This window comes from Mus musculus, chromosome 2 (genome assembly GCF_000001635.26).
Source record: "Mus musculus strain C57BL/6J chromosome 2, GRCm38.p6 C57BL/6J".
NCBI classification, from domain to species: Eukaryota; Metazoa; Chordata; class Mammalia; order Rodentia; family Muridae; genus Mus; species Mus musculus.
The window spans coordinates 8938132-9010220 of NC_000068.7; the positions used below are offsets into that span (position 1 = coordinate 8938132).

At 37.3% G+C, this 72089-nt stretch overlaps 1 long non-coding RNA gene across 1 annotated transcript; it reads left to right on the forward strand.

Annotated features, from left to right (window-relative positions):
• The first annotated feature begins 8804 nt into the window (after window positions 1-8804).
• Gm30957 (predicted gene, 30957) lies at window positions 8805-37802 on the forward strand. Its single transcript, NR_168337.1, has 3 exons — window positions 8805-8968; window positions 35636-35677; window positions 37515-37802. It is a non-coding gene; the product is annotated as a predicted gene, 30957 (long non-coding RNA).
• The last annotated feature ends 34287 nt before the right edge of the window (window positions 37803-72089 follow it).

Genomic DNA, 72089 nt, shown 5'->3' on the forward strand with positions numbered 1-72089 from the left:
TCTTTTGATACATATGAAGCTAGAGTCAAGAGCTCAGGGGTACTGGTTAGTTCATAATGTTGTTGCACCTACACGGTTGCAGATCTCTTTAGCTCCTTGTATACTTTCTCTAGCTCCTCCATTGGGGGCCCTGTGATCCATCCAATAGCTGACTGTGAGCATCCACTTCTGTGTTTGCTAGGCCCCGGCATAGTCTCACAAGAGACAGCTACATCTGGGTGCTTTCGATAAAATCTTGCTAGTGTATGCAATGGTGTCAGCGTTTGGATGCTGATTATGGGGTGGATCCCTGGATATGGCAGTCTCTACATGGTCCATCCTTTCATCTCAGCTCCAAACTTTGTCTCTGTAACTCCTTCCATGGGTGTTTTGTTCCCAATTCTAAGGAGGGGCATAGTGTCCACACTTCAGTCTTCATTCTTCTTGAGTTTCATGTGTTTAGCAAATTGTATCTTATATCTTGGGTATCCTAGGTTTGGGGCTAATATCCACTTATCAGTGAGTACATATTGTGTGAGTTTCTTTGTGAATGTGTTACTTCACTCAGGATGATGCCCTCCAGGTCCATCCATTTGGCTAGGAATTTCATAAATTCATTCTTTTTAATAGCTGAGTAGTACTCCATTGTGTAGATGTACCACATTTTCTGTATCCATTCCTCTGTTGAGGGGCATCTGGGTTCTTTCCAGCTTCTGGCTATTATAAATAAGGCTGCTATGAACATAGTGGAGCATGTGTCCTTCTTACCAGTTGGGGCATCTTCTGGATATATGCTCAGGAGAGGTATTGCTGGATCCTCCGGTAGTACTATGTCCAATTTTCTGAGGAACCGCCAGACGGATTTCCAGAGTGGTTGTACAAGCCTGCAATCCCACCAACAATGGAGGAGTGTTCCTCTTTGTCCACATCCTCGCCAGCATCTGCTGTCACCTGAATTTTTGATCTTAGACATTCTGACTGGTGTGAGGTGGAATCTCAGGGTTGTTTTGATTTGCATTTCCCTGATGATTAAGGATGTTGAACATTTTTTCAGGTGCTTCTCTGCCATTCGGTATTCCTCAGGTGAGAATTCTTTGTTCAGTTCTGAGCCCCATTTTTTAATGGGGTTGTTTGATTTTCTGAAGTCCACCTTCTTGAGTTCTTTATATATGTTGGATATTAGTCCCCTATCTGATTTAGGATAGGTAAAGATCCTTTCCCAATCTGTTGGTGGTCTCTTTGTCTTATTGACGGTGTCTTTTGCCTTGCAGAAACTTTGGAGTTTCATTAGGTCCCATTTGTCGATTCTCGATCTTACAGCACAAGCCATTGCTGTTCTATTCAGGAATTTTTCCCCTATGCCCACATCTTCGAGACTTTTCCCCACTTTCTCCTCTATAAGTTTCAGTGTCTCTGGTTTTATGTGAGGTTCCTTAATCCACTTAGATTTGACCTTAGTACAAGGAGATAAGAATGGATCGATTCCCATTCTTCTACATGATAACAGCCAGTTGTGTCAGCACCATTTGTTGTAAATGCTGTCTTTCTTCCACTGGATGGTTTTAGCTCCCTTGTTGAAGATCAAGTGGCCATAGGTGTGTGGGTTCATTTCTGGGTCTTCAATTCTATTCATGGTCTACTTGTCTGTCACTATACCAGTACCATGCAGGTTGTATCACAATTGTTCTGTAGTAAAGCTTTAGGTCAGGGATGGTGATTCCACCAGAGGTTCTTTTATCCTTGAGAAGACTTTTTGCTATCCTAGGTTTTTTGTTATTCCAGAAGAATTTGCAAATTGCTCCCTCTAATTCGTTGAAGAATTGAGTTGGAATTTTGATGGGGATTGCATTGAATCTGTAGATTGCTTTTGGCAACATAGCCATTTTTACAATGTTGATCCTGCCAATCCATGAGCATGGGAGATCTTTCCATCTTCTGAGATCTTCTTTAATTTCTTTCTTCAGAGACTTGAAGTTCTTATCATACAGATCTTTCACTTCCTTAGTTAGAGTCACGCCAAGGTATTTTATATTATTTGTGACTATTGAGAAGGGTGTTGTTTCCCTAATTTCTTTCTCAGCCTGTTTATTCTTTTTGTAGAGAAAGGCCATTGACTTTTTTGAGTTAATTTTATATCCTGCTACTTCACAGAAACTGTTTATCAGTTTTAGGAGTTCTCTGGTGGAATTTTTCTGATATATACTATCATATCATCTGCAAAAAGTGATATTTTGACTTCTTCCTGTCCAATTTGTATCCCCTTGATCTCCTTTTGTTGTCGAATTGCTCTGGCTAGGACTTCAAGAACAATGTTGAATAGGTATGGAGAGAGTGGACAGCCTTGTCTAGTCCCTGATTTTAGTGGGATTCCTTCCAGCTTCTCACCATTTACTTTGATGTTGGCTACTGGTTTGCTGTAGATTGCTTTTATCATGGTTAGGTATGGGCCTTGAATTCCTGATATTTCCAAGACTTTTATCATGAATGGGTGTTGGATCTTGTCGAATGCTTTTTCTGCATCTAAGGAGATGATCATGTGGTTTTTGTCTTTGAGTTTGTTTATATAATGGATTTCCTTGATGGATTTCCTTGTCTTTGTTTTGTTTATTCAAACTTGGAAGTATCTCTGTCTCGTTCACGAGTCCTTTGTTCCCTTTTCCTCCTAGTGAGTTGCCTTTCCCAGCCTTGAAATGAGGTGTTTGTGCCTTGTCTTATGGTATCTTGTTATGCTGCGTTCAACTGGCATCTTTTGGGAGATCTGTTGTTTTCTGAAAAGAAGCAAAGAAAGAGTGGATCTGGGGAATAGAGGAGGTGGGGGTAACATAGAAGGAGTAGAGGGTTTGGAAAGTATGTTTGAAATGCATTGTATGAGAGAATTAAAATAACATATAATTATTTTGTTAGGTTAAATGAAGCTCAATGGTTTTATTTTTGGTTTTGGTTTTGTTTTTTTTCCACATTTTTACTCTCTAAAATTAACCTTACTATTCTAAATAAACCATTATTTTGATTATATTTATAATAAACTCTTACTCCCAGACCAGTTAAGCCCTCTAATGCATACACAGGATCCTCTGATTCTTTTCTGTGCTACTTATCACCCTAGTGATTAAATTTTTACTTGTAAACTTATTCTAATGACGATATAGTAAGATGACTGGGAAAAATTGCATATCCATTAGTTAGTTTGTTAATTTTGAGTTGGTTTGTTGCTATAATTATAGACTCCTCCGGAGCATTCTTTTGGAATAAATGTCGGAATAAGAGAAAGAGAGCAGCATAATTAAATGTGTAAATTTACATGATTCTCTTTTCTGATAGGTCACAGATGGAGATGGCATTCCTCTGTCATATTAACTGATGTGGGTATTATATTGCTTATCTGCTGTAGACTTAGTATTTTTCGAATGGACATACGAAGATTAGCTATCTCATACCATAATATCAGTATGAGAATTCACGTGATCATGAAGAGTGCCAAGAACTGAGCAGGTGAAATACAGAGAACATGTTATATAAGTCGTTATTAACCAAAAAGGAAACGGCTCAACCTAAGGCATAGTGGAAGAAATAGAAATTAAAACAAACTGATAATATTTTACTTATCAAATTGGTAAAGATTGAGATGGCTGATGCCTTCCACGGCTGACAGGATGTGGTTAAAGCATGCACATCCCTGTATCCTTGGTGGTGACCTGCGTTTCTGCAAACCTTACGAGACGTTAGTGATATCTCTTAATATTTAAAGTTTTCAGGTAGTGATTCTGCATCATCAGTGCTCAGCGTTTATCCTCTCAGAACATCACCATTTATGGGGGATGATGCTTACTTCTGTTTCATAACATTTCACAAAGAGGGGTGAAATGACCCACATTTTTCCAGTTTTCTAATTTATAAGAAAACTCACAGAGATTCATTGTTTAAAGAGCCAGTGTGTTCTTATACCTATTAAAGGGAGGGGTGTTGATGCTAAGAGGGTTTTGTGTTTTTTTTTTTTCTATACTCCCTGCATACTTTTTTCTTTATATGCAAGGAGGCTGAGAGGAGCTTCATTTTTAAGACATCTTATTGTTCCCCACCAGAAATGTAACATAAATAAAGGTTATTATCATTATAGAAATTGTGCCAAACAGAAAAAAATGTGAAAGTTCTTTGAACACATTCACAGTGGATGGTTTAAATGTTCATTGTGGTGCACAATTACATTCCCAGAACTTGTAGAGGATGATCACTGTAGGATGATCACAAGTTCAAAATCAGCCTGAACTGCACCAGGAGGATCTGTCAATCAAAACGAAACAAAGCAAACTAATTACCTAACAAAAATGAGCAAATACACAAATACATACATACATACATAAATCCATACTATAGAAGGTTTTGTTAGTTGTTGTAGTGGTGGTTTTGGTTTGCTTTGGTTTTGACAGCCACTGTCCTCTATTTTGAATGCAAACTCACATAATATTACTTTAGTACTTCTAGAAGGAGACACACAAACCAATAAAACTTCCTCTCTCACCCAGGTACAACTTCAAGGAAAACACAGATGAATCACACCATTCTGTATAATCTGTGCTTTTGCCAAAAGGCTGCCATGACTCATTTTTTACTTTCCATAGTTTGAATACTCTTATTTTTAACCAAAGAAAATTCACCTTGTGGTAGTATTATGATAACTCTTGAGTCAATAACATACTCTTCAGTTTATGGACTACTGGTCTTGAAGAAACACGGACCAGTACAGTTTTCTGCTCTGCCGTACCTCCACAGAACACAATCCTTTACAAGAGAAGAGAGCAATTGGTAAAAGCAGTACCTACCTTTAAACAAACACACTGGATTTTTTTTTAAATGCCTCCCCCTACCTCATAGTTCAGGAACCTAGGAGGAAGCAACACGACTAGAATTCGAATACAAATGATCATAATAATTAAATTAGCATTTATTCATAACTTAACTCAGTATGAATTGATACTTTAGCTGATATTACTGTTTTCAATATCAAGTCTTTGGAACAATGTTTGGTAAGCTAAATGTTTTGTGGTTCAATAAGCCATACAATACACACTGCCTCAGAGAAAAGATAACATCATAGGATAATTACAAACCTATTTAACTGATTATTTTATCCTTTCATATAATATCAATGGAAGCAATCAAAAAGTCTATTTTTCTAACTACCTGTAATAAGAATCAGCACTTGAACATGTGAACGGTAGCTATCACTAGCAATTCTTTTAAAAGTAATGTTCTCTTGAAGAGTTTCTTAAACAAGTTACTTTTACCATGGCTCCTGAAAAGAGGTTAAGTCATTTCAGTGGTTCCTAAGATGTTAGGAATATTTTTATTTTTATTCCTTAGATATCTTAATAAGCTTTGATTACCTCCTGATTTCTTCGAGAACTCCTTTAGATTAAGTGCTTTAGTTTAGTTCCCATCTCAACTCTCTCTCTAGAAACAGTTACAATAGGAGATAATACACTGAGGATACATTTGTTTAGAAGCAATCCAGATGGTTCCTCCTTGCTGTCTTCAGGCTGGAGCGACAGCAAAGGCCAGGCCTCACAACAAAAGCTAAAACTACAAGAGCTATGTTTCCAAAATCTTCACATCTATGTTCAGAAACAAGAAGCTGAGTACCAGGCCACATCCCTTCACCATATATCAGTTTGTAAAGTTACAATAGAGTTTCCTAAGAGTTGTTTAATCTGGGCACTCTGAGCAAAGAAAACACAATCTAACATAAATAATATAATGTAATATCATAGATGATAAAAACTCAAGTGTTGGTGAAAAGGGACACTGTTTGGTTTTGTTTAGCTTTACTAATTTTTTTCCTGCTTTGTTGACTCTCATGAGTGACTACACTTAGGGGAATTGGGTGTGGTTATTATGCAGTTCCTGTATTCAATAATATCAATTGCCTTCTTCAGACATTATATAGCTCTAAAATTCTTAAGTAGTTAAAGGTAAACAATTTTAGCTTAAAACTGAAGTCAGACCTTGTGAATTCAACCATCATATCAACTACTCAAAACTAGCTACCATTCACTATATATGAGATCTGTAGGGGTGTTGCCTTTTCAATTTTTGCAGCAAATAACAGAGGGCACTTTCCTTATAAAGATAGAAACAGGAATATAAACATTAAAACCTCTTCCAAAGCAAGACTAATATCATGAGATGTATTTGGATTTGAACCTAAGGTGCTCAGAATCTAAAACTACACGTTGCCTATTAGACTATTTTAAATAATCCTTTTCACCCAGAACTGAAACCAAAAATATATCTTCTTATTCTCCCAGATTTTTAATAGTACAACTCTTTGCTTGCATCTTAATATTTTAAATAAATATTGCTTTAAGTAAACTAAGCCAAGCATCTAGTATTCTCTAGAAAATCATGCTGATATTAAGAAGGCTTTGGGGAAAGTTGTCACAAATACCACTTCTGTAAAAGCCAATTTGGTACTCAAGGCTTTAGACTCATTGTGAGCTGCTAAGTCCATGTGGAGACCAAAGTGTGAGTTAATTAATGACATAGGAGACAGATGCTACATATGCGTGAGGAGAAACAGAACAAGAGGAAGCTCTGTTTATATCTTCCTCGGTTGTCTAGACCACTGGAAATAAAGACCTGTTTCTATTTTGGTTTCATCATTACAATGCCCATCGTTTGAAAGAATACAAAATTAACATAGATAGTGAACAACTAGAAGACCAGCTTGACTGGTGACAGACTGGCGGGTGGGTGGATGCATAGGTGGTGGATGGATGGATGCAGAGAGGAATAGATGGATGGATGCGCTTGTGAGAGGAAAAGTAAATGCAGATAGCCATATAAGAAGAAGAAGAAGCACATGAGCTCATTGTTTACAGAAAGAAAAAAATGATCAAATTCTAAACGATTCGCAAAATCTCAACTCCCCAAACCAGAACTGTAACAAAGAGCAGAGATAGACCTTGTTTTGTTCATCCCAGAGACACTTAGTAGATCCTCTTATAGGACATGTGCCCTGCTGAGTATTTTTTAACTATATTTATGCTTGCTGTAACTATATCTTACATGCCAGGAACCTCCACACATTTCAAACACAAAGGAATAATGAAGCGAAGGGAAAGCAGCCATTTAACAGCTCCATCAAAGCAATATATTTAACTCTCAAAGTTAAAAATGAAAATAAACCTTTAACTTCTAAGCTCAATTACACCTATCCTGGGTGGCTTGCTGGGGACATCATTTTGCCTTGTCAAGGCTTTCTTATCATCAAGGAAGAATAAACACTCTAATTAATTTTTTTCGCCTTTTTGTTTGTTTCCTAATTAGATTGTTCATTATTCCCTGTAATTCAAATCAACATCAGATTTATAGTGGGGGGGCTCCTGAAATATCGATTTGGTTATAGAAATGTCAAGCGTGGCAGGGAAGCTGTCTTACTGCCTCAGAGGCTTTGGTTTAGTGATTTTGTTTGCAAATGGCCGATATAGTGTAATGAACAAGCAGTATGCAGCTTTACTGGGAGCAGAGAGGACTTCAAGAACATTTATATTGTTTGCCTAGCATCCTGCAATTCTATATTCTGAGAATGAAGGGAGAAATATGAATTGTAGTATATAAATCCTAATTATTAGAAGATTTGGCATGCATAGACACGTGTCATGACTACACACCCAAGTTGTCACAAAAGTGAAACAACTGGAGAGGTATGCATGCAGAATGTTGTAATTAGGACAGAACATGGTATAATAGTGAGATGCAGTTTCTATATGTTTCTGTGATTTCTAGCTCTAACGGATTTAACATGGCATGCCATTTCTACATAGACATTAGTTTGGGGGTTAATTTACAAATAATAAAACATCTACATAGTGAATATTCCCAAATTGTTACCCCTAAGTGCTGAAAGAAAAAAGTTACTGCTTAGAAAATACTATTCTCTGAATATAAAATATTTTCTTACTCCCTTTGTCAATCATTCTGAAACTCTCATGTGTGTGTTTTATACAAAAAAAAAAATCAGGAAGTACAGGGGTGACATTTGAATGGCAAAATTAGAAAAATAATGCTGAGTGCTTATATGATACTTAGAACATTCTGAGATGTGTGAAAGTATTTTCTAAGCTGGGACATGAAGCTAATCATGCTATATGAAAACCTCCTTGCAATCTGAAGATAGATACAGAATATAATTAGAGTTAACTGAAGTCTGTCATTGTTGCTGAATGGGAAGGGGTTTATAGACACCAGATAAAGGGTTTCTCTTTCCCAGTTGCCCCAAAATAATTAGATCAAGTTCCAGAGACTTCTTGCCTTCATCTATTCACATATTAAGAGATGTAAAGGGGTTTTCCTTAAGGGATAACCACTGTTCCACACCAATTCCTTAAGCATGATGCATATCCATCATGCAGGCATGGGTAAAAGCTTAGTTATGTTGAGTAGACTTTGGTGAAACAAAGTCCTTTGCTTCTAAGAGGACTGGGAGGATAACCAGCTGCCAAGAAACAGTGCAAATGTAGCTCAGATTCAATGGTGAAAATAAAATCTACTCTGGTTGTAGCTGTTGCCCCTGGTTTTACACCAGTGTGTGACTCATTTGAACAAGGAGCTTTGCACAGGAATGTTTTCTGTTATGTCCTATACTAGTGTGATGTTTTCAAATGGTAGGAGCAGATTAGCTTAGCAAACTAGCTTGCTCTTTTCTTCACAGGCTTCAGTCTGGTGATTCAAAAGTAGAAACTTTAATCTCATTCCACAGATCAGCTAAGATGTGTAATGGTTTAGTGGTGAGTAAAAGAATATACTTCCTCAAAGAGAATATCTTTAGATTTTACTGACTGACTCTAGAGTTAGTACTGGAAAAATCAGCTGCTGGCCTTCGTTGCTGGCCATCATACTCAAATCCAGAATGATACTGTTGGGGTTGATGTAACAACGTGCACTGCTCTTCAGGAGGACTCTGGACACCCTGTCCCCCTGGCAGGGCAGTGTAAGTACCATAGGCAGCATTATCTTTCAGCCAATGTTTTCTCAAATGGCATTGAAATTTTAGTTTCCCTTTCAACTGGCTGCCCTAACTGAATTGAATTTTCTTTTCTCTCCTGTAATTTTAACAATGTGAAGAGGGTGTAGATTATGGGGAACCATAAATCAGCAAGTCAGCTATTGTTAAAACGGTGCATGGTTTCCTTTGTGGGTGTGCTACGTGAGGATGTTTGACACATATCCTTCTGGGACAAATGCAGAAATAGTAATCATACCAGCAAGTGAATTTGAATTTCATGAGCACATTATGTTCCTGTCCAAGAAACACACATGTGCCAATGTAGTGTTTCTTTGGATTCACTCAAAGTATTTACAAGTAGGAGCAGGTATAGAATTGTGTTTGTGGTGAGTTAAATTGTCGATTTGTATACTCAAAGAAATAGTAGGAAAGATGACTAAATTAGAATGTACTACTGGTAAAAAGAAAATTAAATTGATTTCAACTGTTATTTTTTTATTTGGTTTAGACCTAAAACCAGAAAAACAAAAGTAGATAAAGAAAAAGGATAAAAGTACGTGTTTATGTTTTCTGTGGTTTTCAATTTAAATAAGAATTCTCATTTTAAAAGAACAGCAGAAAAATCAACTAACAATCATGTTTCATTGTGCAACATTTATAATCAGTCATGTAACTTGGGACATTTTGGATGGAATATTCTCGAACTGAATTGATAAAATTCCAAATGCTACACAAAATTTTTTGTCTTTATAATGAACAAGTAATTGTGAGAGAATCCTTTGGAAACTGTAATGCAATTTCACTCAAAGGAGAAAAAAATAAACATAATTACTTATTTGTTGTCATGGGAAGTCATCTTGTCTTCCCGTGGGTTCTTTTTCCACAAAGCAACTGAAACTTAAGCTTTCAATTGTTCAGAAAAACAAAAAATGAAGCGTTAAACACTTACCTGACATTTTGTCTTTCATTAAAAACCTCTTTAGGGACAGTCTAAGATATATACTTTATTGACTTAGTTTTTGACAGATTAAATATATCTGATTGATGTGTACCAATATTTTTAGACGTTATGAAATTATTAAAAAACAAATCAAAATGCTACAATATTTTTCTTAATTATTTCTCTTAATTCAGATAATATCAATAGCCCATAGTTTTTCAAAGAAAATTTAATTTACTTAGTATCGTGCTCATTGCTTACTTGGAAAATTAAATACTCTTTTGAATGTTACCTCGGGCTCAAACTAAGGTCTACTGATGAATTTCCCATGGATATTCAATCAATGATAATATGTATTATAATATTTAAATTGGTGGAGAATTAGGAATGAGCAGATTTGTAGAATATAATGCTCTGCTAGGAGATGCAAGCCAGCCTGCATTGATGTGGCATTTACATTTCATAATTGTATCACACCCTTTAATGTATGTGGAACTCTTTTGTACCATCTCACCCGAACGTATGACTCTCATAGGAGCTGCAAAGCTGCACACCCTTTAGCATAATGACAGGGGGACCAGTTTTTGTTCGCTATGTGTAATCTGAGTGTGTCTGATTGATCCCAGTCTTCTCATGATAACTTCACACCACCATTACTTGCAAGCTGATGGTGCTTTTTATAATTTTTTTCCCTGACTGCATCCACAGAGGCAGATAAACCACTGTTTATCCAGTTTACACAGTCCTTGTTAACAAGCTAAATGCTGGTACCATCAATCAAAGAATAACTACCAGGACACCAGGACAGGATACTACGTGCATTTCACTTTAAATAATCAAATGCGGTTATTATTTAAAAGATATTCAAAATAATTGAACTGGAATTGGAAACTTCTCTATCCTCTCATTTATGAAAACTTGAGCATAGTTGATCCTTAAGGAGACTATATTTGAACATATGCGTATTACCAGGTCCTGAAAATATTATCAGGTCCTGAACAAAGGACCTTTAATGTTTCATTTTCTAAGACTGTACAATTTAGATTTTAGTGTAAAGGAGTCTCCAAAAATATTCCCAACTCCTTCATGTTTGCAATTATACTATAAATAAATACTATGACCTGTGCCAATCCAAAATTGATCAGCGAAAGTTCACTGCAGTATATTATTTGCCTGCCTATCCACTATTTAAATTCTCTGCATCCTGTGTTCATAAAACCTAAGATGACACACAAGAGAAAATATTTGATGGGCTCTAAATTAAATAGATATTGATGCAATAATCAACATAACAGCTAACTAGGTATTCATTATAACAAAATCAATATGTCCCCCATGACTATGTACAAGGCAAAGCTCTTATCTGTTTATTTTCATCTGAATTTATGTATCAGAAGTAAATAGTCACTGATCTCATGTGGAAATTTACAGATAAAATAAAAACAAGTTAATATAAATTTTCAAATCATATCTTTAAAAATTATAAAAACTACCTAGGGAAGCAATTTTTAATATCTTTATTGCTTTGCCCATGAACTTAAGTCATGAACATTTTTCTTAAAAATTGAGTCCTCTAATTTTATATTCTTCTTAACTTTTATTAGACAGTTATGTCCAGAAACAAGCATATAACAGTATCATGTATGTTATGTAATTAGTGATATTGTAAGCTAAAAAACCCCTCTATCGCCAGAGTTACTAAGTCCATTTAAATCAATCATCACATATTCATATCTACTTTATCAAATCACAAAATAGAAATAGCTATTTCTTGCCCCATGTCTTTGTTTTTCTCTGTTTCATTTTAACTTTGCCCTGCTTTCCGACCTTCATTTTGTTCTTGCTATTAACTGTAGGAGGATCTTAAGGCTTATTAAATTGTTCCATTAGTATCCATTACTATATTTAATGCACTTCTATATGAAGAAATTCCCCATCAAAGATCATTTTATCTAACATATGGTTGGTCCTTGAAGACAGACTGAAAAGCTCAAGATCCTGTTTTGGCAAATTTCTGTTTTCTCTACTAAGTTAGGTAAATCACTATAGTTACAAAACAATTAAAGGCTTTAAAACTGTTGATTATTCTAAGAAAATATCAGTTATGTTTGATTTCCATCACAGTACTCAGGAAAGGAAAACGGAGGCTTCAAGAGAAATGAAACTCTTTAAATGATTGGAGTCTTCAGAAAGTATGCGACAACTTGTGTGTTATTATCTACAATGAGTTAATACTTCTAATGAAGTTAATAAATAAGCATTTGAAGATTTTAATTAAAATGTTTGCAAAACAAAAACCATTTTCCATTATCCTAAAGGAGGATGTGTGTTTTTTTTCTTAATCAAATATGTGAATTGTACAGAAGAAAAAGAAAAACTTTTCCTCTGTGTTTGTAGTTCGCCCACATACTATAAATCTAATTTGATCTGTTTCAGAGCATTGAACTGCCCACATTTTATTTTTATTAAGCCCACACTGGAGACACTAATTGAGGGAAGACAAGTAGTAAACACAAGGGTCAGTTGAATGACATAGTGGAAAGTGTCAAGTGTGTACCCTCATATTTTTGAAGTTTAAGGTCAATCATTCCGTGGTTCATTTCTGCCCACAGGTCTCACAAAGAAAGACAATGAAGAGAACATGTCCCCATGGAGTAGATAGTCTGACAGTGCTATCTTTAACATTTCCCTCTTCCAAGTGCTTTGCTTCCTGACCAAATTTTATTTAATTCACGTTGTTGTGGTTGTTGTTTTCCTTGTTGCTGTTATGAGAAGCTATCTCTAAAACAGAGATCCCCTTTATTCAATGACAGAAAATAAAAATGTAAAAATAGTGATGGTCACCAGGAAACCAAACAAATGCTTTTAGTCTGTCAAAACTTCATTTGTAGGAAAGGCATTGAGTCCTAAGCTAAGCCTTGAGTAATAAGGACATTTATACTCACCAAACTAGCAAAAGTAAGCGGTTAGACAAAAATACATCTACTCAGGGGAAAAGAACAAATCGAACTTTTCAAAGAGATTTCGTGAATGTACATGAAATTGTCTCTAGCTAAACCAAAGACTACATTATTTAGCTCTGAGCATGCTGAATTCAAGGTGAAACACAACTGAGTGGAATAATTCACACAGCAGTCACTCCAGGTTATTTACGTGGGCAAATCCTTCTACTTCATGGTGTGTAGAAGACTGGCATGTTCTTTAAATAATGAGACCTAACAACCGCCTCAGGACAGCTCCTGGGTTTTTAAAGGGGGACTTTTATCCTTCAAACACAATTCCTTATAACTGCCCCATCTCTTCCCTATGAATGATTGGCTTAATGCTTTTAACCTTTTCTGTGATCCAATATGTCACAGAATAAATCACTTTAAAGTAGATACTTAAACCTTTTACAATTGGCAAGGGAAACCTAACAGTGACACACATTGAAAAGGCAAATGACTTTCATAGGGTTTTGTCACCAATGAGTACATGAAAAAGCTTGTGGTCCTATACAGTATATTTTAGGTTTCAAAATGGCTTCTAAGACTCCTCCACACTCTGTTATGTCCAGACCTCAGAAAGCAGAGCATATGTCTGAATTCTACTCAGAGATGAACCCTGTTCAAACTGTTGGAGGTAAATTCAAGTATTTTCAGCTATGCGAAGAAGTGGGAAAAGACATATTTGTATGCTATTTCCTCATTTATTTGATCTCTATAAATAAAAATGACTGACATTTGAAAGTAATAGCTACCTGAAAGTATACAAACCTGGTGAATCAAAGATGACGGGAAAATATTTCAACTTAACAATATTAGAAGAAATGAAGTATCCAAATACAAAGATCTAAAAACATGATGTAAGATCAGCGATTCCAGATAATATGAACGTTAACGTTATTCACCAAATGAGAATGTGCAATGGTATGACTAAAAATACACTAATAGTTTTATCTCTATTAAAGATACAGCAATAGATATGAAATATTATGGAATGAATAAATTATTTTAGATTAATGTAAATTATTTGACTTCAATATAATTTAACCTAAATATTAGTTTTTATATTAATAGAATTTAGCATAAACAGTTTCTGTTATATTTGGACCAACATTGTTCTTTTAATCTTTTGTGTATATATGTTTGTATATAATAGTATATATATATATATATATATATATATATATATATATATATATATATATATATATATGCACATCCAATTCATCAAGATGATGCAGTCTACCTTGCTTTTTTGGGACAGATTTTCTCACTGGACTTCACCATGTATGTTTGTTTGGCTAGCCAACAGACTCAGTGGATCTGCCTGTCTCATGCTTAGCACTGGGACTTTGTGTATGTGCTACTATTTCCAATGGTTGCCTTGGGTTCAGGGATCAGATTCAGGTTATCATGTTTGCAAAGCAAGCACTTCACTGATAAATTACCCAGCTCATGTCTTTAAAAAAATAAGAAGAAGGAGGAGGAAGAAGAAGAAGAAGAAGAAGAAGAAGAAGAAGAAGAAGAAGAAGAAATGGTGAGCAAAGGAGAGAACAGTTATTTTGAATGTTATAGGCACCATGGAGATTTTTGAAAATAAAATATATCACATTTCTAAACATATTTTGCGTGGCTTTCATAGTTAATGTATGTTATTTCCTTGTAGACTGAAGGATGATTTCTCTATTTACTTGTCCCTAAGAATGGTAACTACCTAACACCAGAGTTACAGAACAAAATCTCAAATGGAAATGAAATCCTCACTGGCCCAGCTTTAATAAGACAATCAGTGAAGACAATGGGAAAGATTTTAAAAAGTAGCTCTAGAATATCCACATGGGAAGTCCCTGAGTATTTATTCATCAACAGTGGAAACTGGGAAAATAAACATAGAAAGAATTGTAGCTATGCAAATCTCAGAACAAGCCACTTCTCACTAGCATGACTTCTACTAGCCTTATTTTCTAGTGCAAAGGAAAAATAAAGCAACAAAAAAACAAAACAAAACAAAACAAAACAAAACAAAAAAAGCCAACATCAAAACCCATAGAAATCATATTCTAGAAAAGGTATAATATTCTTAGATGATCTTCCTGTCACTGAGTTTGGAGTTTTCTTGTGTGTTAAGTAATGTGTTTGGTAATATCGATGCTTTGAAAAATGACATGATTAAGATGAAGGAAGGAAAACTGGAGAAAAACAAAATTAGTAAATCTCAGTGAGATTGCCACACTTATCATAACTACAGGGAGACTGCTGGCTTCTTTGCAGTAAAGAGTAATCCCTTATGTAGTTGATACATATAAATTGTGCTTTGATAACTCCTAAGCAATGGAATAGATGTGCTGAACTTTTAAACAATTATCTCACAGACAACAATTATTGTTATTTAAAAACCAGCCTTCATGGCCTACTGAGGACCAGGACTCACTTAGGGGATCTGTGTTAATGAAGGATTTTGAAAAAATATTAGATTTCATGGATGTTCAAGTCCTTAAGATGCATTTCTTAATTAAATACTTTTATATTTTTTCTATACATTATGAATTCTTCTAAATACCTGAGGGCAGTATACATGCCTATTCTGAACAATGTCTCTGCTTCTTTCTATTCACATAAGGCAGGACACACAATCCCAGACACTCTCCTGAGTTCCTCCTTTCCTATGCTGCATGTTCAATACTTAATGGAGTATTCACTACAACAGCAAGCTCTATTAGATGTCTATGCTCTAAGTAGGTAAGAACAGCCCAAAATCCATATATAAGTACAAATGTGTGAAGAATGACCTAAGCTTAAAAAATGTGACAAATACTTGGAAGAAAAGAATATATGCATATACTTATTTCCTTAAGCTACAAAGTTTCTTGTTCATTTGTTTTTCATCCCTTCTCCCCCATTCCTTTTGAGACAAGGTCTTATTATGTAGCCCAAACTGACCTGAAATTCATTGTCCTCCTAGCATCAGAGCTCTGGGATTCTAGGTATGTCACAACATTTGATCCACTTTCTGTTATGTTCTGAAAGTTCTGATAATATCTGTATGTTCTATCAAACTCTCTAATGATAAAACATGAAGTGGCATGACAGCAGCTCAAAGGATAAATAGAGGGGGCAAGATGATGATTTTACATACAAGCTTCTACAGTACTGTCTTCATGTGTCTTAAAACATGTATGTTTCTTGGTCAGTCATGGGGACAGAGTCGGTTGCTGAAATCTACCGCTCTCATGAAAATCATAATCAGCAATATCACGAAAGTATAACTGAGATGTAATGGAGCTCCTATTAATTCTTTTCTTTTCTTTTTTTGTTTTTTTGTTTTTTTCAAGACAGGGTTTCTCTGTGTAGCCCTGGCTGTCCTGGAACTCACTCTGTAGACCAGGCTGGCCTCTAACTCAAATCCACCTGCCTCTGCCTCCCAAGTGCTGAGATTAAAGGCGTGCGCCACCACCGCCTGGCCCTATTAATTCTTAAAAGACACATTTTTTTCCAAGTAATACCACAGCCAAGAAAAAGTAACTATGTGAAAACCAAGTGGACTTTCAGGACATGCAAACAAAAGAAACCGAATCAAATCATTTATAAAACAGAAAGAAAGTGCAATTCATCACACACACGAATCAGGATTCTTTCTGAAACTCCTTGTATGATCTGTCAAATACTGAAAAACCTTTCAGAAAAATCCATATATAGTGCTAGTTTCTGTTCTTTCTCTTCTATTGCTAAATGAGACCCAGAGAAAATGGTTGCTGATTTGAGCTTTTGGACAACATAAACTAAGGAAAGAAAATAATATAATAAACTATTAAAAATTAATTTGGAGATTTTTAGTATATAAATGATATGAACTTAATCATATTTAACTTATACATTGAATATAAAGGTATTTTCCAAGAACACTATCAAATCATTGTCCTCTGTAAGTTTTGAAACAGTCTAGCTGCACAGCCTTTGCTCTATGGGGCTCCCATTCTCCTGCCTCGGCCTCAACAGTACTAGAATTATAGGCATCCACCACAACACCTGGTTTCAGATTGTAGTCTTGAAATTCAGGACATAATATAAGTTAATGTGGCAATTTAATTTATGCCTCTGATTTCTTCACTTGATTGACACTTAGGGTGCTTTAATCCACCTCCATTGTCTGTACTTTTATGAGCACACTTGAAGGTCGACCTGGACACAGACAAGGCACACCCCGCTTTGTGAACTATATCAAGCAACTTGCAAGTGAAATTTGCCTGAAGTGATTCTCACAAAGCAATGTGTATATCAACTGACTAGATGTATGAGTCAATTTAGTCAAACAATACTAAGTAATAAAATATAGAAATTAAGATCTATAGAATATCCGAGTTCAATAAAACTTCCCATATTTGACTTTTATAATTTATATAATAGGATGCTGTCACCTCGTGCACATGACTTAGGAAATTGACTCAGAATTTTGGTTCAAACCCTCCTTCAGCTCAGTTCCTGGGAACACAGCTGTTGATATATTCTTAAGCAGAGGTAGAGCTTTCCACTCTGCTCATAGTCTAAGTCTGGCAGGCTTTTTCTAAATGTCAGTGCGATCCCTAGAGACAGGTCCTGCTGCTGTCCTTTGAAAAAGTAGAGACTCAGAAGTTTGAGTTGGTTTAGTGGTAAAGTAATAAGCAAAGTCCTTAGATGATTGGGTGCCTGGCAGTATCAAAGAGGCTCTGGTCTCAGAGTAGGTGTCAGGGAAAGCTAACTTTGATAGAGCATTTAAAGAAAAGGAGACAAAGGGGAGAATCAGGCAGATGTAGTGGGGTGAACATCGCACACCAGGAAGTGGAATTGCAGCTGACATTGTTTTACTGCAACGCTGCTGTGTCTTTCACATTTCACCTTAGGGGCTATATGAGAAAATGCCACAACTCCTTTAATTATTTTAAATTCCTTCATAGTACATAGAAGACACAAGAGGGATGGGGAGGGGGAGAAAGAAAGGAAGGAAGGAAGGAAGGAAGGAAGGAAGGAAGGAAGGAAGGAAGGAAGGAAGGAAGGAAGATGGATGAAGGGATGTAGGGAAAGACAGACAGACAGAGTGGGGAGAGAATGATTTGATGCTGTGGTTCAGATGTGGGCTAGACAGTGAGACATTGCTTGTTTCAAAAACACAAACATAAAGAAGAAAAGAAATGAATGTTTTTTTTTTAAATCTTGACAAAAACAACAACAAAAAGTTATTCAGCCCAGGGTGAAAGAAATCCCTTCTAATAATACAGGACAGATGTGATTTTCTTTTATTATTACAAATTCCCACATCTCTGAATTACCTTTCTCTCCTAGTCAGTATCCACAGTCGGTCAACATGATACTTGTCTTTCATATAAAGGATTTTTCATGTCTGGCTTGTGGTAATAATGTACACCCACTGACCACACAGTGTAAAGAGTGCACTAATGTGCAATTATACATTAGTGGAAATTGCATTTTTCTTCTTTAAAATTATTTAATTTTGGGAGACATTTCTTTCTACTTCTCTTCATTTTCTGTGGTTAATTTGTGATTAAAATATATACCTCCCACTTAGAATTCAATTATTTTATAAAATCTGAAGATTAGAAACTCTCTCCTAGCATTAGCTTTTGTTACAGCTGTCACACTTACCCAGGTAGCGGCTGTTTGTACCTGGTACTTGTTAGTTGCTGCTCCATGACAGGAAAAGCACAGCGGACCATGACATCTTTCCTGTTGGCAGAATTCAACCTTCTCCTGGGCTCTAAGGACAGTAGTTATTTTGTAAAATATAGTATGATTAGATAATAAGGTTCTCTCCATCCTAGAGTTAGAATTTTTTCCTTTGCAGATATGTTTTTCTCTGAATAAAGATATTGAAATAATATTATATGGTTTATTATTCTAATGCTGGATAAGAATATTAAGGTTTTTTTTTCATTTTTCATAAAAATGGGGGACCCCTCCTTCCTTCTGCCTATTTGTCTTTCCTTCTTTTCTTAATTCCTTCCATTCATTTTTTTTCTTTTATTGTGGAAGATTCTCCTGTGGCCAAGGGTGGTCTGAAACCTGTTATGTAGCTGAGATTCTCCTTAAGTTCCTGGTCCTCCTGCCTGCTCTTCCAGAGCACTGGGGTTTCAGGTGTGCTCTACCATACTTGGGCAGCCTTCCAGTTTTAATTAACTGACAACAGATTTAAGGATTATCCCTAAATTTCTGTGGATTGCCTAAGGCTTTCAGAATGCAAGTGTTTACATTCATAGTCAGGATGAAAAGGAAACTCAGTTAGCTGGCTTGCGTCTATAACTGAGTCTAACCACTCTTTCTCATTCTTGAAGTTCTATGTTAGTAAAACTAGGTGTTTTTAGGGTAAACACCTTTATGTAGCAGCAAATATGTCTTATAAACTCTATCTACATTGCCTAAACAATTTGATTTTTTTTTTTTACTTGAAAGGACTACACTGAATTAAATTGATTATTAAAAACTAAACACCAGGAAAATAATTATTTATTTAATTATTTACATTTTGAGATACAGTCTAATTATTCACCTAAGCTTGCTTCAAAATCACTGCAATCACCCTACCTCAGTCTCCTAGAATTATAAAAGTGAGTCACACTGCCTGGCCCAAGAAAAAAATAAAAGTCAAAATAGCAAAAAGAATCTGAGGTAAAAATTACAAGTTGAAATGACAAAATGAATATTTTCAGAGATATTTGATTAAATTATAAAAATAAATTGTATGCAAGAAAGTGTCACACCTATAATAAAGATCAGTTTGTTACAGCAGTAATAAAATGTGTGTTATCTAGTTATGTTAATCTCTTCTTCCTCAAAAAGTCTATGCTAATGCACAGAAAGCACACACATTTAAAACGTGAAACTGTTCAATGTAACATCAATGAGAATCCATTTCATTGCAATCAATGATGTTTGGATCGGTCCTCACATGACAGTGGGTAGGTAGAATACATTCTCAATGAGTATATATGTATCATATTGCATTAGAAGTTTATTGTACATTTTCTCAATGGGCTTTTCTTAAATCTAACTCTTAGTGGGAAAGCATCTGTCACAGCCATACAAATAAATATGTCTGTAGGCACATACATTCAAAATTAGCACCAGAATGCTTTTAATATATTACTGATATTTATATCCATCCCAAGAGTCTCTAGAGGTAAATAAGTTGAGAAACAATAAGAGTTAATGGCATTCATAACCATCTGTTGTGGCCATCAATTTTTGGGTGACTTACTGGCTTGCGGCTTGGCTTAATTGTGATGGTTATTCAACATGGATTTTCTGTGCCAATTTGCCATCATTTTTGTTGAATTCAAAACTATGTCCTTACTCCACTCTCCTCCAAGACATTCCATTTTGTCATGGTAAGAACAGATTTCTAAATGTTCCTGGACCAGTCACATTGTATCATATTAAGACAGAAACATATTAAAGATAGAATATGCAGTCCTCCTAGAGCAGAACCTACCTGCCATATGATCCCCAGAGGTTTTTCTGTGCATTCAGCTTCAAAAAGCATAGCTATGTTTCTCAGCAGCCTGAAGTTCGTACCTTCCAAGCAGAGCTATCTCCCAGTGAATGCCCTCTACATATCTTCAAGCAGATACCTTGATTTATTTCCTTGACATTACTGTTCTCAACAAAGAATATCCCAGATACAACAAAGTATGACATCTCAGAGAATTCCACGTGGCACTACAAACCTTTGGGCTGCATTAAATTCCAGTTTTTCATAAAGATCACTCACCATTCTATACTTCCCATGTCAGAGGATGCTATTAACAAAGGAAGTGAAAGTCTTAATGTGTACTCTAAGGCTGAGTGTTGATTACTTCTTTTTGACATAAGGTCTTACTAACTCACTATTGAGGGTAGCCTAGAACTCCCGATCCTTTTGCCTCTCATTTCTGAGAGTTGGCCTTGCAGGTGTGTATCACTACAACTAGCTGACCACTTGTGGACTGTACTGTAGGAGTGGCTGCCCATTCCCATGTGAAGTGTCTCAGCTTGTTTGCCTGTTAAAGTGTAGCTGAGTAACATTACATTCTGGTGGTGTCATTGGGCGGGAGTTTCCGTTCACTTCTGACTCTGTGGCATTTCTAATAGCAGCTTGAAACAGTTTTAAGAAGGCTATGGAGGAAGCAAAACCACCAAGAAAAACATCTGGGCTTCTCGATTCGTTCTTCTCCCACAGGGATACCTCTGTGAATTCAAATTATCTGCTACCTACCTTGCTATTTGCTTTGCTGTAGTTTGATTGGCCGATTTCAATGTTTGGTAGGGAATGGAGAACATGTATGTACAAAGAGAGTAAGGGTTCCTTACATTTCAAAGGGCTCCTTTCAGGTCCATCCATTTTGTTTTGTTCTTGATCAACAGAAACCCCTAGGAGGAAAGTTTACCTCTGGATTGGAAGAAGAAAACCTGACAAGACTTTAAGGCTCAGTCTCAATGCATTTACTCACATGTTATTCAAGGTATAAAATATTCCAAGCTTCGTAAGGTGACTTGAATCCCCTGATTAATGGGCCTTTTGCACAAGAGAGACAATAAGTCAAGCTTTGTGGTACAAACCTATAATTCTAGCATGACATGTGGGACATTGAGGCAGGAAGACAGCAAGGGCTATACTGGGAGTTCTAGCCAGCCAAGACTTACACAGAAATGTCCTACCTGGAAAGAAACAAATAAACCTAAGATGGAGTAAGGACTGGGACATTTATCCTATAACCATACCATGTGTGCACCTCCATGTTTTCCTGACTCTGCTTTTTTCCCTCTCTCTATCTCTCATACATTCCCCCATTCTTCTTCTCTAAGAGGTGATTTTCATTTTTATTTAAACTTGCTGTAAAACTCATTATTTAAACCAATATAGGCATCTTGAAGGAATTCCATAAAAGGCTGAGAAAGACAGAGCCAGACTCTAAGTCAATAGAAAGTGAGGCGGAGAAAAGGCTCTGGCTACCAAGAAAGTGAAAACTTCACTGAAATCAATTGCTACCCAGATTACAATGCACAGCATTTGGTTCCCACACTTGTTTTCTTTCACAAAATATTACCGCTGAATTCTTTTCTCATAAGCCACAATCTTCGCTTTCTGACTACATTACAGTGTTCTCCGTTTGTCATCTGAAGTCCTTCCTAGGCATCTTCATAAGATTTTTCTCTATATGTATATAAAATCCCTGCAAAGCACCTAGTCAAATGAATTTAAAAAATTTTAAAACTGAAGTAGAATTTTAAACCCAAAACAAATGGGTAGAAAGAAGCACTATTTAGAATTGTAAATACTACTTTCAGTTTAGGACCCTATACCAATTATCAGTTGGATTGAATCACAAAATAAGTGGAAGTATTTCCCTTGTCACACATGCATATTCTCATGCAAACACATGTGCTCTCCCCTTTTTGAGTTTATGAATGTGTGTGTGTGTGTGTGTGTGTGTGTGTGTGTGTGTGTGTGTGTGTCAGGGATGAGGGGAGCTTGTTTCCAGTTGAGCCTACTAGAATAATTAACTCTGGAGATTAGTATAGTATCACAATAATATTTTCACATAAGCAAACACCTCCACATTTTTCTTTCTATTAAGTACACTCTGCAACTCCTGTATGTATTTTATTGCAACATTTCCTTCTGATGTAAGGACTGAGCAAAAGGTCTTACAATATCATGTAAGTGCTTTATATATTGCTAAGCTACACCCTTAGCCCTGCTCAGGAAACCATAAGCAATTTCAGGACATCAAAACAGGCTACAAATTATGAAAAGCCCCGTAAGTCGCGATAAACTAGTTATGTCCTTATCCAAGTTATTTAAAGGTCATGAAACGTTATTGTTAAGGAAATGATTCAATATGCATTAAGAGAGGACACAGGGTATGCTATCTTTGCAGCATAAAACAGCAGAAGGAATGCACATAATGCTCCCAACCAGGACCTCAGACAGTCTTCCTACCATTAGACAGGATCAGTTCCTTTGAAAACAGAGATTATAATTCCTCTCTCCCAATATTATCATCTACATCTAGACCAAATGGAAAAATTGGTTAATACATGAGATGTACACTTAGTAAACATCTTTGTTTCCCTAATCATCTTAGCTACCCCGCTTGAAGACCTGTATGTAGTCTGCCTATTAATAAGCTGGGTCTTTACAAGTCCCTGAGGACTGTATGGAGTGACACCTGAGAACTCACGAATCCTTCAAAATAAACAATAAAGCAAGAAGTAAAGATTTATTTAATTTATGTCTCAAAATTCAAAATTAGACTCTATGGGTTATAAATAAGAGAGAAGGATTTTATACTAATTTACATGTATTTATTTGGTTGGGGGGTCATGTATGTGCATGTGGAAGTCATAGAACAAGTTGGTAAAAGTAGATCCCTCTCCTACATTACCAGTTCTGGGACTCATATTTAGGTCATTGGGCTAAGCACCAGGCTGTGACATCTCGTAAGCCTGAGAGATGGATTGTGTTGTTATTTTGTTTTAGTTTAAATGATGCAACTTAATTTGGGGGCCAACATAAAACAAGTACAAAATTATAATCCTGAAATGTATTTGATCACTAGTCTTGTTCTTATATTTCTGACAAGAATCCAAAATAAGTTGTAAGTTATGATTAACATCCATATGATTAAGTGAGGCATGGTGGTAAGAGCCTCTTATCCCTGCACCGAGAAGGCAGAAGTTGGGGAATCACCCATAAATTCAAAATTAGCTCAGTCCCTGTAGTGAGTTCTAGGTCAACTAGAACTAGATAGCAAGACTCTACCTCAAATTACTGAAAATGCCATAATATATTGTTATTAAGAAATAGAAAATATAGTTGAGGAAGCTGAGATTTTCATTGAAATACATTTTTTAAATTTCTAAGTTATAATGAACACAATGTTCAGAACCGCATTCACTTGAACTTCAAGTTCAAACAAGAAAAACACCTCCTGCCCAAGCAGCAGGCAATAGCAGAATCATGATTTTCACGACTGTAATGTAGTCAAAATCTGCAGTCAAACCACAACTTCAAAGACACCCAGGTTACTTAACATTGATTAGTTTTAAATGCAAGTGTGACCGAGGTCCACTCTCACCAGAAAACAAAATATGAAGTTATTACAAAGCTTGCATGTGACTTGCCTAGCCTAATGTTGTTGTCTCAATGCTATAAGTCTTCTTGAAGTCCAAGATGAGAAAGGTTTTATGTAGCTGATCCCATGTACTGTAGAATCAAGAGGTATCATAATCTATAATTCCTAAATTTTGTTTCATTTGTTATACATTTTGAGGTTTGACCTTAACATTTTTTTTCAGAAAGTTACATGTAATCTCCTGTATGGCTTAGCTGATTATTTATAACTAAAGAACATCAAACAGACTAATTCTTAATTTATGTTCGCATTTCTGTGATTTAAACCTTGGGACTTGCATGTGGCAGACACACACTCTGCCAATGAGCTACAGCAAAATATCTTCAATATTTTTCATATCTCTAAACAAACCCATGTTTATTTGGATATTCAAGACAAACTATTTCTTCCTAAACATTTTTAAAGTATTTAAAAATTTGCATAGGAAAATAAGCAGTGGGATTTATAGATATTTCAGTCCATAGAAGAGTTTGGTAATACAGCATTTGGGTTCCCAGGTGTTGGAGTTCCATAGAAAAGTTCAGTCATTCTTTGCCCTGAGCAAGGTCTTAAATTTTAATTATGCGTAATAAACTCAAGCATATTTAATCCGTATATTTCATGATTCATTTACACTTCAATCACTATGTTGTTATTTTGAAAAAAATCATTTGATGTCTATAAGCTCTCTGAGCCTTTAATACATGCTTATAAAACTCAATCCTCCCCCCCCCCACACACACACATACAAACGCACACAGTATTTGAAAATAGATTATTATATTTTGCCCAAGGTACAAAAAACAAATCCAAATGCTTATATTTAGGGTGTGGTTCTGGCCTTAATACTATATGTCATGTGCTATTGAAATCTATTTCTAAGAGATACTTTGTTTAGAAGGCATATGTAAGCTAAACATTTAAGATAACTATTCTTTGGGACTCACATGACTAACCACATAGCCAATGTAGTGATTAACTAAAGGTCTAAAACTATGTGATGATTTCTGCACTGCATTTTATTAGTGGTATCTGCAGGGAAAGTTCCATCCATTCACATTATTTCATTCCTTTCTGATAGACAAAATATCCATATATCTGTTACACTTCCTTGCATTGGTCTCAAATATATCATAAGCATAGAGACAATTAATTTTTTATTTTCACATCCTTTCTTCCAAAACAATTTTTCATACTCTCACTCTCCTTTTTTCTCAAGTGATCATTTTTTCCTCTATATGTTTGTTTCCAGTTTGCATTAAGGATCTCTTCACCTGTCCTCTTGAAAGTTAGAACTGCAATACAGTGAGAAGAGTCTTATTTATTATTCTGGACATGTAAGTTATAAAATCCTGGAATGCCCATCTATATAGATTGCTGTTATCCACTCTTGAGTTCAAACACTTATAAATGAATTACATTTCTAGATGCCTAATTGTCTCCTTATTTCTATTCTTAGCAGTTTCTTTATATGCATTCACCAATTCATTTCTATATATACCCAAATAATCTTCAAAAATAAAAATTTTACCTTGACATTCTTCATTGGGTGGTTCCCCAGTGCTTTCAAGTAAAAGAAAACCATTACCTTCCAAACCTTGGGCGTGTGTTCACTCTCACATTATGTACTAGATAATGGAGAAGTACCTCATGGAGGAAGAGCATTTGGGGGAAGAGACACTTGGTTTTGGTTTATTGGGAGGCTTTTATATATATAATATTGTTACTCTCCATGATTACCTCATGTAACAGAATTGTTCTTAGTTTATGTGTCGTGGTTATAGTCTATGAAATAACTGTCCTGTAATAGAATGTAACTGTTATCATTTGTGTGGAGTGATTATAGTCTCTAAAATAGCTATAGATTCTAGACTAGAAAGCATCTACACACTTCTCACAGGAAAATGCAGGGCAAGTCCATAGAAGTCTCTGGTTGCATTTTATTAGCCAGTCAATACATAGCTGTGTTTTAAGTGTGTTCCTATGCTGGGACACCACACTTAACATATATTGTTTTTTAAGAAGTAACCCTGAGTTTATGGCCAAAAGCCCTGTAACTAACACTTGAACAAAACTCATGCAACAAATGTTCCTTTGATAAGAGACATCAGAGCTGCACATGCTTAAGAATACCACACAGCACTAGATCGCTTTTCTTTCCAGCTACTGGAGAAAGTCAAATCAATACATAAAAGTGCAAAATAAGAAAAAATATGACACTAAATGGATCACTAAAGCAACATCTGTTTACAGTTGTTGCAAAACAAAAGCAAAAGAAAACAAAACAAAAACAACAGAAAACAACCCAATTTTCCTCAGCAGGTTGAGGTTAAACACTTGCCATGGACCACTATTTGGCAATAAAGGCATATACTTCCATCCGCCAAAACCCTGATGAGTCTCTGAAGAACAACACTAAGTGGATAAAAATGAACTTCAAAAGTCACACAATACAATTCTCTTATGTGCCGTTCCTGAAATAAGAGAAGTATGGGAATGCAATAGGTTAGAGGTTGCTAAGGGTTAGTGTGGGAATGGAGACAAGCAGGAAGTTGGTCTGGCTATTATCAGGCCAACAGAAAAGAATTGTACAGTAAAAGAAATGTTCTGTATCTTGCCTGTCTGTGTCATTGCTCTGCTGTTTTGCAAGATGCTACTAAGTGGGGAAGCTGAATATACTGGACACATGATTCTTCTCTATTGTTATAAATAGGAAAATACTTGGTAGAAACCATGGTTTTTCCAATGGGATCATATTAAGATCATTACCTCTTTTGGTTTGTGCAAAGTTTACTCTTCTGTAATAAAGTCAACTGATATCTGCATGACACACAGCAATAATGAACTTGGTTTAAAAAAAATTTGAGCCTGTGGTTTAAACTATGTAGAGCAATGAGTTGACTGACTTTAGGGGATTTTCCCCATGTTTGAAGCAGATATGCTGATATCCTGTATGCATATCCAGAAATGATTATTCAAGTGCAAATTAATGTCATACCCCACACATTCAAACCTACTCTGACTCTGGTTCCTTTGCCCTCTCACCCATAAGCACATCAAAGCCACTTTGTAACGGAAGTAATAGAACTTTGGTAACTAGGAAAGGCAAGAGAATATTCTGCAGAATACTGCCTTTTAGCCCTCCCTTCTACCTCAAAAAATACCTAAAACCAGGTGGGTGGCTTCAAATTTAAGTATGGGGGAAAAACAAGTTCTAAGAACTTAGAGGGTTTGGTACCCATTTGGAAAGATATGGGCTATTTTTAGATGGAAGGAGGATGTGGTGGTTAACTTGAGCCTAAGCCATGTGAATCCAGTCACTGCACTTTCCAGATCAAAAGGCATTGTTATATGCTACTGCACTACTGAAATATAGGTAGTGATGGGAAACTCATTTTCATTTTAACTGGAAAGCTATCCAATGTTAATGAAAGACATATCATATAAAGCAGAGACAGAAAAGTTACCTCAAAATGTCATTGATGCAAGGCATTTTAAGCATAAATTCTTAAAAGCAATTTGGTAATTCAGTTGGCCACTTAGGGGTATGCACATGGTATATGTGTTCCTATGTGCATGTGTGTAAGAATGTGTGTGTGTGTGTGTGTGTGTGTGTGTGTGTGTGTGTGTGTGTGTGTGTGTTTAGGCCAGAAGTCAATTCTGGGTGTATTGCTTAATCACTGTTCATCATATTTTTGAGGTATGGTCTCTCACTGAAACTGCAACTCACAGATTCAGGTAGGCTGCCTGGCAAATAAAAGCCAGGAATCTACCTGTCTCCCTCCCATCTCATTGCTGAGGTTACATGCATACATCATGCTACCTTGTCCTTCATATGAGTACTGGGCATTGAACTGAGGTCTTTATGCTGGAGAGAAAGAGTTTACAGACTGAACCATTGTCTCAACCCCAGAGAATTATACATTTTAAATATTAAGAATGGCTACCTCCTACATATCAAACAGTAAATAGATATAGAGCTAATTTGTTCTGAGTCTTCATAGTAACAATATATTCTTTAGAGGGCTAGAGAAACGATTTAGTAGATAAGAGCACTTGTTTCTGCAGAGTCCCTGTATTCAATTTCCAGCATCCACATAGTGGCTGACAACTATCTGTAACTCTAGTTCTTGGGGATCCTATGACATATTCTGTCCTCCATGTATACCAAGCTGTATGTAGTATACATACATGCATACATACATACATACATACATACATACAGGCAAAACATTCACATAAAATAAACAAACACAACACTGTATTTAAACTGACTGTAAGCATGCATTCTCTTTCACTGATGAGCTCTGGAGTTTTTACTCAAGTCATTCTTTGCTTTGCAGCTACACTATGGAAACTGGAAGTCTCAACAGTTCTAGCCCCAGTCATATATTCTTCAGTGTTGTTGCCATATTACTCTTTTCCCAACTTCTATCCAATAAACAAGCTGAGCTCTCTGCCTTACTCTGCAGTCATTTTTGCCTGCTTTAATCATGTCTGAGCCGAATAAGTAAAAATCAAGAGATATTCTTTTATCCCATGATAAATGGAACATGAGAGCAATAAAAGAAGATGTCCGTGTAGCATTATAAGGCAAACTCACATTCTCAGATAGAAATACCACCTAATCACCTTTACCCCTTGTTTTTATCCAGCTATTGAATATGAGTAGTCATTCTGATACTTCAAAATATTTGGAAAATTAAACAATATTTGGGAGTAAGTTGCATGAGAGATGCAAACAAGAGCATTGATTTGACTCATGTACTTGAGTTTTATCAATAGCAGATGTGTTACTCTGGTTTTGATATAAGTTTTCAATTAGATCTTCATACAGTAGATGTTAATAGTTAGAGAATAAACAAAACTACTAGCGATCTACTCACTGAATATTCTCCATGAGCTCCCAAGTCTAAGCACTGCTTTGATCACATAGCGATACCTTTTTTCCATATAATTACTTCATTGATAGAGCCAGAAGGTTGGCATAGATGATATGTTATAATATAAAATATATTGCACAAAATCCTCATGCAATAATCCTTATTTTTATGTATATAGCTTATTCACATGAAATAAAACTCACTTTTTACTATCTTAGCCCAACTATGTACACCAATATTTCTTTCCTCAGACAGACTACAAAGAATTAATAAGAAAATATAAATCAAAATACCCTTGAGCTTACCCTTGGATTAAGGATAAACTTATGCCTTCCGTCCAAAGTGTTCAGACTGAGTAACATTCTCTCTGTGTTCTGTACATGCAGAGTTGGTTACTCTTTATAGAACACATCTTCTTCCTAATTAATTAAGGCTTGAAATACTGAAGCCAGAGTCCCTTACCTTTTGTAGTTGCCTACAAGTCCAAGTTCCTCAGACTGAGGTTCCCCTTCTCTTCCCCTACCTCTCTCCTTGACTCCTTATTCCCTATGAATCACATGCATCACATACATGCATCTACAAACATATATTCACTTGTTATCATTTTGTTTTATTGTTCATCTCAAAATGTCAAATGTCTTTGTTCATCTTTGAAAATAATTCCCAGCCAGTCTGACATCCAGGATTCTTGGAAATGAGTATTATTGTTCACACAAAGAAATATCTCCCCTCACATACTTTATGCTAAAACACAGAGTTGCCTGAAACCCTGCATGATTGTAGTGCAGGGAGCCTGTGGTACGTTTGCAACACAAATACAGCCTTTGTGTTCCTATTTGGAAATGGTCATTGTCTTCAAAGAAGATATTTGGAAGACATGATACTGATTTCTCAATGTATCATTTCCTCAATGATGAAACTGATGTGTTATTTTATAGTAAAGTACATTAACTGTAGAATGTAGCAGAAAAGAAGATAAAGAGACTAGAATGCAAGTGTGACCAGCAAATAAACCCTAGGGTTTCTGTTGTAGAACAAATATATATCAACTTCAATATAACCGGAGAATTAAAGAATTTAAGAATCTGCTATGGGAAACCAAAGGAAATAGAATGATATACTTCCAGCTTTTAGATAAGAATCTGCCCCATTTCCTATTAAGAACAGCATAGTAACTCTGAACTATACTTCATATGGATCCTTAAATATTAGGCAGGCCTTTCTCTTTTGGTATATCTAGCAAGTTTAGAGAGTTCGATGCTATTTGTGATCATCTCAATATGCTAATTTAACTGAATGAGTCACTAAACCCTGGGAGTGTGAGACTATTGTCTCTAAACATTGTTGTTGTCCCTGTTACTACATTTCCAATATTGGCATTATTCTCAGTTTCTCCATGTTGTATCAATTCTATGTTTACCAGACCAAACTGCACCTCTCAGAAAGCATTGATCTCAGCTGATTAGGAAATTGCATGTTTATTTAACTTCCTCACACCAGGTTGAAGATTTGTAAATTCCTAAGCTGAGGCTTCCTGACTTGATGCAAACACATGCAAGGCAGAACATTCTCCTTCAGTAATAGATAATAAATTGAATTCACAACTTGAGTGTAAATGGATAGAAACTGAAGATTGAACTCATAAGCTATGAAGTTTAGCATATCTGCAGTCTATTTTGAAAAGTAAATGAATTATCTTGTCTTTTTAGAGAAAATGCTTTCTCTGTAAAATTAGAAGTCAAGTTTCCCTCATTCTCATTTCTCTCTCTCTCTCTCTCTCTCTCTCTCTCTCTCTCTCTCTCTCTCTCTCTCTCTCTCTCTCTCTCTTTCTCTTTCTCCCTCTCTCCCCCATCTCTCCCTGTTAAATACAGCTTTGTAAATATATCTCTCATTTTTCACTGTACCCTCCAAAGCCTGTATTTATTTATTTTGTCACTTTCATTAAGTTGGTCTGTCGACAAAGAGACACTGTAGTCGAACCTCTCTGTGCCTTTGTTTACCCTCCAAAAGGAAAGTGCTCATTTGAAAACACTTTGACAGTCTCTCCCAGAACATTCTTTATAAAATGCAGAGCTCTCATTTGCATTCGGTACTGTTGGTGTGAGGTGATATGGCCAGGTATTAAGTTTACAGTGGTAATATGAACTAAGTTCTTTTCTAAACTCGAGGGAGACACTCAGTCGTGAAGTGGCACCAAATGGCTGGCTCCACTGGAATCAGGGTTATCAGGATACTCTGTCTGGGGCATGATAATGACTCTGTTGGTGACAGCCTGTCTACTGCCTGGTGGTATTCATAAAGAGCACTTTTTCTGGGGGCAATGGCTGTGCGGGCATTGCTTCTCTGCCATCTGCCAAAGCACATACCCTGCACACTGGACTCAATTCCCATTTCACACAGACAAAGGTGCTTTGGAAGAGAGCACCTGTGGGTTTCACGGTGCCTGCCTTTGGTTTGATTTTTGAAAGAAACCTTTAATAGCTTAAAGCAGATACTTATTTCTGTCACCCAAAGAAAATCAACAATTGCCTATGCATATCAGTTAACTTAAGGGCAGCCAGATCTCCTCTGTGCCCAATACTCAACTCACAGTGCTAATACATTCTAAAAGGATAACAATGTTAATACCAAGTTCCTATTGGCCATGTTCAGCACAGACAACTGAGAGGTGAAGAGGTGCCTGACTAAAGTTCGGGGTGGCAATCTCTCAAACACTTAAATGTTGCAAACTGCTTTGTTTGAAGTAAAACTATAACCCAGTTTACTAAGAAGCAGTGGTCCAATTCAATCTTCTCTGATGTTCAAAACTGCTTATCTCACAGTTTGAAAAATTAGCACATTTTTTAATCCTACCACATTAGTAAGGCTAAGTCATTTTCAAGGAAAATTATGAAACACAAGTGCCACAATAAAGTCTGTGTATTTGGAGATAATCTTATTCAAAGAAGAAGTCTTCACTTAGGTATGGAATTTTCACAAAAGTCTAGACTGAATAAGATCAATCAGAATAGTTGGTAGAAAATACCTGAAGATGTCCTGCATTATTTTGGTAACAAACAGATTAGGTGACTTCAATAAACTATCTAGAAGATGTATTATTTAAGCTTCTACACCCATTATATGAAAAGCATCCCATTGTAATTAAATTTTATTTGCTTTCTCATTTTTAAATCAAGGGAAACAATGAGAAAAGATGGGAAGAAAGAGAAAGTGAAAGACAGAAGAGCAGACAGAATAAAAAACTCCTCATTCTGATAGCAGAGGGTCATAGAGGATGCTGAGAGAGAATTCCGATTATGAATGCATCTGGGGTGAAAGTAATGTCTGTCAAATTAAGCTTGGAGAACAATTCACAAGCAGCTGGCCCGGCAGGAAGCAATTCCTACTTGCCACCAGAAGGCGACATATTCTCTTAGAACCAAAATGGAAGGAACACAACAAAGCAATTGGACCACACTAAGAGTCCTAAAGAATGATCACCAGGAAAATGACTGATAATATGTGGCTTGAATGGATTCAGGGTTTTGTATGATGTATTTAATAAATTTATATATTTGTATAATGTGCACATTTGTATAATGTAATTAATAAATGTATTTGAATAGGGAAGGAAGAGAAAGAGAAGGAGTCTAGAAACTTTTGCCCATGACTAAATACTAATTTGCTCATTTCATTTCTCTCTTCCCGTGCTTGATGAAAGTAGAAGCTGAGGCTTGGCATTGCAGTGGGGGACAGGATAAAGTGATTCTGTCTCATTGAGACCAGGTTAACAAATGAGAGAAGCAGATGAAAGGGACACTCCAAGGATCTCCTTGGTGTGTGTCAGAAAGATGACTTTAAGTCTGAGAAAAGTTTGAGGCAGTATCCTCATGAAAGAATGCTCCAGAAAATGTTGCTTTATAATGCTTTTCATCTGCTAAAGGGAAGGGACTGCTTGCTGAGTGGGTGGTATAAAGTATCATATCTGAACTGAATTAGAAACAAGTGGACCTACAACAGAGTTGTATTTATGAGCAAATATAGTGGCAAGAACTTCAACAGGTGAGAGTAAGACTAAGCAAATAAGAAAGTCAGTTTGTATAATATTTTAAAAAGTAAATCAAAATATAGCTTACCAAGAGCCACAGTGACCAAGTGATCCTACTATGAATTTGGGAAAAAAATGAAATACTGGAGAAGCTAACTACTTCTAAGACATAAATGTAACCATTCCAGGTACACGAGATGTATCTGAGATAATTGCACTTGTTTTTGTGTTGTTGTTGTTTGTTTGTTTGTTTGTTTGTTTTTCAAACAACCAAGAGCTGCTTGGGTTCCCACACACTCCTAAACATTACAGTTTAGCTGTCTCCCGAGAAGCTCTCCCAGAGCCTGACCAACATAAATGGGGATGCTCTCAGCCAACCATAAGACTGAGCACAGTGGATCCCAATGTAGGAGTTAGAGGAAGGACTGAAGGAGCTTAAAGGGGTTTGCAACTCCATAGGAAGAACCATAGTATCAACCAACCACAGCCCCCAGAGCTCCCAGGGACTAAACATCAACCAAAGAGTACACATGGAGGGACCCATGGCTCCAGCTATAAATAGCAGAGGATGGCTTTATTTGGCAATGTAAGGAAAACCCTTGGTCCTGTGAAGGTTCGATGCCCCAGTGTAGGGGAATGCTAGGGTGGTGAGGCAGGAGTGGGTGGGTAAGTGGGTGGGGGAATCACCCTCATAGAAGAAGGGGATAGGGGGGTTTGTGAAGGGGAAACCAAGAAAGGGGATAACATCTGAAATATAAATAAATAAAATAACAAAGAAAAAAAACCAGAATGTTGGACAGTATTCAGAGTTGTCTCAGGAACAAATCAAAATAATTTTGTCAGAAGAGTGTATGCTAGACAGTCATTGATAAAGCAAGCCAATGAGAGAGGAGAGAGAGAGAGAGAGAGAGAGAGAGAGAGAGAGAGAGAGAGAGAGAGAGAGAGGAGAAGAGAGGAGAGAGAAATCAATCAGATGACTTTTCTAGTTGACTCATAACATTATGAGCACTTATTTCCTCAATTCATGTTACTTAAAGCCAGAATCCATCTTTTTTTTTTAAAAACATATTGTATAGATTCCCTAATCCTAAAGTTTAAAGATGTTGGAAACCTATCTCCTAATGAGACATGAAGGATTATTCATACACACGTACTCATGACTAGCATGTTGACATGTCTGCATTGTCACTTATTTCAAAATGACATAAAACCACATTTAAATGCAAGAATATTATCATGCATAATGGAAATTTGATAGCTTAAATGTTTAAAAATAAGACTTATCTAGCTGCATATGTAGCAGAAGATGGCCTAGTCGGCCATCAGTGGAAAGAGAGGCCCATTGGTCTTGCAAACTTTATATGCCCCAGTACAGGGGAACGCCAGGGCCAAGAAGTGGGACTGGGTGGGTAGGGGAGCAGGGCAGGGGGAGGGTATAGGGGACTTTTGGGATAGCATTTGAAATGGAAATGAAGAAAATATCTAATAAAAATTGAAAAAATAAGAATTATTAAATAAAATTATATTTTAAAAAGTCCTCATTGCCAGAATATAAGAAGAGAACTTAAACCAGCAGAATGGAACCCTGATATCCACTCTACAACTAAGCAGTGAGCCGAGGTTCCTGCTAGAGAGCTTAGCTGATTTTATTGTTATCCGTTTTTCTTTTTCATTATGAACACGTGTAGCAATGGTTGGGAACACTTGTCTTTTCCTGTAGTTCCACTATTCTTGTGTAATACCTGTAAGCCAGAGCTGTGGCCTTATTTAAAATAGCATACAAAAGAGAAGGAGTTCATGTGAGGCCTGACTGAAACTGTGACCTCCTCGAGGGGGTATGGGTCCTTTGTATCCACCGACAAATGGACTATTCAGTTCACCCATAGGAATCAACCTATTTCTTTTATTAATTCTTCTATATTTTAATGTACACTGTGACAAAATCCTTTTAGACAATAAAGAAATTTCCTATGTAGGTAATGCGAAGATAAAATTGCATTTGTTTGTTTTTATTTTAAGCTCTAAGAAACATTTAGATGCTTACAAAGGGACTCCTAGGCATTTTTTCTGTGTCTAAAGCTGTAACTCTACCTGGAGAGGAACTTTTCAACAGGAGGCTTAGGTGATATACATATTGGTATTGGGATAGGCAGCTCAGTTAAGTTTCTTGAAGTTTTAAGTGAAAGCACACACTCAAAATGATGTATTAAATGTGACAAGATCATGATATGCAACAAAATCATAGATACAAATATCTACAGCCAATTAAAGGATAAGTATTTTGTAGGTTCATGATGAAGTATCAATTGCCAAATGTGTTCATATTACCAATCACCGAGAAAAAAATTATTTTTCCATATCCCATATTTAGCCCATATTCAGTTTACATTTAACGTCCTCTATTTACAGGGCAAGTTTATTCCCCAACAAGATGGCATCACTCCAGATAACCATGAAGTTACTATTATTCCAGTTTTAGCATTAATATAGTCCCACGTTAACACTGAACACAATAGCTCTAGACTGATGCTATGCTTTGTGCCTTTGATAATCTATGTTGCATCAAATTAATTAAATAGGCATCCAAGGTACTGACATGTTTCCAGGTTATGCAATGCTGTTGCCAGATCACTATGCTTATGCCTTCTCAAACTTGGCTTTTCTTCTTTTCCAGCCCCACCCTTTTCTTCTTTGAAGTTATTGCCTTCTTAATCAGGTAAGGTAAGAATACTTATATAAGTAGGGCACGCTAGCTAGTTATTTATCATGTCTCCACTGTCTTCTGAATGACAGAAAAAAGTTCTCTAATCCAGAGGGGGCATCACTCTCTCATGATCTGCATCTGTCTCTGAATCCCAGGGATTACACTTATTTTATGGGAGAACTGCTTGCTAAACTGCCAGAAAGATCATAAATATGAAATCCCCCCAAAAAGAAAACTAGCTATGATTCCATGTTTTGATAGCTTATTTAATCCTGCATTTAATCAATATATTGTGTGCATTGTGCACATGGTCATTGCATGGACAGCTGACGAAGGAAGCCAAAAATCAAAGTTTCAATTCCTCTTTGAAGTTCACAGTTTGCTTAGGCAGAAACGCAGACAAGCAGAGAACCAAACTGAAGAGCTGAAGAGCTGGAATCAGTTTACCAGCTGCATGACTAGGGGCAAAATCTATGTCGTTTCACCATACAAACATTCCTTTATTTTATTCATCAAGGTGCCGTCAGCCTCCACCTGACCCTTTCCTTAGGAGCTACTTGCTAATGCTATTAGCACTGTCTGTGGTTCAGATTTGGCTCTGGGCTATGATGTGCTGCTCTGACTTAGTGGGCACACTCTGAATAGGTAATTTTTAAGTCATTAAGAGTGAAAACTGGGAGCTCTTTCTCTCTTAAAGACATTTACGGATGACTTCTGGTCATTGCTGGAACAGTCCATTTAATTGCAAAAGATTAAAACTGGTAAAATGTTTGCACCTTGCTTTCTGTAGGGAAGAAACAATTAAGAACTCTCTCTTTCTCTCAGTTGATGAAACTACATGAACAGGATTACTCAAGAGAGGGAAAACAGTGTTATTAGTACCCCCAACACAGCAGAGTCCATGGGAAAGCCCATGTGTCTTTTCTCAGTGGCGTGTTCTTGCAGATGTCTTCTCTGCCATTCAATCATACACGATCATTAGTAAGATTAAATGCATCTGAGAAAAGCAGAGACCACCACAGTTTTTTAATCTGCTACCATTCTTCCTTACTTCCAAGCCGATTTGACAACTGCATTTATTTCACATGGCAATTGCTACAGGTTAATAATATTGTTTTATCGGGAAACATTTATCTTAAGGAAGAAAGTTATCCTAATACAGCAGATAACTTATCCAAGGACAAATAGAAAGGGGCCTGTGTCTAGAGGGTAATGCTAATGTCTGGCATGCTATAAAAATAAATGAAATCTGATTAACGCTACTGGAAAGAAGAATAAGTCACCGTTTCCATGAAATATCATTTTCCCGGTTGGAGCCATTTTCGGTTTTTTGTCAGCTTAAAACACTGTACTAAAGATGAGATGACTTTAAAACAGGGACAGATATCTCAAGCCCTGCTATTATAAATGGTGTCATAGGCTTGTAATCCTGAGGGTTTAATCTAAAGTATTTTCTCCTTAAAATTGATAGAGAAACACACTAGGAATTCAGAAGATTTTAATTAAAGTTGTTCAAAAATATTTAATGGAATTTTAAAGGCCAGCTCACTAAGTATTTCTGATAATGAGTTTAATTTATGCAAGAAATTTCTTAATAAATTTAGCAGGGCCAAAATAGCCTACCTGTGCATAATATATATTTTCAGGGAAGCATTTCTTTAATTAACCAGCTTTGACTAATTCACAAATGTTAGTTCATTTTAAGCCCTATTCAAAGATGGATTATTAAATCCATAGTTTAAAAATAATGGGAGAGACTGCTTTTTCAGGAAGGAAAACAAGCCACTAAGGCTGAGAAAGCTTTGTTTTAAACATACAGATAATTTTTTTTCTTTCTTTCTTTTTTTAGGTGCATTGATGTGTTAAGTAAGAGCAGTTGGAGTCATAAGCTAAGAAAGAAGGCAGGGGCATGATTTATTTTGAACTGGAAAGCTGAAACACATCCCTTCTCAAATCACTCCCTGTTTTCCTGTAAAGTTGCCCGAGGCCCTGGGCAGACTCTCAGAAGGTTACTCAACTCAACCCCAACAAAGCCAAGCAACCAATGCTGAGGATGGCATGAAGCTGGCGGCGGCAGGTGGGCTGCTTAGAGCTGCAGATGTGATTTCCACTAATAAATCAGCTTCTAATACTGATAGCAGCTTGCGTTTCTGTGTGTCTGTTTTATAAAGGACAGCGTGGTTGAAATATGATAAGACTTAAAAGAGCGTGGGGTTATTAACTCTGCTTCATTGGGGAAGGATCTTCCCATGTCCTATGCTGGCGGACAATTGTAAAGAGCTAGGTTCGACATCTCTTGTTTTATAACTTAGCAGATCCCGACCTGTCCCCAGAAGGAAAAAAAATGCCACCGGTGGGTGGGGGGCAATGAAAAAAGGAAATAATAGAATCAGAGGAAGGTTACATTATAGTAACAGAGTCCTTTCTTCTCACTTTTCAACTACATTTTCAAACAAACCTACAGAAATTCTAAATGTTTGTATGCATAAACCCCAAAGGATGCCATATTAAAACGGAGGATCAAAGATGTGAAGCGCTGGGCTGCACTAGGTGATCTCAGCTCATCTGTGTACCCATCAATAAGGAAGAGGGATGTCACAAAACTCATTTAGTCATCTGTGAGGCAGTGTGTGTTGAAATTGCTCATTATGTTAGTTTACCAAGAATGTGTTTGCTTGATTGTTTCTTTGTCTCCATATAGATGCTGTAATCCAGTCTAGTCTGGGACGTTTGATCCTCCAGCCCTAGCTTCTCAAGGGCTGGAATCACAGGAAAACAACATTACCGCCACTGCCTGCTTTTATCTATCTATCTATCTATCTATCTATCTATCTATCATCTATCTATCTATCTATTCATTCATTTGTTCATTTCTTCAGCTGACCCTGTAGTTTCTTAAGAAATTGAGAACAGCATGGAGAATGTCAAATAATAATAATAATAGTAATAATAATAATAATAAAAACAAAGGGTCCATTAACTGACTTCCTTGCTGACTTATAGAGGATTTCAATGTTTTCGATGATTTATTTTTATCGTATGTTCACTGGTGTTACATCTCTGTGTATGTCTTTGTGAGGGTGTTAGATCCATCAGAACTGGAGTTAGAGACAGCTGTGAGCTGGCATATAGATGCTGTCAATTGAACTCTGGTGTCTGGAAGGGGAGCCAATGCTTTTTATCACTGAGCCATCTCCCCAGCCCTTCTTAGGTGATTGCTAAAAGTTCTTTATTACCAGACATTAACTATACATTATTAATGTGTTCACTATGACCTTTTTATATGTTGATAATGTTCACCCAGTAGCATTTCTTGTCCCCTGCCCACTGATCTCCTTTCTTTTCTAATTGTCCCTCTATCAAATAAACACTGTGTTTCATGCCAGCCATTCAGTAAGAAAACACTATAAAGGCATTTCCTTGCACCTGTGTGCAATCCCAGCGCTTGGGAGACTAAGGCAGGGGGTTCACAAGTTCAAATGCAGGTTGTGATACATGATGAGACCATGACGCAAAACTAAACAACAATGTAATTAAAGATGGCGATAAGAAAAAGAAAGAGAAAAACCAGGGAAAGAGAAAGTGCTGTATCGATAGAAAACAAATGGATTTTAAATTAAAATGTAATTACCTTGTTCTTCCCTTTCCTTTTCCTTGTCCAGCTCTTTACATGTGTCCTTTCTCCAACTCCTTCTCCCACCCCTTACTCTGTCTCAAGATCCTGGCTTCCTTCTCCTGTTCCTGGATAGCATGTCTATTGGTGGTGTAGATGTTTGGGTCCTGTTTAAAGCAGCCATTCATTGTGCTAAAATGGGTGTAGTTTCCATACCATTTCCAGGAGACATAATCTCACATCAGATTTTTCTGGTCCTCTGATTTTTCTGATCTTCTCTCTCCCTTTCCCTCAGTGTCCCCTGCATCTGGGTGCAGGAAGTGTGTTGTGGATGTTTCACTGGGGCTGAGAAGCCCAGCTTCACTTGGTTTTTGCATTTTAACACGTTTGTAGTTTTCTACAATGGCCTTTGACTGCTGAAAAAAATTAAAAGCTTAGATGATGAGAGATGAAAGCTATACTTATCTGTGGCAATAAGTATTTATATTATACTTAGGGATTATTCTCATATAGTATGTGGGTATATGTTGGTCTAGTGTATTCTCTAACATCTATAGTTTTATTAGCCTCAGGTATTTGGATAGTATTCCTATAACAAGCATCATTTTTCTCCATGTCTTGGTGGTAACCAATAGCTCCCTAATTGGACCTAAGGCTCACTCAACAAGTTCTTATTTTTTATGGGTTATTTTTTAAAAACTAAAACAATAGTGTTTTCATTTCTGAAACTTTTGTTGATACAATCAGTAGATTATGCTTTTGCTCATAGTATTGCAATGTGGAGTAGAAGGCTCACCATGAAGAACCAAGATGTTTTTTTCTGAAACAGAAGAATGTAGAAAAGGACAGATTCCACACAGGGATTTTGGTCTCCTCCTGCTCCTTATTCCCTGGCTCCAAACATGAGGTAATTTTGAAAAATGTATCCTCTTCATTTTTATCATATACATGTGGATATTTTGTCTACTTGCTTGTCCATGCATCAAGTCATGTCTACTGCCCCAGAAGACAAGAATAGTGCACCAGATCATCTCTGAATGACCAACTTGGGAACTAAAGTTAAAGGCAGTTTTAAACTGCCATGTGGGTGCTAGAAATCCAACTTGAGTCCTCTGGAAAAGCAGTCACTGCTCTTAACAGATGAGCCATCTCTCCAACCCAAAAATGGGAGGTCATTTTCTAGTTTGCTTCTTCAAATTAACATATGGCTTTATTCAACAAGTATTGGTTGAGTATTTCTTATATGGGGGAAGGAGGTTAGCCTCGGAGGGCTTAGACCTGTCAGTCAACAGAACAAGTACTATCTTCACTTTCCAGAGTTTATAGTTTGGTGTGTGGTGCACTAAAATGACTCTGCTCACATTCTGATATCTGGAGTTGTATTTTATTTATTTATTTTATTACGTATTTTCCTCAATTACATTTCCAATGCTATCCCAAAAGTCCCCCATACCCTCCCCCCCACTCCTCTATCCACCCATTCCCACTTTTTGGCCCTGGAGTTCCCCTGTACTGGGGCATATAAAGTTTACATGTCCAATGGGCCTCTCTTTCCAGTGATGGCCGACTAGGCCATCTTTTGATACATATGCAGCTAGAGTCAAGAGCTCTGGGGTACTAGTTAGTTCATAATGTTTTTCCACCTATAGGGTTGCAGATCTCTTTAGCTCCTTGGATACTTTCTCTAGCTCCTCCATTGGGGGCCCTGTGATCCATCCAATAGCTGACTGTGAGCATCCACTTATGTGTTTGCTAGCCCCCGGCCTAGTCTCACAAGACACAGCTATATCAGGGTCCTTTCAGCAAATGCTTGCTAGTGTATGCAACGGTGTCAGCGTTTGGAGGCTAATTATGGGATGGATCCCTGGATATGGCAGTCTCTAGATGGTCCATCCTTTTGTCTCAGCTCCAAACTTTGTCTCTGTAACTCCTTCCATGGGTGATTGTTTCCAATTCTAAGAAGGGGCAAAGTGTCCACATTTTGGTCTTCCTTCTTCTTCAGTTTCATGTGATTTACAAATTGTCTCTTATATCTCGGGTATACTAAGTTTCTGGGCTAATATGCACGTATCAGTGAGTACATATCATTTGAGTTCTTTTGTGATTGTGTTACCTCAGGATGATGCCCTCCAGGTCCAACCATTTGCCTAGGAAATTCATAAATTCATTCTTTTTAATAGCTGAGTAGTACTCCAATGTGTAAATGTACCACATTTTTGTATCCATTCCTCTGTTGAAGGGCATCTGGGTTCTTTCTAGCTTCTGGCTATTATAAATAAGGCTGCTATGAACATAGTGGAGCATGTGTCCTTCTTACCGGTTGGGACATCTTCTGGATATATGCCCAGGAGAGGTATTGCTGGATCCTCCGGTAGTACTATGTCCAATTTTCTGAGGAACCGCCAGACGGATTTCCAGAGTGGTTGTACAAGCTTGCAATCCCACCAACAATGAAGGAGTGTTCCTCTTTCTCCATATCCTTTAGCTGTTGAACATTTCATTTTGAGATCAAAGATAGACAGCAAGCCATCATTTCCAGGCATTCAGAGAAAAAGGACCCAGTGACTGTTTTACAATGAAGAGAATCAGTAGAACAGCAGTAGCCGAAGGAAATTATCAGAGGCGCAACCACTTATTGTTTTTCAAGTGTTATCTTTTCAATTCTATAGAAAATATAAAATAAGTTTGCCAAATACTGTAAACTCAAGCCTTGTCCATTTCAGATTCATCTCAACACAACAGCACCTTGGAGAAAAATCTATGATATTCTAAGACTACATTGATGACATCATCTAACAAAGTCTCCATAACTTGCTTGTGTAGAAAATAAGTATTGCTATATACTTCTAGCAAAATTATTACAAACTATGATTATTGCAAAATAATCACTCAATTTTGGAAGTTATTACAGGAATCTATTTTCAGGCAACAACTTTAGAAACAATGAACAGAAGTTGGAAACAAGTTAGTCAGGGGCTAACAAAGAAATAAAATTCACTTAAAAATCTAAACTTGGGTCCATCAAACCAAAAGAATAGAGGAGCATGCCACCAAGGCTAATGAATTGAGTTTGATCGCAAGGGTCCCTAATGATAGGATAAAACTGACCTCCACATGTCCATTGTGGCAGAGAGAGAGAGAGAGAGAGAGAGAGAGAGAGAGAGAGAGAGAGAGAGGAGATAAGAAAATTTAAAAAAAGAGAGTAGCTAAAGGTATTTAGTTGTCTACAGGGTGGTGGGAAAGCTAAAAATAAAAAATAAATAAAAAAGAACAGTAATGAGGAGACATCTAGAGCTTATCCCACTAATCAGGAAACACCATATGGACTCCCTTAATTTGCTCGGCACCAAGCAGGACATAGAAAAATTGTAGATGCTTCATTCCATCCTAGAAGCAGCGAAAGTGATGGTTAAATTCACTATTCACTCTAGCTCTGTAACCCATACCTTATACCCAGGAATGTCCAGCATGCATCTGGATGAAACTCATTTAAGAAACGGGAATCACACTTGTTATGAACTAACAAGAACTGGGTAAGTGACTGATGAATTTGAGGGCAAACAAGTCCCAAAGAAAACAGAGACCAGGACTGTCTGGTTTTATATTCAGAAGCCTGGCTGAAACCGTCTTTATAAATATTTTAGGGGACTGAGAAAGAGAAGCGATGCTCATAGACCACATGAGACCCTCCTCATCTTTCATTAATTTTTCCATGAGCCTAAGACTACCATGTAAATATTTTTTAAATTAACTGGCAAGTTCATAATACAGAAGTTGGAAAAGATGAGTATAGCTTTAAAAATTGAACACTTGTGTCTACCAAAAAAAAAAAAAAAGAACCCAGAAAATATAACATTTTAAAAAGACTATGGTTAGAAAGTAAAACCAAACCCTCCCTACAGCTCCATGAATGGATGAAATGGCTCATTCAGTAAAGATATCTATAGCCATGCTTGATAACCTCAGGTCAGACACAGGTTGGAAAGGGTCAAACTGGCTCTCACAAGTTCTCGTCTGACTTCTACATATACAAAATAGTACAACCCAATGCTTGCACACGCACACATACAAACACAAAATTAAAAATAAAACAAGAGAAATTCATTTAGCTACAAAATATAAAAAGGAGCCATGTGTGGTGGCAGGAACCTAAAATCCCAGCAGCTGGGAAACTGAGGCATGAAGATGGTGAGCCTGAAGTTAACATGAGCTACAAAGCAAGATTCTAGTTCAGAAGTCTACTAGTTGTTAAATATATATATGTGTGTGTGTGTGTGTGTGTGTGTGACATAAATGATCAGGAACAGTGAAATACTATCAAAATATATCTGTAGAAGGATGGGAGCAGACTATCCATAGGATACAACATTGATGGTAACAATTCATACAATGAATATACTGCACCTCAGAACCAACGCATATTAGTGCACAACTGGAAATTTCAACTGTGATGCAGTTGTCTTTGCTAAAACTTCACTTACATTCATGTAGACTATACAAATAACTTTGGAAGTATCTGAAGAATTAATGAAAATTACGTAAGTCATATTTAAAAATATAAGAAGAAAGAACTATAACAGTTGAAAATGCTCACCAATTCTCTAGTATAATAATATATACTTTTAATGTACCAGAGACCTTGGAGGTGAGAGAATTTCAGGATGTGAAGAGAGGGACCTTAGATGAAATGCCCTATATTGGAGAGTGGCAACTTGTAAAGCCTACCTCCAGCAGAAAGATAGGGCATCAAGTGAGGGATGGGGTTGCCATCCCACAGTCAAAACTCTGAGCCATAATTGTTCCTGTCTAAAAGAACTGCAGGGATGGAAATGGAGAGGAGCCTGAGGAAAAGAAGGTGCAGTGACAGGCTCAAAGTGGGATCCAGCTCAAGGGGAGGGTCCAAGACCTGACACTATTACTGAGACTATGGAGCACTCACAAATAGGGACTTATCATGACTGCCCTCCAAAAGACCCAGCAAGCAGCTGAGTCAGATGCAGATATTTGCACCCAACCAATGGACAGAAGCTGCTGACCCTTGTGGTTGATTTAGGGGAAAGCTGGAAGAAGCTGAGGAGGAAGGCAACCCTGTAGGAGGACCAGCAGTCTCAATTAACCTGGACCCCTGAGAGCTCTCAGATACTGAAAGGCTTACCAGGCATCATACACCAGCTGATATGAGGCCCCCAACACATACACAGTGGAGGACTGCGGGTCTGGGTTCAGTCAGAGAAGATGCACCTAACTGTCAAGAGACTGGAGGCCCTATGGAGTTTAGAGGTCTGGTAGGGTGTGGTTGGGGGTTGGGGACATCATCATGGAGACAGGAGGGCAGAAAGGATGTATGGGATGTGGAACAGTCAGAGGGTGGATTGGGAAGGGAATAAAATCTGGAGTTTAAAATTAATTAATAATTAATCGATTGATTTAAAAAGTCTGAAGAGGTATTCCAATAGAGCCAAATAAAAAAAAACAAATGTACAGACCTATATGCACTCAAGCCTAAAATTCAATGTATGAAAAAGTTATGGTACATTTTAGAATGTGAAACCTCCTCCACAAATGATATTAAATACAATGCTTATAATATATGAAAGCACTTACATTTTGTTGAATTAGAAAATGGAGGACACAGCTTTATGATAAATGCAAATCTATGTATATATGAAAACAAATACAGGCATGAATTATGAAATATATTTAAAATCTGTAATATTACTTAATATTACTAGCAACATTTCTTCATCTTTTTGTAGCTGGCCTATCATCATGAACTGTGCTGGGAGTTGAGGAGGTTTGGGGACATTTTTGTAACAATAAGTAGTGTTTACTGAATTATACATATAAAGAAATGAACAGTATGCCACCGGACATTAACTGACTTATTTAATCCTTTCAACAAATTTACCAGGTTCATATTACCTTCATTATAGGAGCAACAAAATAAAAGCTTTTTGTTGGGACAAGAAGCTTGGAGAAGATCACACAGATCCTCAGATCCTAAATGAGGGTCCCAGGACTACACCAAAGTCCATCCTCCCAAGAGCTGTAGTACTCTCCTGCCTCAACCAAATACAAGGACAAACATGTTGATGGAGGAATCCTAGCTCTCTGGGCATTCTACAAATCACTTTTCTTTTTCTCCCCTCTGATAACTCAATTGGCTATTTAAGGCTGCTTAATAGATGCTAATGTCTCTTCAAGCACGAAATACTCAGGATTATAGGTCAGTAATTTTTTCCTAGTCCAGGTGAGTTTCCACAGTTGCTGACTTGTCCCTGAGAACCAGCAACAGATTGTCCTTGCTTCCAGAAAGTTGAGTTATTTGTGTGTCACAGACTGTGAAATCAGAGACAGTCCGTTTCTATGGGAACCAGCTTTATTTAATCTAAGAGGGCAGTGAAGAGTAATTTCCAAATGTTGCAGAGTGAAGAAAAAGTTAGCCACACATCACATCCTTAGTTTGAATCATTATTTCTTTCACTTCCCTGGTTCCCCTTCAGAGATTCTTTTTAATCCTGTGTAACTGAAGGAACTGCAGCATCTTTACCTAACCTAATAAACTCTGTTAGAACCTTCAGAACATCTGAAACCCTAAAATGATGTTCTTGATACATTCTCTAGTTTTCCCCATCTCCAGAAATTGAAATCACAATACTGGAATTCACAGAATGCATTGCTTTAATATGAAGGTCTTGGGTCTTCAGGAATGAATGTGCAGAAACTCTGAGAATAGGTAATTAGGGGAGTTAACTTCAGTTGTCTTGTCTTCATCGCTGAATGTTTACACTTTCTCAGTTGTCTGATTCTAATTTTAAATGAAAAATTACTGAAAGACACATTCTTATTCAGTTTTATGTATTCATGTTCACTACTGGGTGTTTAAAAAATAAAATGACATATAATGTTTTGTTTCTAATATAGATTTTGCAATTAATTATTATGGTAAGCAACCTTAAGTTTTTACACTAAATGGCAAATGCTCTCCTTCAGAAACTCATGTCCAACAAATATTTTAGGATTGCCTAGAACAACTAATTTTGTGCAGTTTATACACATATGTACCTTTAATAGATAAATAATTATTAATATTTATTTATCATGGAGGTGTGCCCATGCTATGATACACATGTAGATGTGAGAAGAAAACTTACAGAGATCAATTTGCTCCTTCCATAATGAGTCTTGCATCTGACTCAGTCTTAACAGCAAGACCCCTTACTCACTGAGCCATTCCAACAACTTCCAGAAGAGTAATTTTATGTTTTCTCTTTAACAAGAAGTATAGTCACTTATTTATCATAACTGCATTGATTCCTGAAATTAAAGAAATTTCTGAGTGCTTGTGAATACTTTGTAACCATTTATTTAGGGTATAAAAGACACCATGGCATGAAATGTAAGAAATCTTACCGTTTTCAAGAAAGATACCTTTCAACTTTCTTTTCTCTATTTTCCGTTTATTTTTGTTACATTTAGGAGAATAGATGTCTTAATATTTAACATGCATGAGATTACTGTACATATCATTTTATCATAAGATGAAATTGAAATCTGGACATTCAGTAATTTAGTAATTAGAAGGTTAAAATTGGTCAGTATTTATATATTAATTAAATATGAAATTTTCAATATTAAGAACTGTAGAAAGTTTTAGTACATTGAAGATTACACATTAAGATCTCCAGCAATCTTAGAAAATTAATGAGTGTTATTATATAATAACTGCTGAAATGATTCTTGCCTAATATACTTTATAATTACTTAAAGGACACGCCCTTAGCATTGAGGTTCCTATATAAACTGCCAGAGGGCTGTATGCATGTCTCTGTGAAAGTTATAACTCTGAAAAGTGCTCCCAAAGACAACTGACTAACAGTGAAGCACTGAGCAGCGAATGTCACCTTTTGGACTTCTTCTTTCCCAGGGACTTAATTAGAAAGTGCCCCAAGCATGTTTGCCTTTACATTCTTTGTCTGGAAAATAAGGAGCCCATAGTTAAATAATCATGCAGAGATGTTGTTCCATTCGTTGCTTTAGAGTTTGACTTTAGATTTCATGTTTAAGACTAGTCCAAATATTTCATAAACCAAAATACTGCATAATGTCCTATGTAGTGACAACAGGGAGCCCGATAGAAAACAAGCAATCATAAGTGTCTGCCGATACTTCAATCATGGTCATATGTTAGGAATCTAACAACTTTAAATAATAAATATTAGAATGACTAAGACCAATGGTTTTTAAACGATAATGTTCATGCTCACTTCTTGTATAAAAAACTGATACTATGTTTATTATGTCCAATTTTATATTTTCACAATTCTTTTTTCCTCTATTTTGTGTGTATGGATTTCTGTTTGTGAGCAGGCCGATCAGAGATTGGTGTTCTATGTCATCCTCATAGTCTGATTTATTTATTTATTTATTTATTTATTTATTTATTTATTTATTTATTTATACAGGGTCTTTGAAACTGGAGCTTTCTGGCTGGCTAGACTAACTGGTTTTCGAATCCCAATCTTCTGGTTTCTGCACTCTTGCACTGGCACTGGTTTTATAACAACAGACCACTATGGTACCCAGCTTGCATGTGGGTGCTGATGGACTGAACCACTGACCAATTGCTTGACCACTGGAGCCATCTCTTGTTTAGCCCTGATCTCCCATTTTCCCATTTGTCTTAGTGTTAGATGGTATCCACCCCACTGCCTGCATTTATGGCTGATAACAAAATATTCTCCAAAGAGGATAAGTTTAAACTCTGAGCAGACTTTCTTGTCTACATCGCAAGACTATCTGTGGTAAAAGAAATATAAAAAGTCACAAAAACAGGGCAAAATTTTTTTAATATAAAAGTGTAGCAGACAACATGTCCTAAAATATAATCCTCATGTAAAATTAGCTTTCTAGTAAATCTCATAATGTAGATTAAATATTCCACTAATGCCAAACATGAAATCTGTAACTGATGACCAGAAAGAGTCAAATAGTCACATGACTCTCTCCATCCCCTCAACCTTTCTTTTTCCTTCCATTCTTCCCTCCCTTTCCATTTCCATAGATAGACAGAGATAAAATAATCTTATTTGCTTCTCACAGGTCAGCTGATAATAAGGTTCAAGTACAAATAGCTCCCAAATGCTCTTGCAATAGTGGCTTGAGTCCTAGGTGAGAGAGCTTTTAAAATGACTGAGAATTGATAGCTTTAGCTTCATGGATTTGTTTATTCACTGACAGATGCATAATTTAGTGGAGTTATTAAGAAGTGATGGAAGCTGGAAGACATTGACTGATCAGAGATGCTGACTCATCCTTGTTACCTTCTCCATCTCTCTTTGCATCCTGGAGGTCACAAGGTCAAGTTTCCTTCTCCTTATTGAGCTACCACCACTGGTGTTTCTACCTTGTCATAGAGATAACGATAAAACAATAGAACCAGCCAATCCTAGGGCTAGGAGCTATCCCTAAAGCTGTTGCCTGTATGTGGGGATATGTTCTACTAGTTTGGCTGCCTTGTCTGGCCTCGGTGGGAAAAGAAGTGCCTAGCCTTGCAAAGACTTGAAGTGCTGGGGTCAGGAGGGCAGATACCCAAAGAGGCCACACCCACTCAGAAGAGAAGGGGAAGGGAGAAGGGAGAAGAATTGTGGAAGAAAGTGACCAGGAGGTAGGCGGTGAACAGGATTTAAATGAATAAGTGAAAAAATAAATTAAATAATTAAATTAAAAAAATATCTCTGGTTCATGAACTTGGCCTCTCAATTAGACATTGCTTTCAAACATTGCTGTTTCCTTCTACAGACTAACCTTAGAGATTAAAGATGTGTACTAAGGGTAAGTCTATATTCCAACCAGATCCTACTGTAATCTAGGGTATGTCTGTTTTCTGCAACTCTTAATTAAACATAAAACATATAAGAACTTCCTAATCTCTAAGAAAATATTTTAGCTTATACAGGAAAATGTATGAAACGTGCCAGCGATAAATCAAAAACACTGAATAATAATCATCTGAAATAAGGATCTCTTAAAGTTTTTAAATTCTTTGTGTGATACTGGAGATCATTTTCCATATACATTTTATTCTTTTTTATTAAAATGGAATTTTTCCTAAACTATAATTTGACTATAGTTTCCTCTTCTCTGAATTCATCCAGCCCCTCCCAGCCCCTCCCATCTGTTTTGTAAGTTGCCTTCTGATTAAAAGGCAAGGCTCCTTGAGTAAAAATGTTAACACCTCAAAATGGCTTAACAAATTTCTTGAAACTGACCATAGTCAGTATACCTCTCCCTCCCAGAGAAAGCAATAGAGCTGGGAAGAATCAGCGTCAGACAAGCCAAGCTGTAAAGAGGACTGAAGCCAGACCAGCTACTGAGAAGGGGCAATGAAAGGCAAGCTGCCTGGAAGAAGTTTAGAATATTAAATCACATAGAAATGGCAAAGAATGCTTAACCAGGTGAAGTGTCTTCCAACTGTGCAGTGTGCTCCAGGTTCCCAGCTTTCGTGATAGATAGACTTTGGCGATGAGACAGTCTTTGAGTCACTTCTTTCTTGCTTGCTTGTTTGCTTTCTTTCTTTCTTTCTTTCTTTCTTTCTTTCTTTCTTTCTTTCTTTCTTTCTTTCTTTCTTTCTTTCTTTTTTTAATTTTTATTAGGTATTTTCTTCATTTACATTTCCAATGCTATCCCCAAAGTCCCCCATACCCTCCCCCGACTCCCCTACCCACCCACTCCCACTTCTTTGCCCTGGCGTTCCCCTGTACTGAGGCATATAAAGTTTGCAAGACCGATGGGCCTCTCTTTCCACTGATGGCCAACTAGACCATCTTCTGATACATATGCAGCTAGAGTCAAGAGCTCCGGGGTACTGGTTAGTTCATATTTTTGTTCCACCTATAGGGTTGCAGACCCCTTTAGCTCCTTGGGTACTTTCTCTAGCTCCTCCATTGGGGGCCCTGGGATCCATCCAATAGCTGATTGTGAGCATCCACTTCTGTATTTGCTGGGCCCCGGCATAGTCTCACAAGAGACAGCTATATCTGGGTCCTTTCAGCAAAATCTTGCTAGTGTATGCAATGGTGTCAGCTTTTGGAGGCTGATTATGGGATGGATCCCCAGGTATGGCAGTCTCTAGATGGTCCATCCTTTTGTCTCAGCTCCAAACTTTGTCTCTGTAACTCCTTCTATGGGTGTTTTCTTCCCAATTCTAATACTATGCCCGTGCCTAGCAAACACAGAAGTGGATGCTCACAGTCAGCTAATGGATGGATCACAGGGCTCCCAATGGAGGAGCTAGAGAAAGTACCCAAGGAGCTAAAGGGATCTGCAACCCTATAGGTGGAACAACATTATGAACTAACCAGTACCCCGGAGCTCTTGACTCTAGCTGCATATGTATCAAAAGATGGCCTAGTCGGCCATCACTGGAAAGAGAGGACCATTGGACACGTAAACTTTATATGCCCCAGTACAGGGGAACACCAGGGCCAAAAAGGGGGAGTGGCTGGTTAGGGAAGTGGGGGTGGGTGGGTATGGGGACTTTTGGTATAGCATTGGAAATGTAAATGAGCTAAATACCTAATAAAACATGGAAAAAAATTTAACAAAAACAAAAACAAACAAAAAAAAAAGAAGTGTTTGTGGTCATAGCCTCAGCTCCTGAATTCTGAGCTACAGTCCTGATCAATCTTAGGGATGTGCATTCAATAAATCATCCTTGTCTGCCTGAAAAAAAAAAAAAAAGAATGGGCAAAGTGTCCACATTTTGGTCTTCACTCTTCTTGAGTTTCATGTGTTTTGCAGCTTGTATCTTGGGTATTCTAAATTTCTGGGCTAATATCCACTTATCAGTGAGTACATATCATGTGAGTTCTTTTGTGATTGGGTTACCTCACTCAGGATGATGCCCTCCAGGTCCATCCATTTGCCAGGAATTTATTTATAATAGCCAGGAAAGAACCTAGATGTCCCTCAACAGAGGAATGAATACAGAAAATGTGGTACATTTACACAATGGAGTACAACTCAGCTATTAAAAAGAATGAATTTATGCAATTCCTTTGAGACATTTCTGCTCCTGTAAATACCTTCTTACTCATACTCCTGTACTCCAATCAAACCCCAATACTAGAAGACATAATCTATACATTAATGACAAGCAAGGTAGAAAAGATAAAGGCAAAAATATGAGAAAAAGAACATCCAAAGATGTTCAAGTTCATTTTCTGTTGGCCATCTATGGCTGGGCATGAGAGTTAGCATTATGACTGGTCTGTTTCCTCAGTGAAACTCTCTTATTGAAAACTGATTTTCAGTATGCAAGTAGTCATCAATTGGAGATAGATTCTGGGTTAAGAAATGTGTTCACTTTTCATCTCAGCTCTAGAACCCCATCTGGGGCAGACCTACTTCCTGCTCATACAGTTTCAGTTAATTTATATGTATGCTATCCCCAAGGGTTTGTTTCCTTAGTGTCCTCTGTTCCCTTGAGATCTTACCCTTTTACTGTCTCCCTTTCTGCAGAGCTCCCTGAATGCAGAAGGGAAGGAATTGATGGAGACATCTGGTTCAGGACAGAGAGTTCCAAGGTCTCCAACTTTCAGCATATTTTCTGGCTGTGAGTCTTGTGTTTGGTCCCACTTGAGGCAGGAGGAAGCTTATCTGATGATGGCTGAGCAAGGCACTGAGCTATTAGTGCAGGAGGAACGTCATTAGGAGTAATTTTTTGTCCTATTCCTTAAATAGATCAGTAGTAGGTTGTTTTCCCTGTAGGTCCTACACCTCTCTAGTCTCAGGTTCTTGTCTACCCAAGCAGCATTGAATATGGAGTTCATCTCATGGAGTAGGCCTTAACTCAAACCAGATCTTGCTTGCTTAATCCCACAAAATTTTTGCCACTATTATACCAGTGCATCATGCAGTGGCTCACCACTATTGATTGAAGGATTTGTAACTAAGTAGTTGTTTACTTTTGTTTTTCAGAAGCACTGAGAATAGCTTCCAGTAGCACAAATCCTAGTCCACAGGGGTGATAGCACTGGGTAATACATAGGGATGAAGGCTCTAGGTAGTCACCAGCTTTACTTTTCCATGTTAAATGACTCGCACCCACACACCTTTTGTATGTACAGATCTTCATGTGTAACAGATAGCAAACATCATTCAATTTACATCATTCAATTTTAATGTTATTATTTCCTCAGTTATAAAAAGTATTAGTAAATAAGAAATTGCCAATTATCCTAAAATCACACATACACACACACACACACACACACACACACACACACACACACTTTCACTAAAGTACTCAGTATAGATTCATTTATAAGAAAAAATAAATGTTGGTCTTTAGGTAGCTAAGGGAATCATCTGTTACTCATTTCTTCTCATAAAGTTACACTTTCTTAGACTATAGCTGTAGGGGCTATACGCACTTCTTCTGAATTAAGGAAATTAAGACCTAGCACAAAGAAGCCACATTCAAAAGAGGTCATAACCTCTATTGACATTTGATAAAATGTTTTAAGGAACAAAATGTTTTATGGATAACAGAGACAGAATGTAACATGTGCATACACGGGAATACTTCTGTGTGCTTACATGCACACACAGAGATAGAAGAGGGGATCTGAAAACTAAAACAAAGAAGGCAAATAAACTTTTTATACTCTTGAATATGCCATGTAGGGTTGTAAGATACCATTCACTTACACTGGAAACACTCATCTTCTGTAATGAGGTAGGGTGGGGCACATGAGCAGGACTACTGTATCAGGGATAGCTAGTGGACTACAGCGTATTGACTTTCTGATACACTCTCAGCACCTGCCGCACTTTAGAACATGTTAAAATTCCCTTTCTCTGTCTCCTTTCTCCTCTTCCTCTCCTTCTCTCCAGGCCTCTTCTTTCTCCTTCATCCTCATTTTTTTTATCTCTTAAGCAATTATCTAGACTAATTAGATCTATTCCTACAAGAGATGATAATTTTCTATCAGTATCTGCACAGTCATTGGGGTAAGAGACTTTCAGCAAATAGTAACACTGAAGAAGTCCATGGAAATGTGGTGATCAAGTGTGGCACTCTGGATGAAGACATCCACTTATGGCTGGAGAGTCATCTTTCTTAAAACCTGACACATTCGTGGTGAACTAGCGCCAAGACAAACGCACACAGAACTATAGCCTGGAAATATTTAAACATATTATTTGAATTCTCAGAAGTCTTTTTTTTTCTTAAAGTAAACATTGGCATGCAAAGCCAATAGTCTGAGTAATCCTGTCTTGAAGTGTAACTTTATTTGTTATGGGGATTTGCTCAGGGAAGAGAAGGGGAAAAAATAAGCCCAACCCTCTGCATCTAGTGCAGAGAGAAAAATCACAGTTTCTGCAACATCGGAGACATTATTTGAGGCCATGTAAGTGACACCGCCTAAAGCTACTCCAACAATTTGCAACTAAAATTCGATTTAATTGTTTTTAGCAAAATGTTCCGTTGGCACAGACCTCCACCACGATTGCTGCTTGTCTCTTTATTAGCAGAAGGATATTAAGTTCACTAAGAGGGAATCACAGAGCACATCCAGATAGCTGTCCTCATTCATTCTCAAGCAAAAGCAAGGTCCTATCCATTACTCTGTGATGCATTTTATCTCCTTAAGCAATAGATCTGGCAAGGTCATTACAGTCTAGTTCTTACCAGAATGAGGGTCAAGGAGCATAAGTCCTGCAGATAACTTTCTTTCATAAATGAGCCTGTTCATGTACACAACTTTATTGTTTGGGGATGAAGTTTCATAACTTTGATAAGATCTGGGAAGAGACCTTATTTTTTGACTCAATGTTATTTATGTAGGAAAGTCTTGGTTATACATCCTTGTTTTTACTAAGTTCTTGTACAGCTCACGTCTCCATGAGCTATGCTTGTGGAGCAGGTTGAAGGAAGAGGCATGGTTCATCACCAGCCTTGGAAACTTCCTAAACCCCATGCCTGGTTTCTGGTCTGCTCCTATCATCAGTCTGGTATTCCACTCTAAACAGAAGTGTGGGACAAGCACGTCTCACTTTTCTACAAGAGACACCAGTTATGTTGCCTTTACCAATTCTTCAAGCTTACTTTGCTTTGATACTTCCTAGTGTGGAGAAATCATTCATCAATATGTTATGTGACATCTGCCAAAATATCAGTCATTCATTACCAAGTTCTTTTGACTTTTATTTTCAACAATTCTCTGACTTTAAATGAAAAGTATTGCAAGTATCAATTTATAGGTCTCTTTTCTACCTATAATGTTCATTTACATATGTTCTCTAAATTCAGGATTTTTATCAACTTCTGTGGCACCGGTACCTTCAACATCAAATTTTCAACTTCAACTTCTGGCCTAAAGTCACAGTTAAATCCCTATTGCTTATTGATTTCATTTGTTGGATATTGCACAAGGAATTCAAACTCCCACTCTGTTAGAATTTCTATTTTGCTAAATTACTCTGGCCAAGTATTTTGGGGGTCACTATTGTGAATTATCTTGCATACCCAGATTCAACCCATCAGTAAATGGTATTGACTGGAATTTTCAAAGTATGACATGAGTCAGACCTTTTCATCCCTTCCTTAGAATGGTTGCAGTTGCCTAAGAAATCCAAAAGTTTTGTTCTCTCATAACTTGTAGTGGAGCAACAACACTGATGTTTTTAGATACAAATCATGTCATTTACTGTGGTTAAAACATCTCACTGGCTTCATCTAAGGCAAAAGCCAAGGTCCTCTGTGGCTATGAGGCCCTATATGCCTTGGTTCTCCTTTGACTACTCTGATTCCTCCTACTGTATTCTCCTTCCCTTGCAATATCAGCAACGTTTCATGCATGTGCTTTTTTTTAGATGTGCCACCATACGAATAGAATATGGTACTATTAAAGAAATGGGAAGGAACAATATATCTCCCTATATCCAAGAAAAAAAAAGAATTTTGCAATATTTAAGAAACTATTTCCAGAAGAACCACTCCTCTACACCAAGCCTTTGCAGTTTGGAGCCAATAAATACCTCTGAGATAGATTTCTGGTAGCATAACGCCTCATAATTATGTATGCCTATTAGCTATGCTATAGTTGCCATTTAGCTCTTAGACATAATCTAAGACTCATATAAGGAGAGTTTTACATCACTGTATGGATGGAACCACAAGAATCAGGTGGAATAAACTCAACTCTGTGAGCTCTGTCAGAAAAACATCACCCTCGAGAGAACGTCCTCCTTATGCTGTGTTACCATAGCTGGCATTGAAACGACTGGAGACTGTCTGTGAGTGTAGCATTCGTAACCAAGACTTGAGGCAAGGGGCACAATGAAGCCTCAGCCTAGACACTCCTAGAGTCAGGTTCCGGTTTCCCAGTGCAACTCGTTCCCTGTGCGGTTCAACAGGTTCTCTGTACATTTGGAAGATCGATGTTTTCATCTGTTTTTTGTGACATTATCTTATTTTCATAATTCCCTCCACCTTCTCACATCTCCTTCCCTCTGCTGCCTGACTGCCTCCTAGTTCCTAGTTATTGCTATTCAATTTTCAAATATCTTAAGAAAAAAATTTGTCCCCACATGATAGAGAATATAGAATATTTATCTTTTGATATCTTGCTTATTTTATTTAACAAATCTAGCACCATCATTATGACAAAAAATAATTAAAACATACTACAAAAACATCACTGCCTAATGTCTGTTGAGTTATTTTATTTTATGTTTTTTAAAATAGAAGCAAAGTTGTTTTAAAATTCTAGAGTACTATTCATCCATAAAGATGTTGAAACTCTTCCCAAAGTCAGGAAAATAGAACTTGAGGACATTACGTTACGTTAAATAAGCCAAACATACAAATACAAATACATCATCTTTTGGTCACATGTGGCAAGCTTTTTTAAAAGGTTCTGAAAGCAATTAGAAGTAAGTAGGAAATGGGAGGACGGTGAGGTTCCAGAGAAAAAAGGATAGAGGGCCAAGGGGGTCTAATCTAGAAGGATGGGAAGACAAAATTGATAGACAGTATATGATCTATTTCCATGTATGAAAATATCATAGTGAATGCCATTAATGTGCATAATTAGTATGTGCAACAATAGCAATAAAAATAAGTAAATAGAAGTATGGCTGCATGTTGAATTCTCTTTTGTGTTTGTCTTTGTGTATAAGTCTATTTCATGTCTATGTTGAATCTCTCTCTTCCTCTCTCTCTCTCTGTCTCTCTCTCTCTCTCTCTGTTTCTGTGTGTTTGTGTTTTCTCAGGCACGTGCAGGTTCACGCATATATATATATATACACACAAATTAGGTGTATACATGTGCAGGCTTGTGTCAAAGTTAGAAGACAATAACATGAGTGTCATTTATCAGTCTACTTTGTTTTGTGAGATAGGTTTTCTCAATGGCCTAGAACTTACCAATTAAGCTTGCCTGAGTAGCTAATGAGTTAGATGGATTTACTTGTTTCTGTATCCCTGACTATGGAATTAGAGATACAAACTACCATATATTTGGCGTGGGTTTTTTAGATCAAACTTGAGGACTCGTGTTTGCAAAGCAAGCACCTTATACAATAAGCCGTCCTCTTAATTCTTGTGCAAACACTTTTTTAAAGAAGACATGTAAAGCCGTTCCTGAGCAGTCCTACAGCCTTCTATACACTTGTGTACATCTTTGGACTTTGTTTTACTTTATGTTTTTATTCCTGATGCTGTGATTACTTCCCCATTTCAGACTCCTCTTTCCTTCTGTTCAGAATTTAGTATGCAGAGCCAACGCTTTCACTGTTTTCCTGAGCCGTCTTCAGTGTCTTCTCCCTCAGCCTGACAAGTTACATTGTCCCTCAGCTTTCAATCACATCACCATTAACTACAAACAAAACTCATGAGCACCAACTACTCGTCCCAACATCTAAACAGTAAGCGGTTCTTGTCTCATGCGTGGTACATCTAGGATTCTTGTTCACACACAGCATAGCATTATTACCCTCTGGTTTATCAATTGACAGATCTTCAGAGGCCTTCTTCATCCTCAAGACCATAAAAAGCATAGCATCAATACCTTACAGCCACACACCTTTTCCATGCTGGCTTACATTTCTGACACAGAGGTTTCCTGAGTTTGGGGGACTTCAGAGTCAAAGGCAGCCTTTGGCAATGTCAGAACGGCACTTAGAAATACACTTCTCTGTGGTTGAAATGTCTCCCTACTGCAATTTATCACCACCTCAATATATATTTTAAGATACTTCGAGAGACTTTCCCTAGGGGAAAGTTATAAATTAAAAGACATTTCCTTCTGTAATCTTTAAAGGCAAAACAATATAAGTTTGAAGTGCTCTGTGCCCTAACAACAAAGGACAACGTTGAAAGCAATAGTCCTTTAATGACTGATTTCAAATTGAGCTGTTACATAGAAGTAAAGCAACAGCCCTGAAATTTTTGTGTTGCTTTGTTTTCCCAGGTGTTAGCCATCCCTCCCGGCTTTCCTGGCTTGTGTTTACTCCATCCTGGGGCTCATTAACAATGACAGTAAATAAACCCTTACCAAGGAAGCCAGTGCTTTTTATCCCTGACAGGTACTCACCAAGCAGTCACACCTTCAGATGAAGAAATACCCTCTGCCAGGTTTTTTTTTTCAGATAGTAACTAAGCTCTGTAGAAATATGATTTATTTTTATTTAATTGTTAGGGAAGATTGTTGGCCAAGAAAATTACAATCCCACCTCCTGAAGCCCGAGGCACTGTGTGATGATGCCACCTGCCCTTGTGTTCTGCTTGCTGCCTTGTCCAGAGATGTGAACTCGATTTACCTTAGCTTCACTCACATACCCGTTTAACAGGATGCAAGCATCTGGACAAAAGCAGAGTGTAGAGTGCTGGGAAACAAAGTCTTTCATACTCTAGGGAAAACGACAGCTCAGTACACAGACATAAAAGCTTCCTATGCACAGAATCACGGGCACATTTTACAAATAATTAGTTAATTATCTGTTTTACCCTTTTAACCAATAAACAATCATCTCCAGATGGCAGTAGCCAGGTAACCACCAATAAACATTAAGAAAGGAAACATCAACACTATCGCGGAGACATCCTGAAGGTCTCTCGCCTTTCTATGGCCTGTATCCTGGATTAATTTGGCCTTGCATTTTTCTTTGAGATATTATTTTGCCTGGAGTTTTTAAATTATTTTTTATTTTACAAAGGATGTATAAGGCAATTTATGAAAGAAAGCCTGGTAAGACTCTCAGGCAAGTGAAACCATTTCATTCAGTGGCAGAGGCAAAGAGAAGGTAGTACTCCCAGGCTAGTGCTGTCTTTAGCCTTTACCAAAGAAATTTCTCACAGCAAACTGCTATTAATGCAGAGAGTCCTCGATGGCCAAGATGCTAAGATCAATTACCTTAAATAGGGTAACCATATCATCCCCTCCCCAAGATCTATAGAACATCATGGTAGAAGGGACAGAAAGAATACCAGAGCCAGATGACCAGGAGGTAGGTCATGAACCCCTGTGTTAGGGCATGACATGTTGATGCTACTTTTGAGTTCAATGCAGCTGCTCTTTTCTGCATAGGGTCTTCACAAGATTGAGCTAGTCCATACCAGTCAGAGGTAAGAGTGGAGTTCATTGTGTCCCATACTATCCAGCACAGCTATGGGCAGTCACTGGCTGCTGAGTGAGACGAAGTCTTGACTTTAGAATGATATAGTCACTAGTAAGTTACTGAAGTTCCAGAGGAGAACTGCACACCCATGTCCATGTGGCTATACTCAAAAAAAAAAAAAATCACAAAGTAAAACCAAAAACAAAACCTGAAAGTGGGCAGAAAGCTGGTAAGAGCTGGAGTAGTATATAGGGATAGACTAGAATGGGGATCCAAAACGACTGGAGAGTGAACATGACCAGAATATTAACATGTATAGAAATCTGTGAAATATATACATATATATATATTTATTTTTCTTGGTTTGCTTTGAAACTTTCCATGGTGCTTCTAAGTAGTCTGGCCCGAAATATTTATGTCCCAGTTCTGACAGTCAATGTGGGTGCCAAAACATAAGGTTTTTAGCACATGCCTAGACTAATAGGGGGTTACAAATTGAGGGGCCTCCCCAGTCATGGCCCATGTCAGTGTGAATGTGAATTAGTATAGTCTATACAGAATGGTAGTCCTTCAAAATACCAAAAATGTGACTATCACAACATTGGTTCTCTCAGTCCTTGTTATATACCCCTCAGATATGATCTCTGTCTCTCAAAGGGATGCCTGGCCACTTCTTTTTATTGCTGCCCTCTTTAAATTAGCTATGTTGTGATGTCAGCCTAGGTCTTATCAATGGATGAAATTTATACCATCCCAATGGACACATATAAAAGTATAGAAAATAATTAAATCCTGTTATTTATGATAAGTGAGCAAGAATGATGAGAAACAAGACATAGAGAGAAAATGACTGAATATGTTTCCGCATTATAGATGCTAAGGAAGGTGGATGAAGAAAAAAATGTTCAAGTTATATGTAATCTTTTCTTACCAGCAATGAAGAACAGAGCTATGGCATTTGCAGAAACAAGGATGGAGCTTGAATTAATCATGTTAATGAAATAAGCCAAACTCAGAAAGAAACTTTTCACATTCTTTTTTGTAAGCAGAATCTAGATTTTTTTTTTTTTAAGAAAGGCATAAGAAGAGAACAGGCCACATTAGGTTGAAAAGGAAATTAAGAGGATGAAAGGCAGGGTCCATAATCTGTGAATGAGGGCTTAAAAAAGACTGAGGCAGTGTGTGTACCTCAGGATGTCATCATGAAATGCTTAATTCTGTACAACTAATGTATGTATACTAATAAGCATTTATTGTAAAGCAGTGTCTATCACAGGTTGAATAGAGTGGAAGGAGAAAAGAGAAGGAGGCTACATAGTAGCTACTGGAACATAGCTAGGTAGACATTTTACCTTTCAGTCCAGAGCAGTCAGATGAATGCTTTCTCAATAACCTGCATGTCGCTTACTAGTAACTGCAAGGGTTAAGTTGGAATAGCCAAACACAGAGTATAAAGCAACTGAAATGCAATTACCTTCATTGTTTGAATAGCACACACTGTACACATGGGTTTCAGTCTTAGGCTTTTATCCATAAACATGCACAATTAATTAAATTATGAACGAATTAGAAAAACAGTATTATCTATCATCTAACTATCCATCTATTCGGTCTTTCTATTATCCTTTATCTATAAACTGTGTGAGGTCACAGTGGCTAAATAGAAAGAAGCTAAATCAGTGATTTTAGCTTTGTATTTCTTCTTCATTTCAAAATTGTGAGAAAATATTCTATTGCTTTGTTAGAGTATCCTAAGTACACTAAGGAAAACCCGGGACTACTTGTAGCTTGTTTTTTGTTCTGTTCTGTTTTCTTCTCTTTTTAATGCTGTGACTTTAATGGCATGTCTGTAGCCAGCTCAATATTAATATCTATATTTTAAAATCTATTTTATAATTTTAAAGTCAAGGCCATGTGTATCTCAGGTTGGCATTGAACTAGCTGAGAGTTTCCTTGATCTGCTAAACCTTTCGCCTTCTCCTCATGAGTGCTGACATTACAGAGTGTCCATCTTGCTTGGTTTATGTGGTACTCAACCCCTGGGGACTTATGCATCCTGGGCAATAACCGGGCCAACTCAGCTGTATCCCAGCCTTTACACCCTGATATAAATGTAACCCAGTTTGTGTTACAAGCCTGTGTTGATGCACATAGGTGGTAAGAGGGTTTTCTACTACCAGAACAATTTTACAGATTTTCACAGTTTCCAATTATATATCTTTACTGATACTTGTTATTAAATTTTGGTTTCTGAAAAACACCCTCCCTCTATTCCCTCCCCTCTCCCCCTGTGTGGGACGCCCCACTTGCCAGCAAGTAAGACACCACAACAGGATCCTTCTGCACACGTTTATTGGGAGAGCTTGATTGCAGAGGCGAAGAGACCCTGAGTCCAGAACTGGTGCTGCTTATATAGGCCTAGGAGAGGCGTGTCTCACACCCGGATTGGTTATGCATGGGTTATGCTTACCACCTCATTTGCATGTCTCACATCTGATTGGTTAACTTGTCTCTCATCTGATTGGTCAATTTTGGTTAATTCTCAAAACTTCATCTTGGCAAAAAAACTTTACTGCCTATGTATGCGTGGTGGCCAGCGGCAGCCAGTGCCACCCTGCAACGGCACATGTGGCTTCCCACACCCCTGCTCACCAACCCACCCACTCCTGCTTCCTAGCCTTGGCATTCCCTTATAATGGGGCATAGAGCCTTCACTGGACAAAGGGCCTCCCCTCCCATTGATGACTGATTAGGCCATCCTCTGTTACATATGCAGCTGGAGCCATAAGTCCCACCATGTGTACTCTTTGGTTGGTGGTTTATATTGTTGTTCCTCCTATGGAGCTGAAAACCCCTTTAACTCCTTGGGTCCTTTCGCTAGCTCTTCATTGGGGACCCTGTGCTCAGTCCAGTGGTTGGCTGTGAACATCCACTTCCGTATTTGTGAGGCACTGCCAGAGCTTCTCAGGAGACAGCTATAGCAGGTTCCTCTCAGCAAGCACTTGTTGACATCCACAATAGTGTCTGAGTGTCCTGATTGTATATGGTATGGATCCCCAGGTAGGGCAGTCTGTAGATGGTCATTCCTTCAGTCTCTGCTCCACTTTGCCTCTGTAACTCCTTCCATGGGTATTTTGTTCCCCCTCCTAAAGTATCCACACTTTGGTCTCCCTTCTTCTTGAGCTTCATGTGGTTTGCGAATTGTATCTTGGGTATTCCGAGCTTCTGGGCTAATATCCACTTATCAGTGAGTGCATATCATGTGTGTTCTTTTGTGATTGTGTTACCTCACTCAGGTTGATATCCTCCAGATCTATCCATTTGCCTAAGAATTTCATAAATTCATTGTTTTTAATAGCTGAATAGTACTCCATTTTTGCCCAGGCCAGAGAGGAACCAGAGGAAGCACCTCTCTGGTGGTTAATAGAAGACCTGTGATTGGTGCAAACACGGTCTTTCATTTGCATGAAGGATGTGCTCTGCTTGGTGTATGTACACTCACTCCTGGCATGGTAATCTTGCACAATTGACACAAACATCTCATCATACTATTTTTCTGGAAGTTGGATGTTTAGTTCATTCTTTGAATTAATCAAGAGACACTCTTCTGATCTGTCTCAACTCTCTCTTGTTGATTTTTGGTCTTTGTCATTAATAGAGTCAACAAATTCTGAACAGAGGATATATGATTTAGCAGCAGCGTGGGAACAAAGAAGGATGCAGCAGGGTGGTAGGACTAGCTGCTATCCTAGCCCTGACAGTGGTAGCAGTAGCAGTTAGCAACGAGACTTGCAAAGATCGCTAAGTCATAAATAATGAGAAGAAGGGATGGAGACAGTAATTCTGAGATGGCGAAGATAATCTGTGGACCCTGGACATTGGTTACAGTAAAACCAAGTTTTAAGGGCCACAGGTCTCAAACAGCACAGGCCCTCAGAGTACTAACAGTGGTCAGTGAGTAACGATCCTGACATTCTGATCTGAGAGCTGTTACATTGTCACTGTGGGACTGAGTATACAGACATCTAAACTGTAACACAAGGAGAAACACATGCTGTGGCTTGCAGGGAATACCTTCTTGCTGCTCTCTGCTGCTGCTGCTGCTGCTGCTGCTGCTCATGGCTCTTGGCAACTAAGAATGACAGCAGCTTCCAACCGCTGAGTCTACTGATCACTAAAGTGGAGGACAGTTAAGTCTCCAATATCAATGATTCGAACCATATCTGTGGCTTCTAAATCTTGAGAAATAAGCCCCTAGTTCTCAGCGATTGGCTTGGCAAACTCCTGAGTCTGCCTGTTCATTCCCAGATCACTTCACATAATACCTGACTATAACTGTTTCCTATGGTGCTATATTTATATTATGGCAAATATTCAGTAATGGTTTCTAGAGAAATGTGACTTAATCTGTGCATTATAAGAGAATTCCTCGAAGATTTATGTTACATGACAGAACTTATCCTATATACATACAACAAGGGCTCAATAAGTATTTGTTGATGTGAATAAGTATAGGTAATCTGACTTTATCTACAGAAATGATATGAGATCCTGTGATGAGATGGCTTACTGGATGAAAGCTGATTGCCTGCCCTCTCTAGGACCAACCTACTGAGAAGAGAGAAATGACTCCTAAAAATTGTCTTCTGATCTCCACATATACACTGTGGTACAAACCAATGCAAGATAAAAAAAAAAGGAATCATTGAAAACTAAATAATCTATACTTGCAAATCCATTCTTCATGAATTCAGACTTTAGATCTGCCCTAAAACAATTGAATACCACACATGAGAATTATGGATATGTAGGTCCATAATGTGAAGGCTGTAATTGAATGAGCTTGTGGACACATTTGTAGAGGGGATGGAGAGATGCTAAGGTCTGAGGATACAATAGCAGTCAATCTAGAAGGAAGCAGAGCCATCTGTCCAGCATAAAAACACACTGTGCCCCACAGTCTAGGATGAGAAACTAAAACTTATTTTATGTTGTAATAATACCTGAGAAATACTGAAATGCAGTTGAGTAAGAAAAGGAGTTAGGTTATTGACAGGGGTAGGGATATAAGTAAGATTCATGTATTGAAGTTCACTATAGGACTAAGGCAAAACTCTGAATTCACTGGACGTTTTATAGAGGAAAATGTCTTTAAAGTATTCAATGGTGATCTGAACAAGAAAATGTTGGCTCTAGGTTGGCTTTAAACTCACAGAAATCCTGCTGCCTCAGCGTTCCAACAGCTAATATTACAAAGTGTGCTACCACCCCTTGTCAATTCTGATTTTTCAGCATGATTTTGTGTTCAGTATTCAGGGAATAAATCAACTTTTTATACCCTTAACCAAACTATAGAGGAAAGCATGTGCCTAGGTCTGCAACTCCACCAGGTCTGAGACTATCCACCAGGTCTGCGACTGTCCACCAGGTCTGTGCCTGTCTGCCAGGTCGGCGCCTGTCCACAAGGACCTTGAGTTGCCTAACAGAGACTGTTAGAAATGATTTTGTTGCCTTGAGGTACTTTTGTCACAGTTCCCAGTAATTGAAATTTCCTATGGCTGTTAAGAATCATTAAAATAGCCATTTCTTCATCAATTAGAATCTTGCTGCCAGATTGTATGACACTTGGTGAACCAGCTTTAATTTGTTATACATTGTTCTCAGAAGGTGAGATGAGATTACAGGGACTTGTGTGTTAGTTAGGAGATGTATTTTACACTTACCACTCATGGTCCCCTTTCTAGTAATTCAAATATAACGGCCTGATCTTGATTAGTTAATCTTTCCACATCAGCATTTTTTAGATGGTACTTCATAAAAGTTTCACTACAATTAAAAATGCAATTAAAATGGATTATCTGAATCAAAGTCAATCTTTAATTACTGCATGCTATCTAGATCCTTGCTTCATGATGGAAGAGATAAAACTCTAACAATTGCTGTGCTAATGCCTTCATTATTAAGAGCATAATAACACCAGGCTTTTGCGACTCATCTCATTTCCTGTCAGTTCCTTTTTTAGGTTGTCATCAAGAAGCTTGCTTCCTTTAACAACCATCCCTACTTAGTCTGGAGCAGAGCTTTCTTATTATTCACCTACAAAAAATTATTAGATGGAGTTCATCTAATTAATCCAAGTCCTTTCATGTAAAGGGACCGAGGGCCTCAATTCTGAACATATCTTTGTCCCTTTTTAGTATGTCTTCTTTTTCCCATTACCATCTCTTCAAAAAAACAATTTAAGAAGTTCAAAACAGATGATGTGTTGGAAAATTCCATTCACTGCTTCATCCAAATTATTTATCACTTTACTCGCAAATTTGGTTTCTTATTTTAGCAGTGTGAGTATTAGGTGATAATCTAAGAACTCTTGAACTTGAAAGTCAAAAAGCTTCACTTTCCAACTCATTCTGAATGGTGGATCCATAACACTGGAGAAGGCCCCTAAGATACATAAGCTTTCACTCACTCATCTATAATACAAGTGGCAGCAGATACGCTTACATACTGTGAAGTTTGGAAATGATTTCTAGATGTATAGATACTGCTCTGCAGCAAATAATCAATGAAGAGTGGCTATATTTATTACAAAATAAGCATTTCCTTGTTAGTACCCAGGCATTATGAATATCAAGATAATATCTCAACCTAGGTTTGTATAAACATTATACAATAAAAACTCCTAATTGGTACAGTTTGAGATTGAAGACGGAGTTTTCACATCATCTTTAAATTTGCATATATAATTGTGTTTATCTGCTATTTTAAAGCACCTAACCCATATCTGATGTGAAATGCTTGTAATCGTAAAATGTCTTTATGAAACACTTAACAAGATGCTGTTGCATCAATCTTTTATAAAGGCAATTACACTAAAATAATCTTTACCTCCTGGCAGTGTAAGCGCCAGCCAACATTGTTGCACAGTAACTAAAGGATCAAAACACATAGGTAAGAAGTCAGGAAACTATCATCATTGTGTTTAGTAAAAGCCTCAAGAATTCAATTATCTAGATAAACTGTAGGAAATTATTTCAAGAACCCATATATGATTATGTTATGTAACTTTTCATGGGGAGATATAAAAAAAAAAATTATTTGTCCTAGACAGCACAGTCAGGAAAGAGTAAAGATGCAGTCATACTAAAGTCTATATAGCTCAGTGAGCCCAAGAATTTATGTAGGTTACATAACATGCATGCATATAAGGGTCCAGAGGTTACATACAAAAATACATGTGACTCAACCACAACTGCCTAGAATGAAAGCCCACACCACCAAAGGTGAGGGGTTCGTAAGCACTGCCTCAATGAACTTCTTGTACAATTCCCAACTGGTCTGCTGCCGTGAGCATTTCCTCTCCATATCAGCTGCTACTGCTAAAGTAAACTTGGGGTAAATCTTGCAGGTTTTGTTACTTCCTGAGACTTTTCATTTTACTTTCCCAACTTCCTAGGATTTCTTTACTTCCTGAGTCTTAATGTACCTCCCTCCAGTACATAATACTTGGAGGAATAACTAAAGGAAAGGTTTGACTTTCACTTTCCACATCAGAGAGAAGGCTGACTGGAAGATGTGAAAATATGGACACATCCGTCATATAGAAAACAGAAGGATTGGAATCTAATGGTGACAAGAGGAGAAATGGAGAGAAAAGATATAAAATAACAAAATGAATATTGAGGTCAGCAGTCTACTAAATGTGGTCTGAAATGACATAGAAGTAATCACGGGTAGGGAGGTTGATTTAGCAGCCTTGTGGAAAAGGACCCAGCAAGAGAAAAACATGAAGCAAGAAATGTAAACAATAAAGTCCACTTATTATAATAAACACACTAAATATCAGAGTATGTGTAGAATAATCCACAACTTTGATCCAGCTTGATGCCAGAGAACATACTGCTACTTTCCCTACCTGGAATTGACTGATTTTTGAGTTGGGAAGCAGAGTGTATGGAAAACTTCAGTACCTGTAAGATTGTTCATGCTCTTGACAGATAGTCAAAATGGATTTGGGTTAAGTAGTAGACAATTTCCTTATAATATACAATAAGTGGCAGAGATCTAAGTTTTATGAAACATTGCCTGCTTTTGTAGTTTTACTATTTTTGTCCATATGGCAGAAATCAGAACATCTACTTTCACATACTATGCTTTAACCACTAAGCAGCTTTTCTCTCTCTTTTTTTTAAAAAATTTATTAGGTATTTTCTTCATTTACATTTCCAATGCTATCCCAAAAGTCTCCATACCCTCCCCCACCCACTCCCACTTCTTGGCCCTGCATATAAAGTTTGTAAGACCAAGGGGCCTCTCTTTCCAGTGATGGCCGACTAGGCCATCTTTTGATACATATGCAGCTAGAGACAAGAGCTCCATGGAGTACTGGTTAGTTCATAATATTGTTCCACCTATAGGGTTGCAGACCCCTTTAGCTCCTTGGGTACTTTCTCTAGCTCCTCCTTTGGGGGCCCTGTGATCCATCCAATAGCTGACTGTGAGCATCCACTTCTGTGTTTGCCAGGCCCTGGCATAGCCTCACAGGAGACATCTATATCAGGGTCGTTTCAGCAAAATCTTGCTAGTGTATGCAATGGTGTCAGCGTTTGGAGGCCTAAGCAGCTCTTCAATTTGCTTCTTAAGCTGTTTATCAGGCATGGAGGCTCATCACTACATCAGCAATTGCTCTGTTTTCAATGTTTTCCACCCACAGATACATAATGCATCTAGATTGAATCTGAAAAGAAAACCTTCAATGCTCGAGTAGTTATCATTTTGATAGCAAAAACCTTTGTTTGAAAATTTCTGTGTCTTCAGTGATGATTGCTTGTTACAGTTGTAAAATATTTATTCCGTACATCAGATTTGATTATGGACATTTGACAAAGATGAAAAGTACTATGATGTTGTATATCTAAACATATGAACTTATGAAAAAAATGTACTAATCATAAAGCAAGTGGATGTACCAATCATAAATCAAGATGTGTCCATGAACTTGATTTAAAAAAAATAAAAGAGGTGAGTCAGTCCTGGTGACAATGCAGGCCAGCACTGGGGAGTCCTGGTGACAATGCAGGCCAGCACTGGTGATGCAGAAGCAAGCAGATCTCTGAGTTCCAGGCCATCCATGTTTACACGGCAAGTTCAAAACCATCAACCGCTATATAGCAAGTACTTGTCTAAACAAAGCAAACAAACAAAAACAAAACAAAACATAAGCAAAATCAAAAAACCAATAAAGGAAATAAACAAATAAAAGAGGAAAGAAAGAACAAAAGAAAGAACGAAAGAGAGAAAGAAAGAAAGAAAGAAGACAGTGAGTGTTACCCAATAAAACTACTAAAGCAATTTGCTCTACACTGTCCAGTATATTTAGTTTTGTTTTTTTTTAATTTTACTTATTTTATTATTTTTATTTTATATTACTTTGTGGACTAGGGACAAGATAGAAGAAGATCTCGTTCAGTGATTCCTTTGAATTCAATTTTCACGTTTATTTTATTTAGAAGACCAAAATAGCGCTTATAGTGCTGTAATTGAAAATGTTCCAATTTTCCATCAAAAGGGTTGATTCTACAGGTGTGTCTACACACACGTGGAGTCAGGAGGGCAGTGCTGCTGTCTTCCTCTGTGGCTCTCTGCCTTATTCTTTTCAGATACTTCCTCTCATTCCATGAGTAGTGTACCACTTGGCTGGTCAACAATTCCCAATGATCCTTCTGTCTCCAAGCCCCAGACCAGCTCTACAACTACAGACATACAACCTTTTGCCCTGTTTTCACATGGATGCTGAGAATCCAAAGTTGGGTCATGTTTGTGTGCAAGTGCTTTATTATCTGAGTCATCTCCTTAGGTCCCAACATGGCTGGTACTGTTCTAGCACCAACAGTACACTTTAAAAAATGAAAAATGTGTAAAATAGCTTGTTCACATTTTCATGAAGTAATACTGAAATGATAGTATTTTTATAGTGTGACTCATACTAAATGGTGATTAGATTGATTTAGACAGGCTAGATTCACCTGTTTTATTCACCTTTTATTTGAAAAATTAATAATAATTGCTTTAGATATATATTAGTTATTTTTCTCTTTGGGGTAACAAAAATACCTAACAATAAACAACTTGAGGAAAGAAGAGTTTGTTTGGGCTTAGTAAATACAATCCATGTGGAGAACAAATGATGACTACAGGGGATGGATGATGCAGCTCATCACAGTGAGTGTATAGCCATGAAGTAGAAAGATGCATGGTGATGGTACATTCCTGCTCCCCTTTTCATGAAGTCTAAGAGGGTATTCTTCAGAGTGATATTATCTACCTTTTCTTGTGGGTCTTCCCACTCCAGATATACCTTGATGGAAGCATTACCATTGGGCATGCAAAGGTATGCTTGCATACTGAGTCTAAACTCCATCAACTTGACAGTTCAAGTTAACCATCAGAGCCACAGAAATTTATTTTTAATTGGGAAACTATGTGGTTCTCCTGTTAGGGTCATAATAAAGACATTGCAGATAACAGACAAGAAATATAATACTGGAAAGCAGCTAGGGCTTAATGAACTCAACGTAAACTGAAATTCTTTACCTTACCATTCCAAAGCTTGTAACACTGAACAACTTTTTCCAATCAGAAATAAAAGTAAATGTTCATTTGAAAATAGAGACAGAATTTAAGCAGGTAGAATTTAATTAACCACACTGGAACCTAGCCAGACCTCTTCAGCTAACATTTCTGCTCATTAATAGATAACATTATTCCTGCCCTGCTAAACCCAATGTCAGGAACAGAAAACATCCTTGCTTTCCTTCCTTGTTGGTAAATATCCAAAATTAAATAGGATATTAAAATGCAAGCATTTCAAATTAACAATTCAGGTCTCTATAAAAGAGGAGTAGCCACTTTCCCACTGTGAATCACTACTAATCTGTTGCTGGTAGGAAGAATTTATGTATCAACAATATTACCCACAATACTTTAAAATATAAAATTGAGTGACTTGATATGTACCACATGCTGCAATAGACTCCAATCAGCTCTTCCCTTGTCCTGCCCCATTCTGTGCTCAATCTGCTCCTCATCTGGTCACCAAAGTCACCTCACTATATCCTTGCTCATAATGATAACAAAGGTGCAAACAATGTTGGTTATTCATTTCTTTAGCCACATCACATGCAATAGTAGTGGTCTCCTACTTAAACTCTGTTAAGAAATGTGTAAAGCTGTGCCAATATAGGACTTTTAGTGCCCATTCCAGCCTCATGAGGAAGCTGATAATAAAAGAGGAGTTAATCCCAGAAAACATTTAAATACCTTGATGTTGGGGTCCCTTGCCTATAATTCCAGCCTCAGGAAGCATCTATGGAACTCTTAACAACATAGTTATTATGGTCCCTATATGTGGTTCCGTTGTATTGGCCTACCTAGGACAGTTGAAAAGCTCCTTAGTATGATTGCTGTGAGATTTTTGGCTGGGGTTGTAGTCACCATATAGTTCAGGTGACTATTGGAAAGATGATGACTGGTTCACTCATGTAATTGCTGCCTCAGCCTAAATAACCAGGACAACAGCAGTCTTTCATACATACTACCCACCCCCTCTCTCCATCATCATTTGGCTAGTACAGGTATACAAAGAAAAGAGAAATCTATATTCTAACTGATTGAGTATATTCCACAGCTCATGGAATTTGCCCCTAAACATTCCAAGACTCCCAGGTGAAAACTGCAAATTTTGTTAGGAGCCCACTGAGATGTCACATCTACTTCATTGTTAAAGATGTGAGTCAGGCCTACATCTAAGAAAGGGGCATTGATAAGAACATGCACACTTGGAAGCATGGCTCATGGAGATCCTGCCCTTGGATATTACTTCCCACAGCACACAGAGCACAATGTTTAGACATGGTTAACCTGACAGCAGAAATCATAGGATTCATAGCTATGCTACTTGGTTCTATATATTCCAATATGTAGTAGTATCTAATAATGCATTTAGAAAATGCCATATATCAATAAATAATTTTCAGGTGAATTAAGTAGTTATTGGTTTATATATCCTATTTATCATTGTTTGTAACTTACAGAAACTTAAGTGTAAGATCAATGCAATGACAAGAATTTCTTTAAGGTATTAAATTAAAAGATATTGTATATTATACAAAATGTTCAGTAGCAGGCTTAGAATCAATACTTGGGTCTTCTTTTTTTTTTTTTTTTGACAGTTCTCCAAGCTGAATAATCCCATAGTAGTTCTCAATCTTACTAATGCTGTGACCCTTTAATGCAGTTCCTTATGATGCAGAGACCACCAACCATAAAATTGTTTTCTTTGCCACTTCATCACTATAATTATGCTTCTGTTATTAATTGTAGTGTAAATATCTGTGCTTTCTGATGGTCTTAAGCAACCCCTGTGAAAGGATCATTTAGTCCCCAAAGGGGTCATTATTGATGTTATAACATTTCAATTGTTAGCTCATATATTGCATTGATGATGTCATAGCCTTACAATTATTATGTTGTATCTATGCAATTGTGATGTCATAATTACACAAATATGATTTCATGTTTCTGCATTGATTGTCTCATATCCTCCAATTGTGATCTCATATATTTACACTGATGATGTCATATCCTTCAAATTGTAATGTAATATTCTTGTAACATTGAAGTCATATCCTTCCAATTATGATGTTGTGGCCAACAAGTTTAGAAAAACTTGAACAAGGCAAATATTCATTCATTCATTCATTCATTCATTCATACCTGGTAAGTACCTGAGATTTAAATTAATATCCTAGGAAGTGTACTTTTCACCAGGTGTAAAGTGCTGGAATAGGTCTGGTGATTGGGTTTCTAGACTGTTCTGAAGATTGAAAGAAAACACATTAACACACCAACTCACCTTTTCTACTATGTATATATTCTTTTGACATACACGTTTGAGTTGAAAGGGGCACCAAATAAGGCTGGGAAAATTGCAATATACAATAAGCTAAAACAAACTGTGAGTTTTATCTTAAAAATGTGATAGAAAAAAATGAAAAGAGGAAAAGAAAAGAAAGGAAAAGAGAAGAAAATGAAAGAGAGAATGAGAGATGAGAATCTTACAACCAATGTCCAGCTATTATCATCATCAAATATTGATAAATATAAACCATACATATTTTGCTA